The 66,915-nt window shown below is 41.5% G+C and overlaps 3 protein-coding genes across 4 annotated transcripts; 1 reads left to right on the plus strand and 2 right to left on the minus strand.

Moving 5' to 3' along the window:
- Positions 1 to 1,205: 1,205 nt before the first annotated feature.
- atic (5-aminoimidazole-4-carboxamide ribonucleotide formyltransferase/IMP cyclohydrolase) lies at positions 1,206 to 9,676 on the plus strand. Its single transcript, XM_050049568.1, has 14 exons — positions 1,206 to 1,365; positions 1,559 to 1,685; positions 1,799 to 1,942; positions 4,606 to 4,694; positions 5,106 to 5,257; positions 6,623 to 6,779; positions 7,163 to 7,288; positions 7,386 to 7,579; positions 7,848 to 7,937; positions 8,040 to 8,165; positions 8,268 to 8,360; positions 8,444 to 8,626; positions 8,917 to 9,072; positions 9,289 to 9,676. The coding sequence occupies exons 1-14, from the start codon at positions 1,347 to 1,349 to the stop codon at positions 9,406 to 9,408; spliced, it is 1,776 nt and encodes a 591-aa protein (XP_049905525.1). The 5' UTR covers positions 1,206 to 1,346; the 3' UTR covers positions 9,409 to 9,676.
- A 948-nt stretch (positions 9,677 to 10,624) lies between these two features.
- On the minus strand, positions 10,625 to 34,444 carry fn1b (fibronectin 1b). 2 transcript variants are annotated; one of them, XM_050043282.1, is made up of 46 exons: positions 34,144 to 34,444; positions 33,744 to 33,869; positions 33,297 to 33,434; positions 32,935 to 33,066; positions 32,350 to 32,487; positions 32,124 to 32,270; positions 31,823 to 32,011; positions 31,446 to 31,628; positions 30,903 to 31,079; positions 30,012 to 30,167; positions 29,783 to 29,911; positions 29,510 to 29,653; positions 26,974 to 27,095; positions 25,837 to 26,005; positions 25,569 to 25,745; positions 25,120 to 25,248; positions 24,934 to 25,023; positions 24,641 to 24,835; positions 23,022 to 23,300; positions 22,652 to 22,915; positions 22,463 to 22,557; positions 22,048 to 22,216; positions 21,765 to 21,851; positions 20,925 to 21,116; positions 19,688 to 19,966; positions 19,257 to 19,448; positions 19,062 to 19,151; positions 18,561 to 18,827; positions 18,321 to 18,437; positions 18,077 to 18,238; positions 17,833 to 17,988; positions 17,608 to 17,724; positions 17,050 to 17,319; positions 16,773 to 16,960; positions 16,606 to 16,693; positions 16,330 to 16,509; positions 16,149 to 16,238; positions 14,633 to 14,821; positions 14,335 to 14,424; positions 13,472 to 13,902; positions 13,218 to 13,356; positions 12,625 to 12,786; positions 12,399 to 12,524; positions 12,204 to 12,310; positions 11,610 to 11,696; positions 10,625 to 11,421 (listed from the first exon to the last, which is right to left on the minus strand). In XM_050043282.1, exons 1-46 carry the CDS (start codon positions 34,283 to 34,285, stop codon positions 11,344 to 11,346), a joined length of 7,374 nt encoding a protein of 2,457 aa, XP_049899239.1. In that variant the 5' UTR covers positions 34,286 to 34,444; the 3' UTR covers positions 10,625 to 11,343. The 2 variants fall into 2 exon arrangements, with proteins under 2 accessions (XP_049899239.1, XP_049907268.1); XM_050051311.1 differs by lacking the exon at positions 19,688 to 19,966.
- Positions 34,445 to 58,138: 23,694 nt separating this feature from the next.
- On the minus strand, positions 58,139 to 62,415 carry psmd14 (proteasome 26S subunit, non-ATPase 14). The gene is made up of 11 exons (XM_050052141.1): positions 62,279 to 62,415; positions 61,252 to 61,307; positions 60,865 to 60,936; positions 60,645 to 60,764; positions 60,387 to 60,457; positions 60,014 to 60,164; positions 59,777 to 59,884; positions 59,480 to 59,554; positions 59,264 to 59,389; positions 58,531 to 58,593; positions 58,139 to 58,313 (listed from the first exon to the last, which is right to left on the minus strand). The coding sequence occupies exons 2-11, from the start codon at positions 61,297 to 61,299 to the stop codon at positions 58,215 to 58,217; spliced, it is 933 nt and encodes a 310-aa protein (XP_049908098.1). The 5' UTR covers positions 61,300 to 61,307; positions 62,279 to 62,415; the 3' UTR covers positions 58,139 to 58,214.
- Positions 62,416 to 66,915: the final 4,500 nt, after the last annotated feature.

A 66,915-nucleotide genomic window follows, 5' to 3' on the forward strand; every position in this document is an offset into this window, starting at 1 on the left:
TTTCTCTGCACAGACATTTTTCTTGCAATGTCATTAAAGCCTACATTGTTAAATTAGGATTATGCCTATATAGGGGAAACTATTAATACTAAAGAGCACTGTTAAATTGCAGCCTTCAGAAACATATTATGGAGAAGAAACCTTCAGATCAATGTCTGCCATCTTGTGGCAAAATAAAAGAAGACACCTCACTTAACTTTTAGATATATTGTAAGCAAAAATACTGTCATATTGTGCAAGTAAGGCCTACTGCAAAAGCAAAGTGATGATCTGTCTCTATCCTCAAACAGGCTGTTTATGAAGCTTCTTATAATATAAATGACCAAAGACACAATTTGTCACCTGTTATTTTATTTTTGATGGAGAAAAAAATAAATTAACATATGTCAAGCTGCTGCAAAAGACACAGTCATAAATCCAGTTTCCATAAATCCAGAAGCAGCCTCTTCAGATCTTTTACTTAATTATAAGTAGCGATACAGCAGTAAAGAAGTAGGCCTACTTTATTGCAAGTGAAAGTGCTGCATAAAGCTTTCTTAAGTAAAAGTACAAAAAATATGACCATCCAAATATGCTCAAAGAACAAAATGTACAAGTATTTCATATTGTTGCAGGCTTGTGTATTATTGAATTATAATTATTGATGAATTATTGTGAACATCACTCTGATTTGCAGCTGATAGTTTTTTTTGTTTTGTGTTGTTTTGTTTTTTTTCACCATATGTGGGTAGTTTGTGAATTTCACCAAGGGATCAATAAAGGTTTTTCATTATTCATATAATCCATTTATTTCCTGTTTATATTAGTTTGAATAACCTGGACCTGCAAAATAACTAGTAACTAATTTTGAAAATTAAATGTAGTGACGTAGAAAGTATAATATTGGCTTCCAAAATGTAGTGGAGCAGAAGTATAAAGTACTATTATAAGTTTTATTATTATTATTATTATTATTATTATTTAGACAAAACATAAACATCAAAGAGAGCAGTGTGTGTTTTATTATTATTATTATTATTATTACTATTACTATTTTTTTATTATTATTATTTATTTATTTTTATTTCATTTTATTTTATTTTATTTTATTTATTCATTCATTCATTTTAATTTTTTGGATGAAAATGCGCATTTCCTGCGCCGTGTGTCTCCCTTGGGTGCGTTTGTGTGCGAGGGGCGGGCCGACCTCAGCAGGGCGGGTCTTTCTACTTTTGAAGCACATGATGAAAAGCTTGTAGTTTTGCACAATCTGACTCTGCAGAGTTTGCTGTTTCAACACAGTGAAGCCTGAACAGAAACCATCTTCACACCCACACAGACTGCACACTGACACTGTGACTGTAAACATGGCGTCCTCAGAGCTCGGTAAGACTTGTCTTTCATTCAGATTTAATTAATGTCGTCATTATAAAGTTGTGTGCGACATGCAGGTTAGCTCATGTAGCTAACATTAGCCAACGTGGTCATCTTTGCCTCGATACAACACACACTTACTTCTCTTTAGTGTGTATAAAACTGAGTTAAGATGTGTGTTAAGTCTCTGTATCTGTCTTTGCAGCACTTTTGAGTGTGTCAGACAAAACTGGACTGGTGGACTTTGCCAAAAGGCTGGTGAATGCTGGACTGTCTCTGGTGGCCTCAGGTGGCACAGCTAAAGCCCTGCGTGATGCTGGGCTGGCTGTCAGGTGGGTGCTGAAATAATCCTTAAAATAAAACTTAAATCCAGTGTTTGTCACTAAGATGCAGCAGCTACCTGAGGGTGGCCTTCTCTAAGATAAGTGCCTGTGCTGTGTGTCAGGGATGTGTCTGAGCTGACTGGACACCCAGAGATGCTGGGGGGCAGAGTGAAGACCCTGCACCCGGCTGTCCATGGAGGCATCCTGGCCAGGAAAACCCCCACTGATGCTGCAGACATGGAGAAGCTGGGCTACAGCCTGGTCAGGTGAGAACAACCCTGAAACATTTAAACACACATACATTCACACTTTAAAATAGCCTGAGGTTTATAAACACTTAGTGGATAGTTATTTGCATCAGAGGGGTAAAAAGCTGAATTAGAAATGATTCCTACAAAGCAGTTAAATCAAAGAGCGTGCAGGACCTGAGGCAGATCACAAGCTCACATGTGTAAGAGTACAGGCTTGTCTTGTCCCATTAGGAAGCATGTGCTGTTGATTTAGCAGCTGGATAATTTGGAAAGTGCTGCTCCTGCTAAAGGATCATCCCGTGACTGAAATTTGTTTAAGACAAGCGGAAGAATGTGATTAGGTCAGGGAGTTTAAAGTTTTGTTCTTGGGGAGCACAAGTACACACTTGAGTAACAATCTGATAGACACACAGAAGTATTGGTTTCTTTGTCTTTCAAACTCAGAGGAGAGTTTAATCTGTGTGTGCATGTGATATAGAGGTAAAGGTTGAGTGGGTCATCTGATTAGGGTGTAAGAATAAGGATGAAGCTCACAATTTAAGGCTGTGTGTATTATGGGCCAGAAATATTTATACATATCTCGGTGTTTTAAGGCTGAATAGTGATAGACGACACATATGTATGTTTGGGTATTTTCTACAAAGCAAGTAGTGCTGCTGGAACTTACAGTCCCCTGGGATGACAGGATGGAGGAGGCCCATGAGCGAAAGAAGGCCATATACCTTGCCCTGTCTAGAGAGTGGTTGGAGGGCCCACTGAGAGCCAATCGAGGTTGGCTGCAGGGGCAACTATGCACCGGGCACTCAGGCTCCTCGGCATCAGAGGGTTGCAGGAGAGGGAAGCCACCAGGCAGCAGAAAAAGCCTCAAGGTAGCTGTAGATCAAGAGGGCAGATACGCAAAGTAGTGCGCTGCCTGGACACAAGCTGGGTACTGACCACCTCCAGCTGGGTCGCCCAGGTGAGGGTGTCTCATGATCAAAGACCTGAAACACCCTATGTCCCTGGGTTCATCACTGATCATGTGTCCAAGCTGTACCATCTAGGTGTTTCAAATAATAAAGTGAGCTAAATGTTCACTAAGTAACATCTACAGTAGACGGGCTAAAATGAAAGGACTACAAATAGCCTCAGATTCCACACATGCTGCAAAACCAATCATTTAGACCAAGGAGGCCATGTCAAGCTTCTGTTAGACTCACTGAAGCTTGAACGAGCTTGGGTGCTCAACTTGTACTTATTTATTAATGGACATTTTAAAGTATTTTTAAGGCCGGCATCTTACACTATTTTAAGCTGCACTCTGCACTGTGTTGTCAAATTACATTTAGTCATTTGTCCGGGATAGTACAGCAAGTGTTGTGAATGTACTAATGTTTCCACACAAATGAAGTTCCTAAAGAATAAGTTAACTTCCCTGCTTGAAAATATACAGTTGCAAAACATGTAAATGAAAAATAATTTTGGAGAAAAAAAAGGCCTATAGTGAATTGAAAATACGGCAGTCTCTGAGAGTGCTTCTTGTTTTCAACAACAATAACAGACTGATTAAAATAAATTACAATTCTGTTTTCCTCTCCTGATTTACAAAGCACACAGCAGTGCAGATAACAATAGATATGTAAACAGAACAATAATAAAAACAATAGTTAAACAATATATCAACATGTAAATGAAAAGATATATAAAATAAATACCCTATATTGATTTAAAAAAAAAAAAAGACCAATCTGAGAGTGAGGTGTTCACTCATACATACAGACAAAGTTGAAAGTCTGTTGTGATTCTGCATCACTGAAGGCAAATTGTGGCTAACTGTGCTGAAATGATAAGTCGATTAATCAATTAGCTAATGGACAGAAAATAAATCATCAACAGTTCTGATTAATCATTTATATAAGAAAAAAATCCAAACATTAGCCAGTGTTTAGCTCATCTAATGTGAGGATTTGCTGCTTTGCTCTGTTATATTAAACTGTAGATGAAATATCTTTTAGGTTTTGGACAAAATAAGCATTAGAAGATGTCACCTTGGGTCCTGGGAAATTATTATGGGCATTTTTGATGTTAGATAAAAGCAATTGATTGATAAATGCACACAAATAATGTTTCTCTATTGGTTAGATTGTGCGACAGAGAAGCAGTGAAGGAAAGCAAACTGATCAATTTCAGGCATGTAGCAGAAAGTCCTGGCTCCAGTGTGGGAAGTAGAAAGATAGTTTATCTAACAGAACAAAACTCTTTAATAGAGCAAGTGTTGGTTTTCATGCATCCTTCAAAAAGGAACAGTGAGTGCATTAAGTGGCATAGATTTGAGCATACGAGGATTCTTGTGCATGATGCCTCATTTGGTCTTTCTAATCTTTGTAATGGCCTAAATATGACATATTTTCCAAACTTATCAGGTATACCTATTTTTTTAAGGTAAAACAGCTCTTGAAATTGGTTCATGTTTTGACGCCATGAGCATGAACACATTATGAAAGCTAGAATTACAAGCACGTCTTACGATGTCTTCTACAGCTGCACTTTTAAAAGGTTTTTGCATCTTGCAATCTTGTCCGTCATGATATGTGTGTGTTGCAGTTATGTGTGTATACATGTGTGTTATGTTTTTTCAAACAGATGATGATGATCTTTATGAAGAGTGTGACAGTTATTCTGTGTTTGCTCTTTTTAAGAGTGGTTGTGTGCAACCTCTACCCATTTGTGAAGACCGTCTCTAACCCGAATGTTACAGTGGAAGACGCTGTGGAGCAGATAGATATCGGTGAGATGTGCAGATAAGATTGTGTGCATACTGTTTCAGAATATTAAGCTATTTTTAATTATTACTATTATTATTATTATTGATGGTGCACTATTCATGAAAATATGAGGCAGATCATAGTCCAAAATATTCCTTACATACCTTGTCTATATGTTCTGGGGGATCCATCACCACTAAGCAACTTCCCTACACCTCCAGCAGACTGGATTCATACAGCTACTATGTTGGGCAGGAACATCATTGTCAAAGAATGGAAATCTGTCGATTTACCTCCAGCACATGTTCACCTCTCTCATCTTGAAATTGTAGCAGCTTATGAGAAATTATCTTTTAGGATTAATAACCAAGTGTTGATCACTAAAATAAACTCATGTGCCTTTAAAAAAAGTGTTGTTGTTTTTGTCCTCCCAGGTGGCGTCACTCTGCTGAGAGCAGCAGCCAAGAATCATGCCCGGGTGACCATAGTGTGTGATCCCACTGACTATTCGCTGGTTGCCAAGGAGATGGAGAGTTCAGTAGACAAAGATACAGCCTTGGAAACACGCAGGACTCTGGCTCTCAAAGTAACATGACTTGTTTTTCCCACCATTTTAACTCACAAGTAGGAACTGAGTTTGTACAAGTGCTACACACTCTCTAGAGTCTGTTTTCCTCTTCTCTAGTGCAGCTTAACTTTTGGATATGTGGGAGTGTTTTTTAAGGCTGTAAAAATGTAGATTTAAGAGCTCAAAGAATGGCTCTACAATCTAAGTGAAGTATGGCTCTATAATCCCCCCTTTATCAAATGTGAACTTTTGCTTGTTTTATTAGTTTGTTATGATAGTAATCAGAGTATCTTTGGGTTGTGGACTGTTAGTCTGACAAAACAAAGTGTCTGAATGTTTGAACTTTGACTTCAGAAAATCATGATGAGCAATTTGATCTTCTAGATGAGGTGATTAATCAAGGAAATGTTAAGCAGATTGATTAATAATGAAAATAATCATTAGAGCATCACATCACAGTCTTAAAATGAACTCTCTTAAACCTGTTGATGCCCCTTTCTAAGCATAGCAACAATAACAAGTTTGACGAGATGTGCGCAAAGGACCGGGACAGACTATTTCCTGACTTGTCACAGTCTTGAGCTGTACAGTTTGAAAGCAGCATTTTAAAGTTGCAAAGACTTAAATTCTGCGTCACTATCAGCCTTTCTTGTCTAATCACATATACCTCAAACATCCGTTAATCCCGCCCCGTCACTGTTCAGACTTGTTCCAGTCTAATCTCAGTCGTAGCAAAGACTAAGAGGAACAAGAGGTGAATCTTGCCTCTGGCTTTTTTTAATGAAGGAGCAGGTCTTAAAGTGATGATTGCATAATAGTAACCTGTTAGATTCTTACGAAACATAAGGATATGCCAGGAGGTTTCTGAGGCAAACGTCAGTTAATATAAGAAATGTGTCGATTATATCACAGTTGAGATAATTCTCCTTTACAGTGTCTTCGTCAGTACGAGCTTAAGCTTAGTCATGTTAATGTTGTCAGACAAAAACAGGATGGTAACCAAGCTCAACAATCTTGCTGTCCTCATTTGTTCCCCTTTTTTTTTTTTTGCTGTTGTTTGTGTACAGATTAGGGTCAGTGCACGACAAAGTCCAGCGTAGACTCCAATGTTGGAATGTGTGTTTAGGTTACAGAGTTTGACATCGGAGGACTTGTAAACTTTCACCTTGTAGTCAGACTGAACTCATCGTTGGGACGCTGCTTTGGGATGAAACCCACATAAGTTATGCAGTTGTTAAATGGTCACAGCCTCGTATTACCTTCTCAATTGTGGAGTGATAAATTGTAAATCCCTTGAGGTTTATAACTCTGGCTTCAGCACACATTAGAGTATGTATTTCTGTATTTCTTTGTCATCAGTGTTTGATGTTCTCTGCTCTTCAGGCCTTCACACACACAGCACAGTACGACGAGGCCATATCGGATTACTTTCGAGGGCAGTACAGCCGCGGTGTTTCCCAGCTGCCTCTGCGCTATGGCATGAACCCTCACCAAGCACCCGCCCAACTCTACACTCTGCGCCCAGCCCTCCCCCTCAAAGGTAGAGCCCACATCACATCATGGCTGTCTCAGCTGAGCTAAATGTGTCAGTGTGTTTAGAGGTATGTCTTTTAAAGGTGTAGTTTAAGACTTTGGGAATTTGATGGTATGGTATTGATCTTCTTGTTTAACTTTCTGCCATAAACAGAATTAACATAGATGACAAATAAAACTGGATTTTGTGAGTAGTGCCACATCAATATCCCTGTCACCCTAAAGTGACCATGTTAGAGAACAGCTGATACAAGTTACAAGGCAGGAGGAGAGGGAGGTAATTCAATGATGTGAGGTATTTTAAGAAAGAGGTTACTAATTTTCATAGAGGTGCAAATATTGCAAACTATAAATATGTTTTTCTTAAACATTCATTTTGCCCCCCCTCAGTTGTCAACGGTTCCCCCGGCTTCATCAACCTGTGTGATGCTCTGAACGCCTGGCAGCTGGTCAGAGAGTTAAAGAGCGCCCTCGGCATGGCTGCTGCCACCTCCTTCAAACACGTCAGCCCTGCTGGTAAGACAAAAAGAGACACACTCATTACTGTACAAATATTGACTTGAAATAATGTGCCGTGAAACTGAAATGACTCTCTTTCACGTTTCTTCTGAAGGAGCTGCAGTGGGAGTTCCTCTGACCGAGGAGGAAGCCAGAGTGTGCATGGTGCATGACATGCTGAAGGATCTGACCCCGCTGGCTACGGCCTACGCCAGGGCAAGGGGCTCAGACAGAATGTCTTCGTTTGGAGACTTCATCGCTGTGTCGGATGTTTGTGACGTTCCCACCGCCAAGATTATATCAAGAGAGGTAAAGTCATGTGTCGAAGAACAAAAACAGATGTTTGTTTTTGCTGTAATGCTGACTAAGTGTACATGCACAAAATATTCTGTTTTTTTACCCTTCATCCTAAAAAGACAATGTTCCTACAAAGCTGTTTACACAGCTAATGAAAATGACTATTCCACTAACATTCCTGTGCACATGCAGCTGTGCATGCTCTGATTAATGTCGTTTATTTCAACAAAACATGGAAAAGTGGAACGGCTGGTCCCTGATTCAATTTGGTTGTTCTCAGGTGTCAGATGGCATCATTGCTCCTGGTTATGATGAAGAGGCACTCAAGATTCTCTCCAAAAAGAAGAATGGCAACTACTGTGTGCTTCAAGTGAGAGATTTTTATCAGTCATCATTTTTGTGTTGAAATAAAGATGACTAGAATCAGAGTTTGGTAAAATTCTCTGATTAACAATGTGTGTGTTTATCCCAGATGGATCCAGACTACGAGCCCGATGAGACCGAGGTGAGAGTGTTGTTTGGTCTCTATCTCAAACAAAAGCGGAATGGAGCACTCATCAATAAGGAGTTCTTCAACAACGTCGTTTCCAAGGGCTCGGTGAGTCACTGCAGTGTGTTTACTTCCTCTTAAAGTCATTCTTTCATGATGGACACAATCCAATCTTGTGTTCACGCTTTTGATTGTTTTTGTGTCCACAAGCTCTCCGAGGATGCCGTGCGTGATCTCACCGTGGCCACCATCGCTGTCAAGTACACTCAGTCCAACTCTGTGTGCTATGCTAAAAACGGACAGGTGAGAACAGGCAGATGAAAGGAGGAGAGAGGAGTCTGGATGGGGCCGTTAGTTTTGCTCTAATGTCTCCTCTTGTCTTACAGGTCGTTGGTATCGGAGCGGGTCAGCAGTCTCGTATCCACTGCACTCGGCTGGCAGGTGACAAAGCTGACAACTGGTGGCTGAGGCACCACCCTCGTGTCCTGACCATGAAGTTTCGCAGTGGTGTGAAGCGAGCGGAGATGGCCAACGCTATTGACCAGTATGTCAGCGACACCATTGGAGAGGTAAGAGGGTCATGATGGGCAACAGGCAGCTTTAAAGGGATTTTCTTCTTACCTGTAGTGCTTAAAAGGTCTTGAAAGCATTAAATTTAAGTGTCTAATACCTGTAGACATTAGATTTCTCTTCATTACTTCATTTGGGTAGATCCATTAAAATTGTTCCCACAGTTGCCGTCAAAAACACAGTCATCCTGTTTTCTGTGTGATATCTAATGTTTAATGTCATGTCAAGTTTGAGATACTGAAATTAAATGCAGACTCCTGTATTGTGCGTGTGTATATTGTGTTGACAGGGCCCAGACTTGGCAGTTTGGCAGGCGATGTACGACGAAGTGCCTGAGCGTCTGTCAGAGACTGAGAAGAAGAACTGGATCAGCTCCCTGCAGGCCGTGGCTGTCAGCTCTGACGCCTTCTTCCCCTTCAGAGATAACATCGATCGAGCCAAACGGGTAAATATAACACTGTTCACAAACGCATGAGTTTATAATGTATGCACTTTATTGAGAAATTGCATGGGAATGGCCTGCAGACACCTTCTGCAATAAAATCTTTTGTAAACTCTACTGACTCTGAAAACATTACTGTACTGACAAGCTTTCCAACCATAAATACTAACGTTTCTTCCCTTTTTGTGTGTGTGTGTGTGTGTGTGTGTGTGTCTGTAGAGTGGTGTGGAGTACATCGCAGCTCCAGCAGGCTCTGCTGCTGACGAGGTTGTGATTAATGCCTGTAATGAGCAGGGCATCACTCTGGTGCACACCAACCTGCGGCTCTTCCACCACTGAGCGCCTCAGCGTTTTCTCCAGGTGTTCTTTAAACCAAACTCACAGTTCCGCATTATTAGAGTCAAAATCTTTTTCTAACATTCCTGATGCTCAAAACATTCCTACCCTCATCATGCTGTAGTGTAGAGTGTAGAGGTCACAGATGCACTGTTTTATAACACTTTAACTGCATTCCTTATGTGTGATCCTAACTTTAGAGAGAGACAGTAACTGTTGATGGTAATTCTAGTTCAGTCATGTTTCACTGTGAAATAAACCGTTAACAACAGTTCATGTGTATTTTGTATGTTTTTATCCATGCTAGCAGCAGGGCTCTAGGGTTCTTATTTTCAGTCCACTACTTTGGTTCGGACCACACTTCAAAATCTGTGCCTGAAAAGCGACTCTAATGCTTAAGTGTCTTAACCCTGCATTCTTTCAAATAGCCAGCAGGGGGCACCTTAACCAGTTAATGCAAAAAATGACCCTGCTTCTCACTTGATTTATTACCTCAGCAAACATTTTCCTAATGAGTTTATGGCCTCGATCGATAGTTTCAAGTCTTCTTTGATACAGCCTGATGTTTATTTTGTAAATTACGGTCCCATTTAGAGGAAAACAGATGATAAAGCAGGGCATGCTTGAGGGCAGTGGTTCAAAAGTGGGTCGCAGGTCCATTCTGAATGGACTGCAAGTGACTTAAAACTTGTCAATTTTGTAAAAAAAAAAACACTTTATTTTGAAATATAGTGAATTTCCAGCACAGAGCTTTTATTTTGAAGTGCCAATTCCTGCTGTAGATTGAGTGAGTAAGGACAGCTACATGACAGAGACCGCAAACTAGCTTGACGACATGGCCAAACAGAAGTATGACACTGAATATATTAGTGTGTGGACTTTATACTAATGACTAAGAAGAAATCTGGACCCTGTGGCTGGACCAGTTGGGAACCACTGCTTCAGGGCGTGGCTCCCTGGGTTTTGTTGTACCCCAGTGATATGACGTGATAAAGACAACGTGTTCAAGCCCTCATTTAATGGCCTTGATCTCAGTCTGGACCCCAAAATGTTTTACTTATATTTTTTTATTCCATTTAAGACCCTTTCGCTCATCTAGTTAATCTTCTTTAAGCATTTTTCCCTTTTCTATTTAAGAGCAGACCGTAAAGAAATGGTCTTAAGTCTTCTGCAAACATGTCCTTAAACCAAAACAAAATAAATAAACATCACATTGCAGTTAGGTTTCAGGATCTCTCCAGCTTTATTAAAATAAGGGACTTCTTTTTGTCAAAAGGTAGAAACAACTTTGGCACGGACAACAAAGTACAAAAATAGAACAGTTCAAATTCTCACATCCCAGTTCACACATTCACACACCGATTAAAAGGGATAAATTAGTAAAAAGACATTAGAAATCATAATGTGTCAATCACACACAGTGCGACCCCTCAGTCAGTAACAGAAGAAGGGCTACAGAGAAGAAAAGCACATTTTCATGGACAATTTCAACATTGTTAATAACTACATTTGCATTCTTTAACACAGTGCTTACTTTCTGACAGTTGATGCTCTTTGGTGAGAAAATGTTTCTGAATTTTTAAATGGAAAACAAATGCCAATTTGAGAAGTCTATAAATCTGACTGGTGGCAAGTACTAAATAACTTTCATTGAGGTACAGACACATATGTGAAAGGGAACGTTACACATACAAAAAAAAGAAACGGCAGGAGTCTTTCTGATTTGAGCGTGAATTTAGAGACTTGACAGTCGACAGTGAAAAGACTGGCTTTAGAGGAGGATCACTCGGATCAGGCAGCAGGGCAGTGTAACATCTTTGGCTAAACGTGTGTCAGAAAGTGATAAGGCTGTTAGTTCAGTCGCAGACAGCATGGCTTTACAGGGTGAGACAGTGCAGCGGTTGGATGATGACAGAGCAAAGCGGACGTCTGATACTTTTACTCCCGAGGATTCTGAGGAGCGATTGCATCTGCCAGCAGGTCGGGTCGGAGGCACTCAATGGGGCAGTGAATATTCTGGAGGAAGAGTTGAAGAGGTAAGGTCACAAACAGCCCTGTGTATCATGACATTTGGTAACACTCAACATCAGGTTCCCAAGTAAGGAATCACACATGATGTCAAGACAACAGATGTTGACAATGTCTCTATTGGGGGGGGGGGAAACAACATAATATTGAAAGTATTTTATATAAATTCCACTTACGCGTAGTGTGTTTCCATATCTGACAGGCTGCAGCAGACTGGCGTCGACATCCCCACCTGGTCTGCGGCAGTTCTCACATCGCCAGCCCTGATGAGATCAAACATACACAACCAAACATTTAAAATGGAAGCAGACAACATTTCCTCCTTAAGCATTTTCAAGTTGTACTAGTGTTGGTGCCGCTGTTGCAAAGACAACCAGATCAGTTTTTGTTTTTCTCAGAGCCTAGAAACTACCAGTTACTTTTGTTGTTACACCGTTCACCATTTCTGACACTGCTGGACGTAACTGCAAAGAACGTTTGTACTATTTTGTAATTGGAGATAGCTTCCAATAGCTACAGGAGAAAACAAAAGCACTATTCTCTTCCTGTTTTAGTTGCACAATGTATAATGCACTTCCTTTGTGACCTCAAGTCAAGCCTTCATTTTCCCAGGAGGTTGCACCCGGTTGCAGACAGGTTGCATAGAGAGAGTGAGGCTTTTTAGGGGCCCAATCTGCTGATGGTGTCATTATTCTAAAGCTATTACATCGTGCAATCAACATGAGTGACCCCAAGTTAATCACAAAGCCAGGGAGGCTGATGTGTCGTACCTGCTGTCCTCCAAAGCATGTGCAGGTGCAGATAGCACCCATGTACTCCTTCTGCCACTGGTTTCCCACCTGGTAAGTTCTGCCATCGTCGTAGCACACGGAATCATCTGTGTGGGCGTATACACATATTAAAAATCACATGTAACTCCATCGCACCTGTCGTAGAATATTTCTTTGAATCTTAAGAGGCCTTACGTGGTTCACACTTGAACTCTCCTTTGCCATTGCCCAAACAAGTGCAGCTCATCAAGTGACCATTTTCTGCGCGGCGGTCCCACTTCTCTCCAATGCGATAGTTGATGCCGTTGTCATGGCACCACTCTAATGATGGACAAAATATTAGTTAGAGAAACTAAGTCAAATATAATCAGATTCCATATGTGCTCATATACATCCAGGGGAAAAATCCCCCTAAACTTACTAGATGAATCACATCTGAAGTGACCACTTCCCAGACCCAGGCACTTGCACCACAGCTTGAAGCCGGTCTCAGACATCCGCTCCCATTCACCACCAACATCGTGGTGGGTGGCAGTGAAGGCATCATAACATGAGTCCTTATTGGCGGGCACACCCTCTGGAACTGATGAAGTTTGGTGGGGAAAAAATGTGTGTTAGCCACAAGTTGCTTGAAGATTGATTAGCCAGAGTAACTGCTGCTCCGCTTTGAGTAAACTTCCTTTGGGGCACGATGGTTTATATTTAGTGACTTAGTAATAATGGTCATTCTCATCAGTTTCATATGTTAAAGAGGATAAACTAAAATGCAAAAACAAACAAAAAATAAAGTTTCATCACTACATCTGTGCTTCTCAAAGCATTCTGTGAATGAGGTTTCATTGAATTGACATGACATGGAGGAAGTTATGAGTTTAACATAACCCGGGAGACAGGGAAAATCTGGAAACCTGTGACCAAATATAAAAAGGCCAGTAAATAATAAAGGGATGAGTTGCTCTATGCTGAATTTATCTCCGCCCAGTATAGACACAGCAGTTGATGGAGGATGCTTACTTGTGTTCCCAGCTGTGATGACCTGCTCCAGGATCTTGTGTTTGAGCGCCCCGATCAGAGCCTCTACCATCACGTTGTAGTTCGCTCCGGGGGAGAGTCCTATCAGGGTAGCAGTGGTGGCTGTGCCTGGCAGTCTGACCTGGACAGGTAGAGAGAGAGAGAGTCAAGGTGTGTCCACATGAAGTAAGAGATTGTATCAAACATGACTGATAAATAATGTCATGATGGGCTGGGATGGAAATCATGACCCTTACTTGGAACATCTTCTCGTTTAAGTGTGTGATGGGTTGGCAGGACACCAGGTAGGCGTTGCTCTGCTTGTAAGGCTTCCAGGAGATAGTAGTCTGAGTTTGGGCCTCCTGCGGCACTCCTGTCTCGTTATCAAATGTGGAGCCGACGGGTACGTTCATCTTCAGGATGGGCAATCTGCGGCCCTCTGCATCAGGAAGGGGCACAAATACCAAGGGCTCACGAACTTGCCCATAGGGCGACTGTGGGTTGTCAATGTTCCCGTTAAATCTGATGTTGCCTCCGTTGTTGTTGTACTCCACAGTCTGGCTCTGACCACTATGCGCATCCTGGCCACTGTTGCCCACTACCTGGACTGTGTTGTCCAAGTCAGTTTCAGGCACATCCAGCACCCCTCCAGGGCGGGGCAGCGGCAGGGGAAGCAAGGAGTCGGGTTCTGGGCGGGAGAGATGGGGTTAGGGAAGCAAGCAGGTTAGATGGGGGGGGGGAGGTAGAGCAGAGCTGCAGTAATGCATCTCAGCCAACAGGAGGCAGCAGATATGCAGCATCGCTGGGGTACTGCTTCATGGCAAAGTGTGTCTCAATGCAGCATTACAAACACACAGATATTTTGAATGACATTTTTGAGACATTCAAAATAAAACAAGGTATTATTGTTTTAGCAGCCAAACGCTGATCGACTGCACAGTTTATCTCTGAGCTGCTGCTGCAAAATATTTTGATTCAGCTGAGCAGATTGAAGCTGCCATTCAGTCCCTAACATTTTATAGGATCTTTACCCGTAACAAATTTGAATTAAGGCACTTTATTTGATTACTTGAATGCATCACCTTTACCATCATATTTTTCACAGTCTTAATATACTCACGAGTCCTGATCTTGCCCACCAGAGGTGTGCTCCTCTTTGTGTTCTGGATGGCGATGATCTTAATGATGTACTCTGTGGCTGGTCTCAGACCTGAGGAGATGGATAATTATCACGTAGTAGAATTAGCAGGTTGCACCTGACTCGTGATTACGTGTAAGAATTATATAAGTGGTGGAGCCTGTGTGAAGCTTTTCATAACTCTAAACCTTTTTTTATGATCAAACTGAAAATGAAAATTAAAAGGAGCTGCAGCAAAACTAAATAAGTGGACAAATGTAAATGCATGACAAGCTCATACCAGATATGGTGGCGTAGTTTTGGCCGGGGTGGGGTCGTGGGGTAAGCTCTCGTGGTGCTCCTCCTGACTCCTCGTAGGTGACGTGGTATCCTGTGATGGGTGTGGCAGGTGGCTGCCAGGTGAAGGAGATGGAGGTGGGGGTCAAAGATGTGAACTGGAGGTTGGTGGGAGCCTGGACCACTGGTTCAGCTGTGATGAAAAATATCATGTTAGTTCATCTTATTGTTGTAAATGCTACAGCTGCATTTGTCATTTAGGACCTGATTTAAAGAGAACTCTAGTGATTTAGCAGTGCACACTGTCCCAATAATGTCCTAAAACACTGTTGGGCCTAATATGAAAAGTTGGAAAAGAAAAATTGGTGGTGAGCTCACCTTTTTTCCAGCTTCATACCAACAGATTATATTTCATTTTTAAACCTGAGTCTTCAGCAGTGGTGCGGGAAGTATTAAGATCCTTTACTAAAATAAAAGTGCTAATACCACTCTGTTAATATAGTTAATATAATCTATTACTAGTAAAAATCCTGCGTTGAAAATGTTACTTAAGGAAAAGTATGTCAGTAAAATCAAGAAAGTGTATTTAAGTATTAAAAGTAAAAGTGCTCAACACAAAAAATCTCAATCAACTTAAATCAAAATAATTCAAAGTAAAAGCAGCAAGTCCTCCTTAAGAAGCTGGAACCATGAAATGTTTCTGAATAGAAAAATTACTTTAACAATTATCAAAACAGTTGCCTGTTGATTTTCTAATCAATTGACTTATCGTTTCAGCTGCTCTTGTATATTTTCATATAGTTTCTGTTCAAAAATCTAATGTTATCAAATAATTGTAGTGGAGTAAAACGTATAACATTTCAGTCTTAAGTGGAGTGGAGTAAAAGCAGAATGTGGCATGAGATTAAAATACTTAACTAAAGTAAAATTACCTCATATTTGTACTTGAGGAAATGTGTTTAGTTACACTCCACCACTGGTCTTCAGCCACAACCAGTACTGACTCACTTGAGGCCATTTATCAGACTCTGTGCAGCCTCCTCTGGAGCCACAAACAATTTCTAAAATGGGTGCATCTACTGTGGCTGCATGAAACTACAACGTTGTGTATGTTACTTTTTCATCTCTTTCTCTTAGTCCTTTTGCAATGCTTGTACTCACATTGTACAGTGTATACACTATGTATTGTATGTAATGATACAGATAAAACACCATTAAATAATTGTTTCTTAAACAGTTGGGTATGGCAGGTGGGGCATGGATGACCAGGAGACAAATATGGAGTGAAACAGATTTATGTACGCAAAATAAACTAGAGTTTTCTTATGCTATCTTGTTGACTTCCATTTCACTAAAATTCAACATGGATGCTTTCTTATTAGTTGCTTCCCAATTATTGTTAATTATTGATTTAGAAAAACTGTGGGGTGGTGGGTGGGCATTCGTGTTTTTGGCTTCTGAGGAGGGGCATGAAATGTATGCACAATGAAGCAGACATCAGACACAGATCTGTATAGTACCTGTTTGTATCATGAGACTGAAGGGGGCGCTCTTTGTGTTGCCATTCAGGGTGTACAGGTTAACAGAGTACGTGGTGCCTGGCTGCAGACCTGAGAAGACAAACAAACATTTAAGTCACACTTCTGAAACTTACATCTGTAAACTGAATAAAAGTGTGTTTAGAAGGAGGGTGTGTTGTACCTGTGAGAGTGTAGGTGTAAGTCTGTCCTGGAATGGTTCTGATGATGGGGGCATGCAAGCCACCGTGGGGCGTGGCTTCGATGAGGAAACCAGTGATGGTTTCCACTTTGGAGCGCCAGGTCAGTGTGAAAGATGTATCCTTCACATCAGAGATGCGCACACGCCGAGGAGGACTTACATCTGCATCGAGGAGGAAAAGAAACAGTCATAAAACAGAGCAGGGGATAACACCATGCGATGACTGGAAATGTGTTCATTTATGATGCAGCCAGTTACCTTCCAGTGTGGTCGCCTCTCCCTCCAGCGGTCTGCTGGTGACAGAGTTCTTCAGGGCGTAGACGTGTATCTGGTATGTGGTTGCCACCTACGACACATACAGTTGATATTTACCTACTGACTGACTGTAATCAATAAATAAATACTGAGATAAGAACTCTTGTTACCATGAGTCCCGGTACGACAACACGCGTGGTGTCCGGAGCGATGTTCATCTCTTTGGTCGGTCCATTGATGTCCTTGGGGTTGACAACCACACGGTAGCCTGACAGGCGTGCATTGGGAGCACGCCATGACACGGTGAAGGTGGAGGGACCGACATCTGAGATCACCAGGTTGGTCGGAGCAGGGATCACTGACACAGCAAAAAGCACATTTAGAATCAGAGTCAGGTGACAAATAAATTAGGTCATTGACGTGTTGATGTTTTCTGTGTGTTCCTACCTGTCGCCTGGGTTCCCACCAACGGTTTGCTGGGTGTGCGGTCATGGAGGGCGATGACTTTTACAGTGTACTCTGTCCCGGGGCGGAGGTTTCTCAGCACCACAGTGTCCTGATCACCTCTGGGTGCTGGACGCAGCTCCCTCTCGCTCTCCTCTGAGCTGGAGTACAGGACGCGGTACGATGTCACTGTACCGTCTGGACTGTCCCAAGTGATGCGCATGGAGGTGGAGTCGATGTCGGAGAAGGTCAGGTCCTTGGGACGATCCATAGCTGCAGGAGAGAAGGAAGAGGGGGGATTACGTTTTCAGAGGAGCAAGCCAACCAATTTTAATCACCTGATCTGTTTATTTTGGAGACATTTAAGGATAATTTGGCTCCCAGTAAAAATCTGCCCAAGTAGGAACACTGAGGGAATCCTAACCAGGAGAAACTGACTGCAATGATGGCATTGCTCCTACTTTTGTTATTGTTTTGATTAAGACAATTGTGGTGACACAAAATTGCATATCCTGCCTTTAAGTGCACGTAAACTGAACAATGAAAAGAGAGCAAACTAACCAGTGATAGCATTGTCCGACACGGGTGAAGAGGATTGTCCATCATTGCCCAGGGCATAGACACTCACAACGTACTCAACAGTGGGCATCAGACCTGTGAACGTCATCTGAGTCTGATCTGTAACAGACGAGCAGAAAAGGAGCCAGTGAGAAGAGGGTACTGTGTTGGAAAAAATATGTAAAATAAATTGTAGGGTTTTAGGAATTTTGTTTTTCTCTTTCTTACCAGGGGCCACCTCCTCAGAGTAGGAGGGTCCCAACCCATTCTTGGGAACACTGGTGATTCTGTAGCCTCTGATTGGTCCCTGAGCAGGAGACCAGCGCACTGTGAGGGCGTTGTCACTAACATCAGTCAGTCGCATGTCAGTGGGGGGCTCGGTATCTGAAGGAGAGATGAACACATAACCTTTAGATTTAACCTCTCAACATTTTTTTTCTCCAGATTTTATTTTATTTTTTCATTGCAGTACCTGTCCTGTGCGTGATGTAGACCGGGGTGTTGGAGGCGGGGCTGTCCCCTCTTCCTGTAACAGCATAGACTGTGATGGTGTAGTCAGTACTGGGCTTCAGACCATTGATGGTGGCGTAAGTCTGAGTGCCTGGGATTGTGAACTCTTGAGGAGCCTCGCCACCTACAGTTAGAAGAGACGAGTGTTACGCTCCAACTACGGTTCAGGTTTAGAGGAAACTATGACTTCAAATATATGTACTGACTTGTGCCTCCGTAGGTGATCCTGTAGTTCTTCACCGTGACAGACGGGGCGTCCCAGCGAATGGATATGCTGGTGGGAGTGGACGATGTTACTTCAAGGTCAGTAGGGGCATCAGAGACTGGAGAGGAGAGGAAAGAGGTATTATAATTTAAAAATGTGATAAAAAAAAACATAAGAATAACTGTGATCAAGACAAGAGAAGAAAAAGAGACATGATGGCAGAAACCATGACAGAACTCACTGGTGGCCTGTGTGCCAGTCAGAGGCTGACTCTCCTGAGTGTTGCTGACAGCGTACACATATATCAGATACTCGGTCTCTGGTGTCAGTCCGGTCAAAGTGTAGTAGTTCCTGGTTGGGGGCAGCCTCTCGTCCTTGGCCCTCCCGCCGCTCGTCTTCTGATAGCGGATGCGGTAGCCGGTGATAGCAGCGGTTGGAGCCAGCCAGTGGACGGTGAAGGAGTTGGTGCGGATGTCAGAGAAGTCCAAGCCAGTGGGGGAGTCCAGAGCTGCAGGGGAAGGTTTTAAATTACATGCAATGATAATGGACTGCAAACTGCAAGGCAACACATATTATCTCTTTTTAACAATTTGTTTTGTTGTTGGAGACTGTTTTTGTACTGGTGTCATAATCCAGTGGCTCCCAAACCTTTTCCAACAATGGCAACACACTGATTTTTTTTTTCATGACACCACCCAATGCCTATCCACAAAATAAGGTACCCACTTTGGGTCATACTCACTTGTCCTCTGAGTCCCTGTGACTGGCTCACTCACTCGTTCACCGTACACACACATAACACTGATACTGTACTCGGTGTTGGGCAGCAGGTCTGTATGGAAATGGAGAGATAATGGCTTAAGGTGGAGCACTGCAAAGAAAAACAAATCCAGTTGTCAGAACCTTTAAAACAGACACAGTCTTAATGTTGTCTTACTCTCCAGCACGAAGGTGTTGGTGGCTCCTCCAACATTGACCTCCTTGATGTCGTCATCTGTGGCTACAGGGTGGTAACGGATGACAAATCGAGAGATGTCGCTTGGATTGGCAACATGGGGGACTGTCCAAGTCACCCTGATGTGGTCAGGACCTACACCGCTAAACCTCAGGTTGGTAGGAGCTGGAATGGCTGGACGGATGAGTGATTTAGAGTTATAGCGAACACAGGAAAAAAACAAAGAGGTGCATTAAATAATCAGATTTAAAATGGCTTAAGAAAATATCATTGGTGTGATTCATGTCTGAAATGTGCTGTAGTGTCTGAGTTAATCATGTGCGTTAATAAAAAGGTTGTTAGTGTGCCTTCATCTACTCTCTCAGATCAAAACCCACGCCCTTCCCACGGATGGAGAGAAAGAGTTAAATCACCAGCTTGTGTTTGCTTTGTTTGTGTGGTCGGCTCGCTTTCCCCCTCCTCTGTAACAGTGAAGATACTGATGTCATAGTCCACGCCCGGCTCCAAACCACGAATGGTGTAATAACCAGCAGACGCATCCACCATTTCTTGAAAAATTGGCAAGCTCTCGCCTGACGTTACCACCATTATCCGGTAACGAGTAATGGTTGAATCGTTCGGAGGGATCCAGCGCAGGCCGATGGTGGTGTCAGTAATGTCGACAAAGTCAATGTGACTTGGTGCGGGGATTTCTGAAAGGGTTAGGCCAGTTGCAAAGCGCAAGCAACATTAGACAGACAGAAAGACCCAATAGCCATGATAATTACACCAGTTATATCAAAAAACATTGATTCCATTCCCAAAAAAGCAGTCAAGAGATCCAGAGTGTGACAGAAGCCATGCTAGATAGAGACAATTACAAATTACTAGAATCAATACACATTCACAATTCACTTTATAATCAAAGCAGTGATTAATACAAAACTTCTGGGCATGCTAAAAAAAATGGAAATTAATTTCACCATCCCAACTAACATGAACTCCATGCATGTACCAACGATCATGTTAGTAGTAGGTTATAATAATTAAAGCTGCATTAATTCATGTGTTTGTACAAAGGGGTTGCTTAAAGTCAGGAATCCAAAGAGAATCAGCCCCCAACTCTGTAGCTCCAAGCTTTTTAGCCTCTGAGATATTTTTGGTGCAGCTGAAAAAGAGCTGTAAGGATAATGACTACTGAATTTCAGTCTTTAACTGAGATAATAATGTTGCTCTGTGTCTGCTGAATGTGTAAGTAGGCATTTTTCTGCAAACCTATTTAACATAACTTCAAAAGGTGATAACTGCTGTGTGTATCAGGTTGTTTTGAAGTTATTCTGCCCCCTAGTGGCCAAAAATCCCTTCATGCAGCTTCATGAAAGCTTCAAGCTTCAACAAGCTTTTTGTTTTGTTTTTTGAAACTGCGCCAATTTCAAAAACAATGTATTCATAGGAAAAACATTCCAGCATAAAGAGGAATACATTGTGGGGGGTGGGGGTAGGGATAATGACAGGAAGTGAAATCTCGCCTCCAGTTTGACTTCAACCCAGCCTTTCATGGCAAATTCATCTCTCTCTTTTCCTCACACAGACACACCGGTCGTTTCTGTGGACAAAGTCGTGGGTGTGACACCTATTAACACGTGTGAATGCTTTCCCGGTGGCTCCTACCTGGTGTGACAATTGTGGACACCGGCACACTCTCCAAATGGCCCTTGGTAGTGAAGACACTGACGTTGTACTCTGCCCCCGGATTCAGGCTCTCTAGCATGCAAGAGGTCTGATCAGCTCGGACGAACTCTTCCAGGGAGTTTCCTCGCTGGCCGCTCACTGGCGTGCTTGTTACTCTGTAGCCTGTAATGTCTGCAGAGGGTTGAGGGAACACAGACTGTGTAAGAATAATGAACGTAGCCACCTTGATGTCACCCATTAGTTTGTGGACCCCGTTTTAAAGCTGCGGATTCAATATTTTGGCCATCACCATCTTGGATTTTTGGAGTCAGAAGTGACCACCGCCTGTCACTCAAAATGGCTGTGCTCTTAATCATAACTTTAAGCCTTAATAAAAATTAAGTGAGTGAGTTACATAAAAATTCATCCCCCATACAGTTGTCATGAAAGGAAAAATTACCTATAGAGAACAAAACTGTTTTTGTACCAGGCTGAAAACATGTTAATTTCTGCTGTAAAGTTGCACATTTTAACACTGGGGGTCTATGGGGATTGACAGGCTTTTGGAGGCAGCCTCAAGTGGCCATTCAAGGAACTGCAGTCTTTTGTCACGTTGGCTTCATTTTTTATCCCCAGAGGCTGCCACTTGGGAGAACTTGACAAATGTGAAGTGGGTAGAACACAATGTCAAGAGGTTCTTGCAATAAATGAGTCAAAAGGAAATACCGGGAAGAGACATTTGTGCCTGTAAAAAAAAAGAGATAGCATTCGAGGGCCAAGGTCTAGACTTGGCGAGATCAAATGTGCCGGCAGTGCGTGGGGAGCACAGTCAATATTTACCTGGTGTTTTGGAAGCTACCCAGTGGACAGTGAGATCTCCTGTGACAGGGTTGGACTCCACTCTGAGGTCAGTGGGAGGAGACAGGGCTGTAAGGTGAGGAAAGCACATTTTGACACAAGCATGAGAAACTTGATTCAATGCAGCGGTTACTTCTTCAACAAATTCATGCCAAATGGTTAGAACAGTGTAACATGGGCCCACAGCATAAATCAGTGCGGTGATGAGTTATACAACTTACTTTAAGGTGCCTATTTTTGTAGTATAAGTAAATTGGACACGTACGAGTGACGACATTGCGGGTGATGGGGTTTCCACGGTTGCGTCCGTTGAAGATGGGCTGAACGCTGTAGGTGTACTGAGTTCCAGGAGTCAGACCGGGAATATCAATGCGTCCAGAGTCAGAGGTCTCCTCTCTGGGAGACTCGCCTGTCTGGCTGGGGAGCACAGACAGCTGTGGAGAAGGAGGCCGACATGCAGAGATCAGAAACCTAGAAAATACACTTAAAGTATATCACAGCAAAGACATTAAGTCCGCATTAAGTGATCTTTTTTGGCCACCTAAGGGCAGTGCAACAAGCTGTAAACCCCTTTCACATTACCAAGAGTGATTTGATCCATTGATATTATAAAAATATTGATTAAAGCAGGTTTAATTTTGTTTGATTATGAAGTTGTTGTTGTTGTTGTAGGTGTCTACCTTGTAGCTGAACCTGCGGACAGGTATCCAGGTGATGATGATGGAGGTATCAGTGACCTCAGTGGCGAAAGTAGGATTATTTCCCATCTGGGGAGCTGGGAGGAAGACAGAATGGGGAAAAATAAATTTAAATTTATTGCAACAAGGTATTCTTTTCTGAGCAGATGTTGTGTTTCTCTTAATACTGACTGGTGGTAAAATATGTAGTGACGCCCTCGCTGAGCTCGTTGTTCAGCTCGGAGTGCAGGGTGGCAGTGTACTGGGTGTCTGGACGTAAATTCCTCAAAGGGTACTGGGTGACCCTGCCGGGGATCCTCTTCTCGATGGGGTTGGAGCCCTCAATGCTCAGGAAGAGACGGTAGCCACTGACGATGGCGCGGGGAGCCTCCCAGATGACCAGTGCACTGTCAGGGCCGATGTCAGTGAATCGCACATCGGTGGGTGTATCAGGTTCTGGAGGGGTTAGAAAATTTAACACATGTAAGACAGAAAATCTTTATGATGTTATTGTAATCCCTCTGTGTCTAACTCTGGCTCCTTTGTCCCTGGTTATACTTACTGGTAGACTTTTCTCCCACAAGCGGCTTGCTTTCCACTCCACCGTTGATGGCGTAGATGTAGAAGCGGTACGGTGTGCCAGGCTGCAAGTGGGTGATATCAGCATATGCGTTGGGGGAGATGGGCAGCTGCAGGAGCCTTGTCTCAGTGCCGTCAGGACCGACAGGAGTGAAGTGCACTCTGTAACCGGTCACCTCGCTGGGTGGACCAGCCCAGGTGATGGTGATCTTCATGTCTGTAACCTCATAGAACTGCAGGTCTGTGGGTGCCGGGACCTCCTCTGTGGACAGGAAGTGGTAGATTGATTGACAAGGGGTATAACAAGGAGTCGCTGACCACTACCAAGCCCCCACGAACAGCACCGGGCTTTGAAGCCAATTTCTGTAGTGGCTAAATCCGTCACATGATGCCACTTGGCCCAACAAGACCCTTTCCCATAGACTTACTCTGTGAAGGAGACATCTGTAAGTCAGTGCGTAATTTCTTTGTGTCACAGCCCCCGCGAAATAACTTGTTTCACTATGAAATTTGATCCATTTGGTCCAATAACATTTTAATAAATATATATAAATAATGTTATCCCAATTCGAATTGGTAGAGGGCTAAACCAGAAGTTAGCCACTTACCTGGCAAAGTCTCCAGTGCACCTGCTTTATGGGGCCCACATTCGTTTTATGCTCAGGAAGTCAAATTGTTTTTGCTTCATGCACCACTGAGCAACTTTCATGCAAATGTCCTCATTTTGTTTGAATGAAAACTGTTTGTAAAGGTAACTTTGTTTACAAAAAACACCCACAAGACACCTTTAACTTAGCTATGTATGTACGGTACAGGGCTAACTTCAAAATGCTAAGTACAGTAAAACAATCTAAACATCTGTCTTTACTGAGGCAGCTCTGCAAACACCCTCAACTTGAAAAAACTGTGCAATAAAAGGCTTTAACAATGTACAGATAACAACAATAACGGCTCAGATAAAGCAGAAAATATGAGAGAAATGCCAAACCAGACGTGGGTAAAAGTCAGACATTCTCTACAGCATCTGGTTTTTGTTTTTCAAGCTTAAATAAAGAGTACATTCTGCCGTGCCAGGCACAAGGAGAGGGTCTGAAATCCAATTTAAGATATATAGAGGATTTATGGTGTGTGTGTGTGCCTCTGTGTGGGTGTGGGATGTACATGCATGCATGCTCTCTTAAGTGCCTGAACAGGTGCCTGTTTCTGAACCCACCATGTTTAAAGAGAGGTCACTCGGGGGCTACGGCAGACTAGTATGAAGATAAGAAGATCTAGCCATGATACCATGATATAGCCAAAGCTGTTTAAGTGTATTTTGACAAAGCAATGTTTTGACAAGCTCAGTCTTTCCCAAACACTGGAGATCCCTTTCTAAAGCTCCCTATAAGGAATCTTCAGCTGCAAGAATAAACTTACTTTGCTCAGTTTTTACTGACAGCCAAAAGACAAAGAATGATATACAAAGAATTCAGCATCTAAAGAATAGAATAACATACTGGGAATGTTTTAATTTAGCGAAAAACCTCAGTCATGAAGCAGTTTTCGTTCATTTCTGCTTCTTTGTTAACTGAAAGATATGGTATCTGTTTAAAAAATGTGCACCTGGTAGAGGAGATCCAGCGGTGTTGACTTGTACGAAAACAGGCTCACTCTCCTGGTCCTCCTCCACAGCGTAGATGCTGATGTTGTAAAGGAGACCGGGGTGAAGGTCAACAAGGGTCACTGAGGTCTCTGAGTCTGGCAGGTTCAGCTCAGTGCTGCTGCCCTCCACTGACGGCGTGTACACCACACGGTAACCTGGCAGGCACAGTTACACACAGACAAAATGAAATGGATCTCTTTACTAGACCACTAAACCACATATTAACACACACACACACAGACATATTTCTTACCAGTAATAGGAGCCTGAGGCCTGGTCCAGCTGACTCGGATGGAGGTCTCTCCCACCTCATCAACTGCATGCTGAGCGGGGGTGTCAGGAGCTGGGGAAAGGGAAAAAATGGACATCTGTCACGTCATATTTTGTGTAAAAATTGACTGAATTTGCGTAATCCTGACCAGGAGAGGGATTCTCCCACCTGTAGTCTGGGAGGTAGTCAGAATGAGGTTTGGCTGTCCCTGATCAGGGAGTTCGTAGACATTGACATTGTATCTGCGTCCTGGCAGGAGGTCGCCGATGGTGACAGAGGTGGTTGTGCGAGGGAGATCTGGAGAAGCCAACAAAAACTGCGTTAACACATAGTATATCCAGTATATATATTATACAATGATATCTGTGTTGTCAGTACTCCTGGGTGACTGAAACCATTTTGCACATGAATGAGGAGGGCTGCTCAATAATGGCATGATTGGGTTTTTGCATGATTTTTGAATCAATGTGATGAAATACCTTGGCTAACCAGGTATTTAATAGGCAACATAAGCAAAAATCTATCAGAACGTCAGCAGAAAAACTGCCTAATTAATCAGTCCATTTAATTACTGTATTCATATGTGACATTATGGAGGCATTATCAAAGGCTCTCACCCAGGACTTTCGGCTTGGCCCCGTCCTCACTGAGCTCATACTCCACCCTGAAGCCAGAGATGGTAGAAGAGGCTGATGTCCAGGACACAACGAAGCTGTTTGAGGTGATCTCTGTCACAGACTCGGAAGTGTCCACCACTGGAGGAAGTGGGGTCGTCTCTCCCTCTGATGTTTCCACTTGAGAGATAAAAAAGATGTAATGTTCCCTTAAAAAGAATTACTTAAGATTTGTGGAGTTAAGAGAATGTTGCGTCTCAAGTTTACTCACAGGAACCGTGGGTGGTGGTGAAATCGAAGCGTGTGACCTCACGGCGTCCATATCTCAGGATGCTGATCAGCTGACCCTCGTAGGTGACGCCTGGACGCAGCCCGCCGATGGTGTAGGAGTTGAGGTGGCCAGGGACGGTGACCTCCCTCCAGGGACTACCGCTATTTTTCTACCAGAAGGAGTAAAAAGATATAAAGTCAATGGGTTATACGTTCACTCTTTAATGACATAAAGTATTGACTGAAGAGTGGATAATCTGCTGATTATTATCATTATCATTATTATTGAGCTCTTGCAAAGCTCAAGAGTAAACGCCAAACTTTAACTTTTAAGCAAACATGGATAAGACTCCTTTAAAGTGCTCAGAAAAATTGGAAGAACATTTATAATTACATTATGTGCTGATGCAGGGTATGTTACGTGTTCAAAAGCTCCAGAACAGCTACTAAATGGACCTTGTGGTGAGACTGTTTACTCAACTGGATAATCTGATTTCTAAACTCTTGCTGACATGCATAACTCTTTACATTAATGAACAATTTTGATAGCACAGATGTGATTAATTGAATAAAAACATGTGAAAATTTAGGAGAATTAAGTGGAATCATTAAGTAATTCAGACAATTAAGACCTTTTATGGTAGTATATTTTGGACTCTGGCTCAGACCAGTTCGCTGCCACATCCTGCTTAAGGAGTATTTAGTCTGGCTTTGCACTCTGTTGGAAAATTACAAACTCTCTCAGCAGGAGGGCCAGATGAGGGCTTTGAGTGACTTTTCTATCCAAAATACACAAACGCCTCCAGAGAAAATCTGTTTCAACTTCAATTAAAGCCTCAGAAACATTTCAGCCAGCCTGTCAGTCTCTGAGGTCTTCAAAGAGAAAAAGATGTGTGAGAAAAACAATCACGGGGAGAGGGATGTTTTCCTTGGAGTCTGCTAAAAAGCTGTGTTTGCGTTTAGTAAAGGGGAGTTCATGTACCCTCTGATCACCATGTTTGTCCATGTTCAAACTTCAGTCAACATTACCAAAAGCACTTGACTGTTTGCTCACCTTCACTAATGCTACCGGTCAGCAAATTTAAAACAACCTTTTGAAGATGAAAAAAAAAAAAGATGAACCAAAAGAGCAACTCACAATTCTCCATTTGAGGATGTACTGGGTGATGTGAACAGATGAAGGGGGGTTCCACTGAATGGGGTGGGAGTCTGGCTGTTTCCCTGCCTCTGTGATGATCACCTGGACAGGTCTGTGGCCGCCTGAGGAGATAGAGAGGCAGTTGTTGGAAAGGATTTAGAGGACGACACCAGGAGAAAACAACGCTGCTGTTAGTGATGAGAAAAAGGCTCACACATTGTCAAAAACAAATAATGTGACAGTGTTACCTGTTAGAGAGTGTGGGTGAAAGTTGGCTACCTTTTGGTGAGGCTCTGTCAGAGGGATTCATCATTTTGGGACAGAACCAAACCACCAGACGGTGCTAAACCAGCTCAAACACCTACTGACATCTTACAGTGCGACATAACACCGGAGCACTATATTCATCACAGTTTATCTAGCCTCCATACCCCCAAGAACACACACACATATAGCTTCACACTCCCTGCACTGCACACACACTAATCATGGTGAGATAAATGTTGCAACTAAGTTTTAGGTCAGTGTTTGATTCAGGACACTGCGGTACAAAGTTCCACATTAAGCAACTTTTACCCAACATGAATATACTGGCAGCAGGAAGAGTATAAGTCTACACCCCTCTTCCCGGCATCCCCTTCCCCTCAGCAGGTCAGCACAACAACGGCAGGCGGGGGCGGAAAAACCTCTCCAACTACAAAGACTGAGGGGAGGACAGGGGTGATGTGATTGGCAAGCACCTCTCCATTTGGCAGACTTCAAAGTCGAGAAAAAACACCAAACCCCCGCTTCCCTCCACTAACCTGGCAAATTAACTTTTCATTTCAGTGACGTGTGATGGGAGGTTAGGGGTAGGTGAGAGGAAGGAGGTCAGTAACATAGGAGGTTTGAATAAGTACGGCAAACACAAATTAAGCACGAACAGCTGTCAGACTTAGTGGAAAAACTGCAGCGTAGGACTGAGACGCTTTGGAGACATAACAGCTTCCCAAATAAATAAAACTTAAAGGAATACTTCACCACCCCAAATATCCATTTGAATATCAATTACTCGCCTGTGTTACATTAAATCTGTAAAGAAAACTTTGTTTTTCTCGCATGCCTGAACCCAAAAACGGAGGAAATTCTTGATGAATTAAAATCATAGGGATCAGCATTTAGGAACAGGAAAACTGTATCTTAACATCCGTTAACAAACTCTTACACAACCTGCGCAGTATAATCCAAGTCTCATTTGTCCAGTTTTATGCTCAGTACATCCCCAGACAACCAGTTGCGATGGGGAACTAAGCTGACAGTGAAACTTATCTATGCTCCCTTCAAAGCCAGACTCCATTGACAAAAACAGTAATTTTACCTCGTTGAAAACAGGAGTTGCTGGTGTACTGCTGCCTTGATCCCTTAGTTTGTTTGTGTTAATGTGTGACTTTAATGTTTTAAAGGGTTAGTTTGGATTCACCAAAGTCACACATTAACACAAGCAAACTACAGAGCCAGGCAGCAGTAGACAAGCGGCTCCTGTGTTTAGCTAGATAAAATGACTGTTTTTGTCAATGGAGTCTGGATTTGAAGAGAGCATAGATACGTTTCATTTCAGTTCAGTATCCCGTTGGAAAGGGCTGTCTGTTTGGGAGCTACTGAGCATATGACTGAATAAATGGGACTTGGATATTACTGCACGAGTTGTGTGAGAGTTTGTGAACAGATTGATGTTTTACTATAGTTTTGTTGTTGTTAAATGTGGACCCCTATGACTTCAATTCATTTTGAATTTTCTGCGTTTTTGGATTCTTTGTTCACTGCAAAGGCATGCAAGAAAACACTTTCTTCACAAATGTAACGCAACATGGATGAGTAATTGATATACAAATGATCATTTGGAGGGTGAAGTATTCCTTTAAATATTGCAAATAAATAATCCTACTTACTAATAGGTTATGTTTGTTATCTTGTAGTGTGCAGGGGTTTAGGAATTAAATCTCTCACCCCATAACTGAGCCTCAGACCTGCCAAAGTTATAACAATTGTATCAAATAGATCATCAGCAAATTAGAAAATGATGCTGAGGTTGAAATCTGAATGCAGTTTTCCTATATTTGTTTGCATTTTTTGCAAATTTGCACCACGAAAAGTCATGCCGATTTAGTTATTTGGAGTTCCCGTTTGCACTCACTAACCTGTTATCACTAGATGACTTTGATTCTGATAATTCCAAAGAAAAGCTTGTAAAGATCAGAAGAGATGTGTTTTTTCTCTGATTTCTAAGAAGGCTTAATGAATGTTTATCCATAGTGGACACTAGAAATATTAAAGTGAAAGTCAGGCTGAATCTAAATATATGTGCATCATGCCTGAGTTATGACTCTGAGGAGAAGGAGTGCAATTTTTGACACACTATTACTTTTGTTGTTGTATGCATATCAACACTTGAACCACCATATTCAAATATGTGGACACTGCAGAAACAGATCTGTGCACCAACTGAAGTAGACAGCAGCTTTAAACTGATGATGCTCAGAAGATAGGTTTTTCATACTTTGGTAGGTCTGCTGAGGTTCACATCTCATCTCGCCAATCCCGTTGCCATAGCAGTAACAGCGGTAGCGGATGTTATGGATGATTTTCTCCCATGTCTCTCCAATCTGATAGAAGGTCCTGGTTTGTGGCTCCTGACATTGATCTGTTTGTAGGAAAGAGAAGAAAACATCAGAGATCAGATGGGACAAATGAGGCTGGAGTGATAATTCTCAGCTGAAAAGTGCATGAGCATTTTTAATTCCTGAACTGAGCTAATGAGCCACGAACGCACCGATGGCGTCACACTTCCAGCGTCCACGTCCCTGTCCGTAGCAGGTGCAGTTCATCATGTAGCCCTCGTCGTGGCGCTTGGAGAATTCCTGGTTTACCTCATAGTACAAGCCGTCAACAACACACTGATCTGGACACATAAAGAAAGGAGCAAAGTCAACATTAAACCTTTCGCTTCCAGACAACTCAAACAGTTGTGTTTCAAACCCAAATGGAGTTCGCTCTCTGACCTCGCAGCTGTGAGTGAGCAACACAGCTCCACTCCCCACGGCCGTTGCCCTGGCATGTGCACTCCATCATGTGACCCATGACGTCATGGCGTTTGTCCCACTTGTCGCCCACACGGTGCATCACCCCATCGTTGGTGGTACATACTTCCTCATGGGCTACATGAAGAAATACAGGTAAAAAAAAAAAACAGTACTGTGTGTGTTCAGACCAGTGATTCTCCATGGCCCAGTCAGCCCAGTGACACCACTCTGTGTGTAATCAAGATGTAAACGTACAAGCCCTATTAGAGTCATCACTCTCCCATGACCATAAACCCTTTTTCTTGAAACGCCCCAATTGTCTACAAGTGAGCCATGCAACCAAACATCCATTAACATCTATAACAACAAGATGAGCTAAAGACCAAACTATTCAGTGTAATTGCATCCTCTACAAAAAAAAGGCACAATATTTCTGACTTGGGCCATGTGACCCAGGACCACTGCACCAACTTTGATCTTTTGCTTTCTTGTTCGGAAAGTTCAGGTAGACGGATTTGTAACCTTTGGACAGTGTCTGGCGACCTTTCCCCGTTTCCAGCCTTTATGCTAAGCTAAGCTAACCGCATGGTGATTCATATTTAATCTACAGATGAGAGTGGTATTAATCTTCTCATCTACCTCTCAGCAAAAAAAAGTGAATATGCATATTTTCCAGAATGTCAAACTAGTCCTTTATACATCTGTTTTCACTAACATCATGATTGTATAGTCTATACTGGGAATGTAAATTAGAAAACTTTCTTTAGAAGACAAAAGTATTCAATAACTTGATGTTATTATACGTTTAATTGGAAGGTTTTAAAGTGACAGCAAAGTGTGTAACAAACAAAACAGAGCACACACACTCACCAGCCATAGGGCAGAATCCAAAGCGCTGCTCCGTGTCGTAGTCGTGGGTGGTACCACACCACCTCATGCCATCACGGCGTCCATCTGTGGTGCAGTCAGTGTAGTTGCGGCCACTGTAGAGGAAGGGGAAGTGGCACAGGGCACCGTTGGAGTTTCCACCTCGTGTTGCCACAATGGCTGCAACAGAGAGGGACGTACAACAGTTACTATCTTATCTTTGGGGTTTGGGGCCTTTGATGATTTCTGAAAGTTTTGCCAAAATTTGCACCAATATTTTGTGTCTTTAAATGTGACAGTTTTCATACTAAAAATTAGTATCCATGTATCATGTATTCTGTCATATTAAGACTTAAATGTAACATGATGAAATTCAATTGCAGGTTGTACAGATTTTTTAAAGGTAAGATATTGAGAGGGAATCTTAAATAAATTGGTTGTGGATTATACTGTAAGGGGAAATGCTGTGATTTAATAAAAGGCCAACATTAGCCCCATATAGCCACGCAACCAGCAAAATGGTCAAACCCTGTTCCTGAGTCTCACCATTCTTCTCGGTGCAGAAAGAGTACTGCTGGTCTCTCTCAAAGTCTGAGGTTGTCGAGCACCAGAGCTGTCCATCTGTGCGTCCGTCTGAGGTACAGGAGTAATAGGTCTTCTCACTGAAGACGAATGGGAACGCACATGGCTGGCCGTTGGAGTTGCCACCATAGGTCAGCTTCCTGGTCTCTGCACAGACAGGAGAGGGATGAGCAAATGAATTAGGGGCTTTTAAACTGATTTACTGTCAAGGAAACCCAATTAGGAACAGGCCACAGCATCAAATCTTAAAGGCTTTTGTCTTTAGTGGTTTAAGTTTGATGACTTAATCAAACTGAAATATAAGAAAAAAGTCCTTCACCGAGACCCCTGTTTTCACTCACCCCACTCCTGACAGCTGACTCCGTTGCCTAGACAGGTACACAGCATCTGCTTGCTGCCCTGGTTTCTGTACCAGCGCTGTCCATCATAGTAAGTGGCTCCAGAGTCTGTGCGGCATGCCCCTTCGACGGGGGGCTCGGGCAGCTGCAGAGTCTGGGAATGGGTGGGGGTCAACACGACGGTGCCTGTGCCTGCATACCACCAAAAAGAGTAAAAGAATAATGAATGTCAGAGAAGATCAGAGTAAAGTTTTGGTGAACACTTAAAGCAAAGTGAAGCAATAGTTCAGATTTTGAGTCTCACTTCGGCCTGCGTTGTGTCTCTCGCACTTCCACTCTCCACGGCCGTTTCCTAAGCACAGACACTGCAGGATGTGTCCACTTGTGTCAGTCTTTGTCCATGTGTTTCCAATGCGGTATGACCTCCTGGTGTCCTGGTCGTTGCAGCGGTCTGGTGGGAGAACAAACAGTGGTCAACAGCTGATACTGAAGCATATTAAAGTGTGTGTTAATGTGTGCACTCTTCTTACTCCTTGAGGTGCATGTGATGCGTCCATTTCCCTCTCCCAGACAGGTGCAGTCCAGCATCATCCAGCCTTGGTACGGTTTCTCCCAGGTCTCCCCCACGACGTAAGATGATGCAGCATTGTTGTCATAGCAACGCTCAGCTTCACAGAAAACACAGGAGATTTATTGTATCTGCAGTTTGTCACGAGATACTGTAAGATCTGGCTTCACATTACAGCGTCTAAATCATCCCAGACATTTCCAGGAGGAATAAACCAAGTGAAAATCAATAGCTGTGGCGTAAGATGGGCAACGAGGGGAGGCGTGCTCTCTCGCCCATTTACCTTGTTTGTCTGGACTGCTGTCAAATATTTACAATGGTATCAAACACAGTCATGCTTCTGAGAAATTGCCCTGTCTGTAACTCTGTGAGTCTGTGTGTGTGTGTGTGTGTGTGTGTGTGTGTGTGTGTGTGTGGTGGCAACTGATATACAAGCCTACATGTTAAAGTTGCAATATTTCACATTTGAATTCCAGAGTTCATATGGAAAGTGTTGATGTCTTGGTTTCCCTGCAAGTTTTAAATTTACAGAGGTAAAAGTACTCACCCACAGGTTTGCAGGTCCACTCTCCTTTGCCATTTCCGAGACACACACACTCCAGCATGTAGTCGGCAGTGTCATGAGGCCTCTGCCAAGTGTCCCCGATTTTATAAGACCTTCCACCTTCATGGCAACGATCTGTGGTGGACACATATCCATCATTTAGATTTTATATTCAGTCATTACACTTTAAGTCAAACATCCTGAGGTGACATCATGTTTCCAAAGCATGAAAGAAGCAGGGAACATAACTAAGAAATTCTAAACATAGAAAGGAAAAACTCAAGGCAAGTTCATGGCAGGTGGCAATCAAGGAAAAAGTAATCAATCTTTCCTTTGGAACTGTTTTTACCATGCTCCTCACTTACTTGCTATGGTACAGCTGATCTTGCCACGACCGGAACCAATACAGGTGCAGTCCCACATCATCCCGTCCTTCGGTCTCTCGTAGGTTTCACCGACCCGGTATGTCCGGTCATTGTACTTATCATAACAGGTCTCCTCCACTGAGAAAAACAAAGGAAACACTCAAAGGTTAAGAGTTTGTCACTGTGAGCCTGTCGTGGATATTTCTCTTGCTGCGTAAAGACGCACTGGTGACTGAACAAGTGGATATCTCAGTCTGTTTCCTGTACAGGTCTGGTGTTTTAGCCATGATGTGATTGACTATATTTTACTTTACTGGTTGGTGTTGACACAAAAGTTCTGACATATGAAATACTGGGGGAGGCAACTGTCACAAACAGTAGGTGACAGATGTGAAAGGTGCACCTGAGCCTGCGAAGACATTTCAAACCGGTTGGTCTCGCACTGACCTTCAGGTTTGGTTTTACATTTGATGCCTGCTGCTCCATTGCACGTGCACACCAATGTACTACCAAGGTAGGGTTTCTCCCACTGCTCGTTCGGTCTGTATGAGCGACCATTTTCCTCACAGCCGACTAGAAATCATATAACAGGCATGTTGTTACAGAGTGATGATTAAACACTTTGACCGTTAAACGGCCATTAAAGTTTGGCTGATTTGGCTCATTTCAAACGAAAAATTAGAACAAATAATGCAAAATAAATGACCAAAAAGTGACTGCATTTATTAAAGCAAACCGCTATAAATTACTTTCTGGTGCAGAAAGAAAATCTGTGATTTTTTTTTCTTACACATGGATAAGAATTAAACTCAAGAACACTTGATAGTTATGGAAGTCTTGTACCAACCTGGACTAACGGCCGCTGCGTCACGGAGCTCAGGATACACCTGATACTGGCCAGTTTGTCTTTTGCTCTTCTTTGGCAAGCCGTGGACTGCGCTGCTTACGCACAGCGCAACCAGTAACCCTGTCAGTGGGCTACCAGTCATTTTGACAAAGAAAAAAATACAAAAAAATTTCAAGGTAAAGTAGAAAAAGTTAACAAAGCAAGTTTTACAAAAGAAGCGAGTGCAGAAGTAAAGTTCAGCTTAGAGAGATCTGATTTCTGTTACTCTCAGCTCCCCGCTGCAGCCTCGCAGCCGGTGCACCAGACTGAGAAGAGGGAAGCGCACTGGCTTTATACCCTTCACACCGCAGCCTCGAGAAGGGGAGGGCTTGAATTGGAGCTTTGGATGGCCCGCCCGAGTGTGAGCAACACTGACTCTAGACTCTTTACTTTCAACAAGCAGCGAGACAAGAAAAAACATGAAGGTGTAAAGAAGAAGAATGAGCATCTGAAGTCTGTTCAGGTGAGATGGCACCTTGATTCCTGCTGTGAAGGAGAGAAAAATAGATGTTAACATAAGTGCACTACAGCTGATACTAGACACGGTCCCTCAGAAACCAGAGCTGTGGTTGTTTGATTGTAATTTTCAAGCTAATTAACTTTGCAACATGTGCAAAAGCTCAAAACAATAATCAAATGCACTTAATGACTATTAAATTACTATAAAAACATAGCAAAGCAACTCCCATACAGTGCAATGGCAGGCCAAAACAAAAAAGAGAGAACTATACAGATAAGATTTGTTATAGCACTCCCAATTTCCAAACATATACAGCACCCATGTATCATAATCCCAAATATTTAGTGTACTGCTCTGATTTAAAGCTCCACAAATCCCAACATGTCCTCCCAGCTCTGGGATTTGTGCAACTTTTAGAAACTATAACAGTATCAAGGAGAGGCATGGGATGATATTAAAATGTCTTATCACGATTATCCTGGCCAGAATAATTGCAACTCATGACATTGTCCAGATAATCGTCAAAATAGGCTTAAAACCCTTAAAATGGCATTAAAACATACTGGAATCTCTTAACCTTATATTGTGTTTAGAAACAAACGTTTTTATTGCATCACAGAACACATCTTCACATCTCCTATCATCAATCAAGCCCCCCTGCATCTGCATAAACATTGTGTGAGTCTTTCATCGCAATTATGAGGATAATCCCAATAATGGAATTCACTAAAATCATGTATTCTCCCATCCCTGATCAGGCAGTACACCTTGTTTTTAATCAAGTGATTTGGGGGCCGTTGGTGGCTGATGGTCCCTGTGCAGCAGGCTCTACAATATGTGTAACTCATTTCTGCATCATAAATAAGCAAGAACATCCAGGGCTTAACACAACAGCTTGTTGATGAAGGAGGAAGAGTGAAACTGTAACTGTCTGTCTGGTTATGCATTTCTGTCCATGTTAAGAAATCCAACACAGTCATCATTTTTCTTCTGCGTATGTTGAGTCACTAACAGCAGCTTTTTTCCATCATTTTCTCCCTTAAAAAATAGTTGCCAATTTTTGATGGCTACCACATTAACTGATGATGTATACTGTTAAATTATGTTAAGGTATTAATTGACTGTGTTGTATTACTATTAGTACCACACTCCAACACATACACACACAGCCTCCCTCCAGCCTGCTCTACATCCATATCCATTTCCTTTCTTCATTTGTCATCTGTCTAGTTTAGCCAAGTGACTACAGAGGGAAAAAAACTTTCACATTCAGTCTGCATGACTTTTCCAAGCAAATACATGATCTTCTGCTTTTTATGTTGGACAGTGCAATGTCCCAATTTTAAATCTGGGTATTCACCATTCTGGAGAAAAAGACAGAGATGCTTTATAAGTGACATTATGAGTAGTTTTATTGAAGACAGAATCGGTTTTATTTCGAGATCTTTTACATGCAAAATATCCCCTGGTCATCAAACGAACAAACTGTGATTTGCAGTGAAAAGCCCTCACATTCTGGCACCTAATTAACTAGTTGAATTCAGATGTTTCCAATATTCCCTTTAAGTGACGTCAAATTAGATAATGCATTTTTCACCGGTGATCACACATTACATATAAAGCTAAATCTGTTCCAGTGCTGAAGCTTTATAGAACCTAAAATGAGTGAAAGTAGTCACATTCAGGATTTTGAAGGCAGTTAATGGATTTGAAACCTTGGGATCTTATAGAATAAGAATATAAAAGATATATGGGGTTTGACTGTCTGTATATAACATGTTTGATGGTTGGCTGGTCATAAATATGTGCCCACCAAAGGTCTGTGGGATTAATTTGTGGCAAGTTTATTCCTCTGCCAAGACACGAAATGTTTTCAAAAACAATGTACAAAAAGGGGGAAATAATAAAACTGACCACAGCAGGCTGCCTCGGTTGTGTCATGGTGCAGGGGCTGCTGGTTCCACTAAACTTACTCACAGCTACTGTGAGCGAGACTGCCATGTAATGATTCCTGTCACAGGGCATGTGGAATGAGCCGTACCCGAGGACTGAGAAATAAAACAGATGGTTTTGGAGAAACAGAAGAAGAAAACAGCAAAAACATTGTGCATGTTTTTTAAGTGCAACTGAGTCACCAATCTCTCTCCCGTGTGGAAAAAGCCTCCACATACTTTCCACTTGTGAAACAGCGCCAAACTGTGGAGGATCAAAACACAGTACAGTTTCAAGCTGCAGAATCTTACTTAAAAAAGTGCAATTTCTATATTCACTGATGTTATACAACACTCTTGAAACTCTGAAATGTGCACTTATCCTATTTCTGGGGGGGGGGGGACTGGTGTAAAAGAACGTATAAATATTTGTGAACAAAAGAGACGTTCAGTTCGTACTAGAATGGTGTATTTAGGGTATGACTTAATTTCCTGGGCTGTTTGGTCTCACTGTGAGATTTATGAGCTGTCTCTGTCGTAGCCTCTGGAAAGCTGCCTGGCTTATATCAAAATGATTCACCTCTTCTCTTCTTCTCTATCTGTCTCTGCTTTCCATACATCCATATTTCAACTGAGATTTATCTCCATTCTGGTTGTTTTCACAGTGAGTTTGTTGACCCCTCGGTGTGAGCAATGTGTGTTTTGGGGCTCGGTGGAGTGAAAACCTCATCTGATAATCTGGAACTGGCATTACTGCAGAGCGCTTTCTTCAGCATGATGTAATGTTTTAGATTTGGTTTTCCTACTTTTTATCACTTTCCAGTGAAGTCAAAACAACAATGAAAATGACCTGCCTTAGACAGTCCATGGACTTTTTTCACAGCAGACATTTTGACTTGTCATAGTGGGAAAAGCACAGGTGAAATTGATAACATTAACGATGGCTCAGTTCCATTTCGTGTGCCAGTAAGCTGTTCCAGTGAGCCAGCATTCACAATACCAGGACCTCCCCTTACTGGAATGAAGCTATCATTAATGTTATGAAATACACCTGTGCTTCTCCTACTACGACATGTCAAAATGTCTGCCATGAAACAGGTCTATTGCAATTAACACAATATGTGTTTATTCATTGCTGTCAAAGTTGCATTACATTTGTATGGGAATTAAGTTGTAAGATATGTCTGCAGTGCATTACCAAGCCACAATAATGTGTCTTTGACAAAAATAGTAATTAATTGAAATAAAATATGATATGCAATAAATGGTGAGCGGTGATATAAAGCATTTGTAGTTCTAAAAGACAATGTTTGTTGGTAAATACCAAGTGGCTGAAAAATTAAGCCAACACAGAAGTGCCAAAAACTGCAATTCCAAGAACGGCCACTTGAGGCCGGCTCCAGCAGTGAGTCAGTCCCCATAGAATCCCATGTTAAAATGCCAAACTTTACAGCAGACATAAAAATGTTAACAGCCTGGTACAAAGAAACTTTTAAGTCTCTAGGGCCAAAGCTCACTACTTAAAAATGTTCTCCAATTAACAGTATGCAATTTGGGAGTGGGCATCTCCCTTGTTAGCAACATTACCAACCTCCAGAAAAAATATTGGCATTGTACGTTTCTGCAAACCACAGATACGTTACATTTGCACATTATTATGTAACAGATATGTTGAAACTTTACTTTTGTTTACATTTCAGCAATGCTGTGGTTAACCTGTGGTTAGGTTTAGGTGCAAAAACACTTTCTTATCAAAGTGGTTTTGATAAGATCATATTTTGGCTTAAGATACCCTATCTGGGGGCACAATCCCAGTACAAAAAAATGTCTCAGAAGTAAGCAACCACTATTGGAAAACACAGTGACGGGTCACTAAAAAGGAGCTGGAAAAATAGTGATGGAGTGTGACAAAATACCCACATTTGGTCCCTTAAAAGCTGCCGAAAACACAGCAACAACTCAGTATATCATAACTGGTTTTGTTGATCTCAAACAGTGGTCTGCAGCTTGGTAGGCATCTTGCCTGGCTGTCAAAATATCCACCATCCCCACCACCTCCGGATGACAAAGTCAGTTCATATATTACTTTACTTTAGAAATGTTGATATGATACATAAGAAATGTGTAAATGTAATGTATTTGTGGTTTGCACAAACGTACAATGGCAACATTTTCTTCTGGCAACCAAACCGTGCACGCACATCTATAACCAAAAGATTATTGAGACTTAGGCTACTAGGTTTTGACATCCTTTACTACACTGGTTTTGCAACCAGGAAATTTACAGACCAGTTGCATGCATCTTGAATCATCTCACTTGATGCTACTCAGCTAATCAAATTTATGCATTCCAAGAAGCATTGTGACACACACACGGGACAGATGAGACGAGAGACAACAGTCGGATAAATAAGTGAGTCAGAGAGAAGTAGTGTGCTCCAAAGAAAGAGACAGCAAAAACAGCTGGTAATCAAGAATGAACAGACTCTTACATGTCCATTCTCCCCACAGGCAGTTTGAAGCCAGTATGTCTCGTAACGGTTATGATTTTGTGGGAGGGTGGTGAACAAAATGAACTGGGTCCATCCCCCCTTTAAAAAATGATCAAAATGCCTGTTGCCTACAACACTGTTGGACTCACAATGGACATTAAACTACAGTAACAGCTGTGGAGTCTCCAAGGGTTTCCAAATCTAAAAAATCTTTTTATAAGGTGTGTCAAGGTTTAACACATGTAGAGTCTTGGGAGTGCTTGTTTTTTAATATGTAGTTCTCCACCCCGGCTTCACCAACTGTGGATGGGCTGTTTGGAAAGTGAGAGCCAGATGGCTGCAGCTGGATGGAATAATTGGAAGAGAGAGTGGAGGATTGTGGGAATGTGTGGAGTGACAGAAAGGTGAAAAGAAATAAAGTGGAAAGGGTTTAGAAGAGAGGTAGAAAGTTGGATGCTGGTTAATGTACTTGAGGGGTGGAGGCCGGGATGAGCAGCACTGGGGCCATGTTTGTCCGTCTGTCTGTCTGTTACACCCATGTCTGGCTGTTCTCCTGCTGCTCGCCTCCAGCTCCCTGCCTGGAGTAGTGAAAGTGGTACGATTTGTCAATACGTAGCCTAAAATATGAAAAGAATGTACCGCACATTCAAAGGCATGAAAAGATGTAGTGACGCAGAAGTTCATCTTCCAAACAGCCAGAAAATGGTTGAGCAACCTAGTTTGAGGTTGTCAGCATTCTCGCTGCTCCTCGTCATCGCTCAAGTCTGAATCAGTCTGAATTTTCTGCACAGGATGTGAAAAGCAGCTGCTGGTCTGCTGACGATAAACGCAAGAGGTCGCGGAGAGCAGTCGGCCCGTGTGGAGACGAAACACTCTGACGAAGCACTTCCCAAGATTCCACAACACGGTGCTACAATACAGGGTTACCGTGGAAACCAGATTGGGTGAGGCCGGCCGCTGAAAGAGTGACAGCGGGGTTTGACTTGACAAGTGAGGGGCACTGATGGCGGGTGCTTCATCGACTGAATTATACGTTGAGTCACACGAGATGCTCACACACCCTTGAGATGAAGTAACCTCAGTGTCAACAGTCTTGAGGAGGAGCAGAGGCACCAGACAAAAATATTTTATCATTCGCTTCTTGCTGCTCCTTTTTTATCTGCGGTGATTTGCGGAAATGTTTTGGGGTCTTTTGGGAATGTCCAAATAAAGTTTCAAGTCTTGTCAAAGCAAGTCTCAAGTGTCAAGTCACAAATTTTAGAAGTCAAGATGCAAGTCTTTCAGGTCTCCCAATGCTAAAATTACACATAATTTGTGCTAGTATTGTTGTTAACAAGTCCTTTCAATGTACAGGACAAATAATTTACTTATCATTGTTTTAAATCCAAAATTTAGAATTGAAATTTTGAAATTATTGTTATTGCTTTCAGTTCTCAGGTCAAGTCCTAATTTTTTGACTTAAAAAAAATAACTGACTAAATAACTGCCTATAAATAACTGATTTTCTGGTCACTCGGGGGCAAAAACAAGCAATGAACACAATAATATCATTATAACCTTATTAGAAAATAGTTGCATTTATCCAACTAAAAAGATGCTGCAGTCCAATTTTCACCCTCCTTCTCTCTTCCTTTTGGTCTCCACCAACTCCCGAGGGAAATTTCTGGCTCTTAAACTGCTAAATTTTCAACTTTGTCTTTGTCCCACTGGTGCTGGACGGGCTTTTTTTTTTTTTGCTTAAAACAGCTGCTGGGTGCAGGCGAAAACAAAAATGAACCAGAACAGTTGTGGGCAGTAAAATCGAAACGATGACGCCGGCGGCCTGATGAAACAATATAGACTGAAATGAACCGTAGAGCTGACGGCAACTGTAGCGTGGGCTGATAATTCTCTGCGGGTTCGTCACTAAGAGCAACAACTTTCAGACACAAGTAATCATGTTAATGCTTTGGATGTAACTTGTAAAGAACACTTTGTTCACTTGTGGAATATGCCGCTTCAGACAGCTGTGTGTGCAGAGGTCAGTCACAGTTTATACTTCCTCCAGTCAAACCTGACATTGGCTGTGCTGCCATTTCCAGGCCGGCAGTCTTTCTTTACACTTCTGCATGTTTTCACACCTTGACACCAGGTATAAATAAGCCTGACCTTAACAGGGTAACACATGTATGTTTCTATTTCTGCAGTATGCCATGCATTTGAGTGAAAGAAGAAGAGAGACAAAAGGAAAAGTGGTCTTGGTGGAAGAGTACGCTGTTTGCTACTAGTGTCCTCCTTTAACCCGTGACCTCACACACAGTCCACAGTTCGGCCATTGTGAACTGGCTCAATGTGAAACTTCTCCTGTGGGGTTAATTTCCCAGACTGTCCCGGTGGTTTTAATGAGGCCAGTGGGAAAAATGGAGGAACCAAGTCTGCATCTTGTTTACCCGCCTGAATGAAAAAATAGCCACTTTGTTAGCATTGCAAAATGAGCTTCGCAGACGTGCACAGAATTTGGGACCCATGTGAAAATGTCTGTGCCTTTTCCTGTTGTCACACCAACGAAGACTGATTGTCATATGAAGAAGAGGCCACAATTCATCACATTAATGAATTCATGATCAGGCTGCCAGTGAAAAGGTGATGATATTCACACAGACAGGGCACATTTCCAAAGGGCTTACAGTAAGCTCCAAAGGCAGCGGCGTATAGGGTGTCACTCTGACTGACCTTGGTCAATCTTGTTACTCACACTGTTGGCGTGTGTCTACGACGTGCATTTGTGCACCGCCACCTTCGCAACAACCTGCCTCGTCATCTCTTATTGAGCAGGTTGTGCTCAAAAGCTCCTGGTGGAAGGAGACGAGGAGGAGTTTTGAGTGGGCAGAACTTTTTTTGGCCTTCAGGAGATGTGAAACAGAGCAATGTGCATTAATTAAGCCAGCCAACTGTCAGGCAAAACATATGCAGGAAAACACAAAGATGCTGTTGTTGGTGAGTAAGTACATGAATTCCCGACTGCAGTAAAACCTGCTTGTGCCCAAAATGCTGAGCCAATTTGGATCTGCGTCCTCATTGTTTTACTTGTGGTATTTTCCCCGTCTTTTAAAACATTTAGCTTTAATGAGTAAGCGCTTTCCATTATGTTCTGTTTCACTATTATTAGACAATAGGTTGTTTTCTCTATTATGGTAGGCTGACATGCACACAGCACAGAGCAGGAGCAGGGTATATTCCAGCTCTCCTGCCTGCCTCCTAAAACTTCCTGACGACACCACAGACGGAAAGCAGACTTTCTTTGCGGTGACCCCGCAGAATGAAGGTTTACAAGACTCTAGCCAGTGAAATAATATAATTCGAAGTCTTGCCCTCTCTCTGCCGTATGTTTTTCTCATTGTCACTCCCTTCCCGCTCTCTCTGCCAGTGTGTACTTTTAAGGCCTGAAGGCAAAACTATTTCCCGACCAAAGCAGCGATCCTTTGCCGAAACTCACCAACTTTGTACGCCACAAACACACACACAAACATGAGATTATCGTCACTAAATATTCTCTGATGCCCTGATGATGCAGACACACTTTCCAAACCAGTGAGGGGAAATATCATTAACTGTGTACTTTGCTGCAAGCATCACCATTACTCACTCATTCCCGTCTAGACAACATGGGCATGCCGGCTCACCTGGGACTGTATGGAGGAGGTGGCCCACCTGCCTCATCCCAGGTGAGGTCAGCCTGTTTTGGGAAATGCATGACAGCTTCTATTAAGATTATTTGCTCGGGCTCGATGGGAATTAATGATCAACACAGGGAAAACAACCTCTGTCATTTGAGATGCATGTAGAGGAACCACAGTGTGGCTCATTCCTGAACTGGAAAAGGTCACCTTAGCTTGAAAATAAGGAGCTGTGCTGACAGAATCCTGTGTGGAGGTGTAACGGAAGCCCTCATGTACAGACCACCTCACTCCCCTCAACACACACATAGTCAGACACCTCCACAAATATACACAGCCGCAGAAATACACAGACACCTCAGCAAACACAGTCTGAAAAGTACGCTGACATTTATGTGTTGCATGTGGTCACGTAAGGATCTTGTAAATGAAAAAAAAAATTGAAGAATAATCCTTCTCATTGCAAAATCTGTCCTCCCTGTCTTCAGATTTGCAGACACACCTGTGTTAGGATACTGTTTTGACACCATGACTAGAAATTATACACTGGCCTTCATATTGGCCGTGCCAACATGAGTGGGTCTGGAGAGGTTTGATTCAGAGAGGGGAGTGGTGGAGGAAGGGCAGAGCAGCTGTGGATGAGCAGTCTGCTAGTTGCTGAGTGAAGCCTGGGTCACAGTTCACACCCAGACATTGATTCTAGCAGTGGCTAACAGGAGGGATATAATAGCATTTCTTCAGTATTGGTAGGGTGGTGATGATCTCTCCTGCAAAGACAGACAAGTACTGATATTACAACCCTATCGCCAGACGAGAACGTCAATAATACACAATTCTGCAAAACCCTGGTTTATGTTCAGTCTGAGATTTCTTTCACATTTATTGCCAATGTTTTAAAAATGTGTCCTTGGTGAAGATTAAGGAAGGATTGTGGTTTTGCAAAATAAGCTGTGGTGTAGGCATGGACAAGGATAGGCAGTTTAAACACTTGGGGAAGGATCTGGAAAGACTGTAGTTACAGTTAAAGGCGACAGTTAATTGTAAGTCTGTGACAAACTCCAGTCTCATCAAAACACCCCACCCCACTTCCTTCCGAATCATTTTCTATGAATGTAATGCCTCAGGATATATTCTGGGTAGTAATGTGACAATGCATTAACTAGAAATCACACACACTTAACATACAGTAACTACCATAAGAACACCTTGTTTATTGCCTGTCCTGCCTTCCAGGTAGTCATAAGTTTCAGTTATTTTCACTGAAGTAAAAACCAATGATGAAAAAATTCAGATCTTAGACCTATTTATGCTTTAAAGAGGGGTATCGTTGTTGATGCAGCACCACAAAACAGACTGGAAAACTATGTTAAACTCTCAAATACAACTCTGAAGTGCTTCACGTTTTATTTCCAGGACAGGAACTACTGTGTGTTGATGTTTCAGTATAATGTGATCATGTGGAGTCCCCCAAGGCTCAATCCTTGGACATCTTTTATTTAACATTTACATGCTTCCATTGAGCCAAATAATTTTAAACAAGCTCTTTAATCTAAAATGTTTTGTATAACTTGAATGCACCAATAAGATCATACCTATTGCAGCTGCATTACCATGCAATGCAACTGTGTGCTTAATGTTTACTATCTCTGGCATATTATATGTGGAGATACTACATGAAAGAAACCAGATTTACTGTATTCTACTGACAAGGAGGTCAGTTCCCACACATTTAAATCTTTATGGGTTGTTCACACATTGATGTCACATTACCACCTGAGTGAGAGTCTTTATAGGGTTATATTTATATCTTTCATTACTATAACAAACTGAACTCTTTGCTACCTAGATGCTTGAAAGGTAACCAAGAAATCTATGGTGGGATTTGGAATAAAAGGTCAGCAGTAATGTAAAGTAATTATGATTTGTAGTTTAAGATAGCTAAAACAAACAAAACTAGTGGAATGGTATTTCAAGCTAAGATATAATGACTCAGACAAAGGGAAAGTGGAGGCAGTTGTATCAGACCAGCATCATAAAAGAATTATTTCGCGTGGGTGAGAATATCATACCACCTTGTATTGTATTATCCCTTTTTTTTCCCAGGCCACCATCCCCCACACGCCTCTTTCCTCTCCACTACCTTTTTTGGTCTCAGTCTGAACGCCTCTCTCCATTTGGCTCCATGTGAGACTGACTGCAGCCCTCCTCACACCATTTGCCACAGTGCTGTTTTCTGAGGGAAATGTTTTACAGACTGTGCCACAGACAGCCAAACACTACAACCACAATGCTTTAACCCTCCAGTGTGTGTTTGATACTTGGATGTGACTGTTAACGGTTCACTGGAGTGCATCCCTGACCTCTCTGAATGACTTCTGCCAAATGTATTGTAATAATAAACTCCAGAGCTCATTTGGCTGCAGCTCTAACAATACTCCAGGTCGGCTGTGACTCACATGGATGGCAGTGCAGCACACACACACAAAAAAATTATCACCAAGCTGTGAGAAAATTACTCATGGTCTGTGGATGGGCACACTGACAGACCTTGTTACATTATTTCCCAGCAGAATACTTTTCTGCATGGACAAAATGTTAAGAATGACCTGAGAGGAGTTCCCCCCAAAGCTTTCCCTGTTTAACTGAGAGTTGGCGCTTATAGCTCACCACTGCCAGTGGAGTTACAAGCCTATTAAAAACACCCTTGCACTCTTGGAAACAAAATTATCTTGTAATAAAGCCAGAATAGTTTGGTGTATGACTTACTTCTTCATTACTCAGTTGTGCCGGTAAAGAAAATTTCTGATTTGTGCCTTGCTTACGAGAAAAATAAAGAAACGAGAGGACAATGAAGCTGCAAAAAACACGAAGGACCAAAATGGACATTTTTAAAAACATCGTCCCCTGCCTCACATTCACCTTGGCTGACTTTGTAGTTATTTGTCAGACAGATTACAAAACTGTCAACACAGGGTAATCTGCTATGTCTTGTGGCTTTATAGGCTGTTAATATGACATCATCGGAGTGTGTATGTGCATGCATGCGTGTGTTTGTTTGCGTTTGATGTCTCTCTCCATCTCTAACCTCCTATAATTACACAGCTCATCCTCCCCTGAAGGACATGACATCAGAAACCACAAGACAGTTACTTATTTAAAAGGTGAAAACATGGGAACATCTTCACATGTTCACACAGTATGGAGGTTTATGTGACCGTTTATCTGACTCATGGAGACTGTGACGCAACAGGAGGTGTGTAGTTCACATATGGGGGAGAGGAAGTAACATATCAGGGATTAACAGCCTTTCAAAACCTACCTGTATGGAAAACAAACACCTCTCCTGATACTTATGCAGATACTGTATATCAGTTTGAACTACAGTTGAACTGAACATTGCAGAAATGGGTTACTCATATACAGTACAATCTAAAATAACTGCTGCCATTGTGCAAAAGTGACAATGACATGGGGGGGCATTATGAAAGTTTGTGTTTGTTGTGGAGATGGTCTGGTCAGTGGTGAGTGTCTTCGAGTTAAAGAGGAAGTGTGGAGATTTCTGAGGTGAGGTCACTGAGGAGAGGTCACATTGCCTAATAATTTAGAAGGGAAAACAAGAAGTAAAACTTTTGGAAATCATTTCTCCAAGAAACAGATTTCAAATGAAAAATATCTAAATTCCTGGTTACACAAAATGCATCAGTCAACCAAATGTCATCAGATCTGAATATATGTATTTATTATCATCTTTAAGTGCTTGCCTAAGGGCTTAACAAAAATCTTTGGACTTTCTCATTTCATTCTCTAAATAAATCCTTTGTGCAACACAGTAATTAATCTAGTATGCATGCTCATAGAGCCATACCTTGAATGTTATTTTAGCAACACATTAGCCACAGACAGCAATGGCAAGCTCAGTTAGCAGCAAAATGTCATTGTAGACTATAGAAAGCAACAATTACAAAATTGCAACAGAAAAACCTGCCGATAATGTCTCCAGTGAAGGTATCAAAAGAGTCAACCAAATTGCCAAAATAAACGTCGTCACTGTACATTTCTACAAACCATAGGTATGTTACATTTGTACATTAAAATGTAGCCAATATGTTGAAACTTTTTCTTTACATTTCAATTTTATGTTTTAATAACACATGGATGTAAACATCATGTTTTCAGGCAGCAAGGCAGCAGGCAGCAACCTCTGAAGCTGAAAAATGAAGCCAACAGGGAAGTACCAAAACTCCAGTTCCTCTGACGTTCTCTTGAGGCTGGCTCCAAAGCGAGTCAGTCCCCATAGACCACCATGTTAAAATGTTATACAGCAGAAGTAAACATGTCTACAGCCTGGTACAAAAACAGTTCAGTCACTGATTTTCCCATTCATGACAACTGTATGGAGGTACATTTTTATATAACTCACCCCTTTAAATTGTATTAAGGCTTAAAGTTATGCTTGATTAAGGGCATAGCCACTTTGAGTGATAGTCTGCCTGCTTGGCATCACCACAGTCTGTCCAAATATGGCAAAGTGCCAAACTCGAGGCTTCAACACGTGAGTGCACAAACCAGTGGGTGACGTCACGGCGGCTGCGTCCATTATTTTTAAATAGGCTGGAAATGTCCTGAACTGACATTTTGTGGGTCTTGAACAGTGGTCTGCTGCTCTCTGCTGCTTGGTACGTGACAGGTGTCACACCAGCCATCATCCCCTCCTCGTCCTGATAAGAAACTCAGTTCTTATACATGAAATCTGAACCGCAGTTCTTAAGAAACAATGATATTCTGTGTATGAAAGATGTAAATGTAACACATCTGTGGTTTGCAGAAATGTGCAATGCTAAGATCTTATTATGGCAACTGGGCTGATAGAGCAGATATAATGTGTGTATCAATGTTTGTTTGGTTGGAGGTTGGCAAGGAGGGAATATCTGAGTGTATAAGTTAAATGAATTTAAATTTTAAGGCATAAACAGTATCTTAGAAATATCAGGAACTTGAAAATAACTAATTTAAGAGTCTCCTTTAGGGCATCTTTTTGGTGTTTCATCCACAGCAGCAGGTATATGTCTAGCTTTTTCTAACCTGATATTGTTTCCTCTCTTCCATTTGAAGGTTTTCTCCTCCAAACTGCTCTATCAGATTACATCTAACTTTTGTCATCATCAAAGTTGTTAGCCAGTGACTCAGACACCACAACATCATCATTTGGCAGAAATATTAGGCTAATAAAACATCCTGTACGGACATCTTAGATCCACTCGCTGCTGTTTTCCAACTGTCTGCACTACAGGAAAGAAGCTGAGACATATGACTCCACTTCCCACCAATATCTTTCCAAGAGGTTAAGGCTTCCCCGAAGCAGCTGTGGGAAAAGTATTCAGATCCTTTACTTAAACAAAAGCACTAATACTACACTGTGAAAATACTCCACTACAGGTTAACTTAATTATGGAATAATATAAGCACTTTGTGCATGTGATTGGTCGTTACATTCTTTCCATGTCCTATACTCCATTATTCATATCTCATTACTGCTCTGAGAGGACAAATGTCTTATGTAACCGTAAATTAAACAGGGGAGAGTAAATATACAATGAAATGGAGAGCGGCTTACTTTCTAATGTGTGTGTGTCTGTGCATGTACAGAAGTAGAGTTCCTTATTGACTTAAATAACACTGACCCAGACGGTGAGTCCCTGAAGGCCAGACCAATGAAAACAGCCCCTCTGTTTTGTGGTTCTGCTCAGCACAGGCCCTCTCCCCTGTGCAAATGCAGCCGCTCTGACTGACTGCATGTCACAAACTCACACACACACACCCACTCGCTTCATCTCCGCAGGCCCTCTGCTGTGGTGGAAACTCTGTGGACAGTGACATCATCATTCCGAGACCACTGAGTAACATTACAGAGAGGAGAGTGGAAATGTAGTCCCGGGCAACGAGTAACATCACAACACTGCGGCACCTTGTTACTGCCATTACTGTGCCGCAATCATGGAAGCAAAGGCTGTGGGGTGAAACAATCGCGGCTGCCCGCAAAAGGACACAAAAACACACACAAACACACACACAAAAAAAAAAAAAAACCAGAAGAGCAAAAACATTTCTCCGAGGACACCAAGTGAGCTAATTTATCATCTAAAATTTCCACTTTCCAAGAAAAATCTTGCTTCATGATAAAATCATTGAGAAACGAAACATCCTGGACAGCCTTTGTTTACTTGTTCACTATCACGTCCTTGTTATGGAGGTGGGGGGGGCAGGCTATTCCCTGATATGTTTATCTGTGCTGTGGACGATAAGAGGTTCTGGTAAATTCTTGTGCTTATTTGTTCTCTCCTGTGGATTGAAAGCATATGGTTTCATTGCATAACACAGACAGAGAAGGCGAACATGGGGAGAGATGACTTCACATAATTATAAGAAATGGTAGGCCGGTAGACTCCCTTGTGGGGCTACAGCTTTGATTTTTGGCCACTGGCCTTCCCTGCAGACCCTGGGCTTCTTAGCACATGCCTGAAAACAAATGGAGTGTTAGTCAGTGTTTCCTTTTCCCAGGAATCAGCAGTTTAACACAGTTTGACACAACCAGAGGACAAAGAGTTCCCCATGCACACTGCTGCATTAATAGACTAACATCTGTAGAGCACGACTCAGATCAGATTGCTTCAGATGACTTTATCCTTTAAGGTAGCAAGAAGTGTTCACACTTTTGATGAACTGTGGAATCTAAATCTGTTTGCATTTACTGTCTTTGTGAATGCAAAGACTCAACCTGTATTAGAATTGGCTTATTAGGAACATAATATTTTGAATGAGGAGGCTGAAATACTTTCAATAACAGTACAAAACTTACTATCAACCCTTAACAAGTTAATAAAGAGGTTGCATATTTTTGTAGCATTTGTATTCAAACAACAACTTTTAATGACTTTTTCACTAATGTAACTCCAGCTAAAGGCTTACCCCCAAACCTCAACCACGATAAGTACATGCCTAAGCCTAACTTAACCCAAACCTTTAAGAGGCAACAGTTATTCTGATGCAGACAAAAATTTGACACCATAACTAAAAGTTCAATTATGTAACTGCCATCAGTCCCAAATTGATCGACAAGTCTTTCAGTGCATGGACTCACAACAGAAAACAGAGGGAGGTTACTAACTTTGAGCTTTAAGAAACACCAGTTGACAAAACAATCCCAACTTAATGTGTGAAGCCCATGGACACCTTGTGATCGAAGTAAGTGGACCTTAAGGTGAGATTGTTTTGTGATCTAGGGCCTTAACACACCATGCTAACGGTCGGCTGTCAGTCACAGTCTGCTGCACACAGATGGCAGTTTAGCTCACAGCACGAGAGGAGAAACAGGAGTGAAATAAGCATACAAACAACTGAAACCAAGAAGGTGTGATATCAAAACAAACTTGGTATATTAGGTAATTTTTTTTAGCCACTGAGCTCATTAATAGAAATAGTTTGTGACTGTGTTATTATGGTAAATTATGCTTTGTTATTTCAATGTCATTGCCAAGTTGCGTTAATGTGCTAACTGGCTAACTAGCATCTTAAATCCGTCCTTTCGCTCTTCCAATTTTTCCCTTTTTCACTGACAAATACAGACTACCACCACCTGCTGCTATGGAGAGTTATTTCCTCTTGTGCAAGTGCAGAACTTTCATGTTAGCTGGTCATTGGCTTTAGTCTTTGCGATGTGTTCAAGTGCAACTTTTTGGCCGAGACGCAGGTGAGGAGAGGTGCCACTGGTTCTATGATGTCATTTTGGTGTATTTGGGCCTTAAGTTGTTATTTTTTTCTGATCTTGAAGTTAAACTCTTTCATTATGTGCCAGTACACCCTAAATTTATTCAGTTAAAAACAGTATGGACTGGGCATTTAATCTATTTCCAATAAGGAATCTCATATTGAAGGGAACTGCAGAGAGATCAAATTGAGGACACTAACTTTATTAGATACTGAACACGCTGGCCTCAGTTTACTGGTTGAAAATTAGACGGCCCACTATATGGCACAGTGTAGTTGAGATGCACAAACAGATGATTAAACTGAGCAAATATACACTGTTTGTTTTTCATGCACTCTGACTGAAGAGTCTCCTCAGCAGGACAGAGACAGTGTCTGCTCTGAGTCCAGAGAACAGACTGCATTTATGAATCATTTCCGTGCTGACGGGTGGGGGTCAGAGCAGGTCACAACACTGTCTCTCTCTCTCTGCACTGTGACTTCTACACCCTCTGGTCAGGGAAACGGTCCATTGTTACTGTACACCGCATTACTAAATACAGATCAGAGGCTTTCATAACTTGTGCAGAGGAAAAGGGAAAAGAGAGAACTTTTACAGCTTGTGTTTCAGCACTCAGATACAAGCTTGTTCTTTTGTTTTCCTGATTCTGTGTTTCTGATCTTTTCATACCACCACATCCTTTGTTTCCTTCTCATTTTGTTCCTGATTCGCTGTTTTACCGACCCTGTAAAATATTCTGCCGGGTAACAGAGCTCCAGTACATCCACATGCTCTCATTCACCCCTTTTATGGAGCAAAATACAGTCATACCACAAATATTCCTGAAGTGAAATGCAGTTGATCTGGCATTCAAGAGGCAGCATGACTACTTCGCCATCTCTGTCATCATTTATGCTTTTGTAAATGGGTTTTGTTGTATGTGTCTGGCTAGCTCTGCAGACGATTACTGATTGTGCAAACTATGATCCAAGTCTTCTGTCTGGTTCTGGGTTTGATTCAGAGCTAAATACAAAGACAGTCCACATTCCCCATAACCCAGGTGTCATGCCTCCTCTTACAGTAGCAGGCACCATTTTTCACATTGTATACATTAGTATTTGCCAGAAAACGCTGCAGGTACAAACCGCCCTCCATCTCTAAGCTGAACCACAGCAGAGAGTGCAGATGTGTTTATTCTTTGGCTGGACAGATGTGTTGAGAAAGTGAGGATCTTTAGTTTAGGGGCACTGTGACTGATGGGAAAGGCTAGACAAAAAGGGAGTCAGACTTTATAACTGATACAACACAGCTGTCTGGCAGATTACATTACACTAAAATGCCTTAACGGTCCACATTAACTTTGCTTGATCACATTTGATGGGCTGTGAGGAAAGGTGAAACACAGTTGGGGTGGAGAAAGTGCTCCATGGAGATTGTAAAAGCAGATCTGGGTTCAGTGTTTATTACCCCCAAAGAGATGCTCCTCCAGATGTGCACCATAAATACATGTAAGAATTCACATGCATGTGCAAAGATGAACCAGCAGAAACACTTTCTCACACATGCAGCCCAGAATGCACACTCCTTGCACTCATGTTACGGTGCAGAACAAAAAGAGAAGGTCCTTGGGCTGGTTCTACTCAGGTTTCTTGGAACCTTGGTGCTATCTAGAAAACCAGCCCACATTTACACCTGTTTTGAGCTGTACCATTGCTGCTTGTACCAAAACAAGCAGGACAAGATGATGAGAAGTTGTAGAAAACTATTAAGGCCCAGACACACCAAACAGACTTCAGAGAACTAGCAGCGACTAAGGCACCATGTTGCATTGCCTGACATTGCCATGTCTCAGCCAAAAAAGTTGCACATGAAAACACTGCAAAGACTGCAGCCAACAGTCAACCAGCACATATGTTCTGCACCTCCGTAAGAGGAATTTATTCTCCACACCAGCAGATGGCGGTAGTCCATAAACGTCATTCAAGAGGAGAAACCAAAAGAGCGCTATGATGCTAGTTAGCCACTTAACACATCAACAACACAATCCAATGTTGAAATAAGAAAGAATATTTACCGTGCGCCAGTGAACAGTAACACAAACACCACAAAATGTTTCTGCTAAAAAGCTCAACGACTGAAGAAAAACAATCTTAACATATATAACAAGTTTGTTCTGGTCTCACTCCCTCTTGACTTTGGCTCTTTGTTTCTCTTCCCATGCACTGAGCTGGACTGCCAATCAGAGTGATTTCATTCACCGATGGGCTCCTCAGTTGCCGCCACCAGTTCAACATGTTGATCCGCCAAAAAAGGCCCAACGAAGGGCAACAGTGCAGGACACACCTCACCTACAAGGGTGGCAGATGCTCACCAACAGCCCAACTTTGACTGACAGCAGGCCATCAGTTTGGTGTGTCAGGGCCTTTACATGCGCGGCTCCATCCTCTCTTTCCAATCTGTTGAATGACACGCCCACAGATGTCACGGTTCACACTTCAGGTAAAAGAAAAGCTGCTATTTCTTTGTCTCTAGCCGGGAATCATTTTTTGTTCACTTAATTAACTAGTGCTAATTAACACTTGCTAATTAGCAAACACAGTGCATCTGAGGATGATGGGAATAGTGTTGCAGGTATTTCATCATGAACTGAAATTTTGGACAAAATAAAAGTTCCCTGAGGGTGGAAAAGTCAGATAATCACCAGAGTGGCTGCAATCTATCCTGTCCAGGCATATTGTGTGTACCAGATTGGATAGCAGTCTGTCCAGCAGGACCATGAATGTCACTGCAAACATTTTCCAACCAACAGCTGAGATATAAACATCTGCTGGTGAAGATCATGTGACATGTTCGAAAGCTCCAGAGCAGCTATTAAATGGACTTTGAGGTGAGACCGTTTTGTCAGTAGCTGTTTCCAAAGCCAAAAACAAACTCTGAACTCAAAGAGAGAAGATTCTCAAGCATCACTCTGGATTTTAAAAGCCCACTTTGCCTCCTGGTCTCATTTCACAGCACTCACACTCATCAACAAAGAATTTTAAGCACTTAACAAAAAAAAAATTGACTTATCTGCGCATTCTATGCTGTGATTGCTCACATTTATACACCACTAATGACTGTTCTTCTGTGAGAGCACGCACTTAAAAAGCCTCGACTCTGTCATCCTCTGGCTGCCGTCCACTGAGGCGCGGCAGTGTTGCGTACTTGGCTGTGGCCTCCTGGGAGTGATCTGTCCTCTTAAACCACACCAAACAGCACCAGCGTTTATTAAAGCCCCTGTCGTGTTTACAGTCTTTCCTTTTAACTCATCTGCTTGGAAGTGGTTTTGCCATGAGAGGAAAGAGGGGAGCAAAACACTGGTTTGAAAATGAGCGCTACGAAGAAGATGAGCTGGTTCTCCTTCGGGCCTCCGTGCAATGAGTCGGTAGATTTGTGCAGGTGGATGCTAAGAATTGGAAACAAGCATTGGTGAGATCAGCTGGGTGTTCGGTACATACACTTGCAACTATAGAGTGGCTGCAAACTTCCACTCTCATCTCTGGAGTAGAAAGCACAGCTGAGGCTTATCTTATCCTGCTTTCAGAAAGAAACCCAGCACAAAAAAAGCTGGTTCAGACTTGTGTGCTACATTGGAGTTTTTTGAGGGGAAATCACTTATCATGGCCGCGGAGAGATAACATTGTGTTGTTGTTGCTGTCCCATAATGCTTCTGTGCAGGAACCACGCTGGTTTGATTTGAGTCTGTAATCTCAGTGAGACATCTCCTGACATTTTCAACAGGATACACCATGTCTGAAAATGTCTCCATGATTTCAGCTGGCCAGAGTGAAAATACTTGTATGATGATTCAGCACTTTAAACACAATGGAGGTGACAGTTCACAGACTCATGTGTACATACAGACAGGCTTTATATGGCCTGGGTTTGGGAGGTAAGCTCTAAAACATCCACTGCTGTGTATGCAGTTAGATGTTGTTAGGGTACCTTTTCATCAACCTCAACTGCAAGGATATCAGAGCTGTAATGTACACAGTAAGCCGAATAAATATAGCGTCACAGAAATTTTCTTGTCACATATTAAAGGCACAAAAATAGCAGACAGTTTCCTCTATTGGCTTCACACGTAGCAATAAGTGTGGTTATTTCATTTCATCATTCTGTCATTTAAAGAAGTGTGTTTTGCTTCCTTCTCTTGGATGTTTGGGCTTCACTGTGCAGAATGATTTATGTGCAGTTGACACCAGAAGCTTGTTTTCATATTAATCTGCTGAAGGGGGAATTTTTCTCAGTGCTTACCTTAAATCAGGGTTAAAGGTACAGTTCACCCAAAAATTAAATATAGACTACATTTTTTTTCTCTCACTTGTGGTGCTATTTATCAGTCTAGATTGTTTTGGTGTGAACTGCTGAGTGTTGGAGATATCGGCCACAGAGATGTCTGCCTTCTCTCCAGTTTAATCAAACTAGATTGCACTCAGCTTGTGGTGCTCAAAGCGGCAAAAAAATACATTTGAAAAACTCAACAGCAATGTCTCTTTCCAGAAATCATCACCTGGTTATTCAAGATAATCCGCAGACCTTGTTGTGAGCAGTTTCATGTAGGAACTATTCTCTTTCTACCAAACTACACCTGCAAACTGTATCACCATGCAGAGGGAAGCAACATTACAGCTGCAGAGGAGGATGCAATTAATGTTTTTATCTCGCACTGGCTCAGTGGTGCTAGGTGAGCTTGTGATAGATGCACATTTCCTTCTGCGCAGTGATACCATAGGGAGACGTTTGGTTGAAAGAAAATAGTTCCTACATGAAACTGCTCATAACAAGGTCTGTGGATTATCTTGAGTAAGCTGACTCTACTGTCTGACTCTTCCCACTGTCTCCACGCTCAGTATGAGCTTTTACCCTCAGGCAGATGATACAGGATGCCCACATTTAAACTGAACTGTTTTAAGAATTTGTGTCAGCCTCAATTTAGATTTTAAATAATGTTGCTTGATGCTTAGGGGTTGTGTTGTGTTTTGCTTATGGTGCTCTGTTGTGTGCTGGTGTTATCTGCAATACTGTTATGTGTTTTTATGATTTTTTATGGTGTAGGCTTTTCATTTCTTCTGGACTATCATATCGTATCCTATCGTATTGTAACCAGGTCATGATTTCTGGAAAGAGACACTGCTGTTGAGTTTATTAAGTTTATTTTTTTTGGCGCTTTGAGCATCACAAGCTGAGTGCTATCTAGTTCCATTATACCAGAAAGAAGGCAGACATCTCTATGACCGATGTCTCCAACACTCTGCAACTCACACCAAAACAATCTAGACTGATAAATAGCAGGAAAAACATGTATTTTTGTTTTGGGGTGAGCTGTACCTTCAAGGCGTCCATATGCAAGCATGATTTTGTGACACTACTGCTGGGTTTGAGGCCAGTAGTGGTTCACTATGTAACCTACACAAGTGCGATGCGGAAACTTTAAACTTCTATTCCACAAAAACTGAGAATGGACGTTTCAGTGAAGTACAAGACATCCTGTGCACAGCTGTGAAATTTTTGAGGCAAAAATATTTATATAGTTATGGATTCTGGAAAAAACATTGTTAGACTATTTTCAGTCAGAGTATTCCAATACATCATCCTGAAAACACCACATACAGGTAGCCTACTTATTTCCATGCATGCTTTTTATACTTATACTCCAATTCAGCCCAGAGGGAAATTGTGCTTTTTACTTCACTAGATTTAATTCACAGCTGTAGTCTCTAAAAAAGCTTCACTTCAACCAACCAGCTTCAACTCTGCAACAGTAATGCATCAGCAATAACAGTCCAATAATAAAGGAGCCATTCTGCATAATGAATATTATTAACTTAAATATTTTTCTGACAGTACGTCTCCATTTTCCTTAAGGTAAAGTTGAATGCAGGACTTTCACTTTGTTATCTATATTTCAAAATGTATACGAGGCAGTTAAAGCTATCCTATAGAGTCCTTATCTGTCATTAACATGAGCCTTAACCTCATCTCTCTACAGAAAATATTTTGCTTTATTATAAAACTATTTATTATATAATCACTCTTTTGAAAAACAGCTTTGATTGATTTTAAAATTGACACTTTAATATGCTGAATGTTGATACAACCCAGTCAGCTGTAGCATAAACCTATATATCACGGAGTTAAGTCTTTTATTTAAATTATTCTCAACTTTTAGGTTATGAATTTATCGTATGGACTATGATGGGGCCCAGTTTGTCATTCCCAAATGGCCTTGAGGTGTTTCATTTAACAGCCCAACATTGTCACATTTTTCAGGGTGTGCTCAAAGAGAAAGCCAATTCTCTCCCGTGTGGGTTGCAAAGATTTTTTAAAAATGATGTAACCTGAAGACCCTTCAGGTCGATTTTAATGGCAAGGGGGGGCCACATCTGTCGTCACTCTCTGTCTCCTTAGTATATACAGGACAGGGTGGAGAGAGACCATATGCTCCATGTTCTCTGCTGCCTCTCGAGTTACCACAAAATGAGCCGCATCTCTGGCTGAGATCCTGTGAACCCATTATGGAGACTTTATTCCTTCAAACTGTAATAAATTAAGAGGGATACAGGCTGTTAGGCCTGGCTCCCACTATGAGGACATGACTCCTCTTGCAAGAAAACACTCGACAAACTGTTGTTGACAGTAATGTCCAAATGCTCATTTGGATGCTGGTGTCAGAAGAGAGGTGTCTTTCTCTATCAATAGATGTTCATCCAGGTAGTTTGTAAAGTATACTGTGCAGCCTCTTCAGATCAAACTCCTTAAGCATTATACTATATATTATATGTGTCAGGTCAAAGTCTTCACCATTCCACTCCATGCTTGTACTGAACGCAAAACATTCAAAAGCTGCAACTTGTGCAATTCAGTGGAAACATTTTAAGGTTAAATTCCTCTTTCTTGTCCTCGCTGCCAATTACTCACCTCTCAGTGTCTGTCTACTGTACGTTAAAGAAGCAAACTTAAGCATAACTTCACTTAAAAAAAGAAGTTCACACTTCTTGATCAGCATTTTTCCAAACACTGTAAAGGGTTAGTATCATGCTTTTTCTTTGTGGCAAATAAAAGGGGAAGGAACCCTAATTTTGACACGGCCAAGGATGGAGAAACATACAGTGATGACGAACAGTGGTTTCAAAGAGCTGCAATAAAAGTTTACAGTGGAAACAGTAAAGAGGATAGTATGTTTGTTGTTTTGTATTTTTGCAAAGGAGTTGATGGTTGCCCCTGAAGTTCACCTTGTCAACTGTTACACAAAAAAAAAAAAATCAATTCCCAAAAGTGTAGTTCATGTTCTTGATCTTGAAATGACTTCACCTTCAACTACAACGAACAAGACTGTATGAGAATTAATTACATGTCGTGATTCAGTGTGCTCCATTTTAAACACTGTAACATGCAACTATTGCACCATCCAGTGGTTAGGTTGGGTATTACAGCGATATACCAAGAACCACACATATCCATGGATGCAGCTTTCTGTTCCACCTTCAAATAAATTGTACATTATTATTATATTTTAATTTAATCAGAACAAAGGAGTACGGCTGTTTTTTTTCTTCGTGCAAAATTATGTAGTTTCCCCCTTGTTACGAATAGTGGTAATAGTAAAGTAAGGTACCACCCATGCCAGTGTCTTCATTTCATACATACATTTATTTTATATAAAAGAAAACAAGGGTTGCAATATTAACAGTTATACACACAGGCCCGTCACTGGAAAACTACGGTATCCAACATGGCAGCTAGGCACTGAACAATGTTGGATGTCATTAAAACGTCTACGTGCTCCTCCAAGTGCCTCTTGGGATCCTGCAAGGAGGAGGACAGAAAATTAGAGAAGGCACCAAATAAACATCAACAATGAGATGTCATGAAGATGTTTTAAACAAATACAATTTGTGCTTTGACAAATCTTCGGTTTCAACGAACACTAACCTAGTAGCAATTTGTCAATTACTTAAAAATATACATTAGATACAAATATACATTACATGTTTTTATCTGAAGTTTGAAATTTCATAATTACCTGTTTTCCAACGTTCTTGATTGCCAGCTGCTCTGGGGTCATTTTGTCCTCCTCTTCAACGGCCTGAGATGGAAACACGATACTGTCTTAATATTGCAGGGGAGCACTGCAATTATTTTTTGGGGTGTTTTTCCCCTTTACTGATAGGGCAGCTTTAGATTGACCTGTGACCCACTGCTGCATGTCATCCCCCCTCCCACCTTTCCTGTCAGAGTCAAACCTGGGCTGCTGCAGTGGACTGAGGTGGCACACACTCCACCAGGTGAGCTAGAGGTCACCCTCATATCAAACTATTTGCAGTTTTTACTCTAAGAAAATACTGTGTTTCATTTTTTAGGCTTCTCAAGACCTTCCAAATCCTGGATAAGGGAAATACAGCATGCGTGTGAGCACCAGCACTTGTGTGATGGGAGTCTTCAAGTATCAAAAAACTCCAACAGTCACACAGCAGAAAGTAGCTCAGTGATTTATCTGACTGCTGCGCTGGCAGTCAAAAGTTGAATTACAAGACAGATCAGTGGTTTGTTGGTTACAACACCATCCTTTAATCTCTGTTTTAACAGAGTTTTTTTTAAAGTCAGGTTTTTAAAGATCATTAATATGTACATAATCATTTTAAATCACATTTATTATAATCATGACAAACTTTTTTTTTTCCCTTGGTGATTTCTTTAAGATTATTTCAGCCCTTGGGAGTTTAGAAAGATTGTCGGATGAGGTCTAAAAGGTGTACCTTGTTGTAGTTCTTAGCCAGCTCCAGCATTTCCTTGACGATGGTCTCATTGAGCTTGCAGTGCTCGCTGTAGTCCTGCAGGGTCAGGCCCTCCATCCAGCTCTTCTTGTGCAGGTTCAACAGCATCTGAGGAATAATACGAGTTATGTTTCTCATGCTCTATTGAAAAAACAAAACACCCAAATAAAACAATTTGTGATAAATGTATCCTCAAACCTTCTGCTCCAGCTCGTTTTTCCTGTAATTGATAGTGATGGAGTAGTAGTGTCTGTTAAGTCCATGAATCAGAGCCTGAAAACATGAGAAACCTTAAGTTAAGTATATGAATCAATAACACGCATAACCTCTGACTGCTGAGAGAAACATCCCAAACATTAGTATTAATATTCCAGTACTTTATTGTGATCCAATCTTGTTGGGATCTTTCACAGTAGCAGAGGATTCATTCTGGTTCAGAGGTGGAGACACCACTTTACCATCTCTAGGTGATGGTACTGTGTAAAATGAGTTTACCTGGATTGAGGGCTTGTTCAGATGACCCAGGTTGGATGTGGTTTGTCTTGGTTCATGACCCAACACCATCATGTTGGCGTTGATCAATCTGAAGGCATCAATAACAACCTGAAGAGGACAGAGGCCGCACATGAAACCAGTTTATTGAATAGTACTAAATTCTAATTCTTGTATAACGCCTCCAAAATAAGAGACACTGAGGAACAAGGCCCAACTGCAGCAGCTTTACATGTTTACCTTTCCTTTGACACTCTGAATGGGATCAACCACCACTGCTACAGCTCGCTCTGAGAGGGCCTCAAAACTCTGCTGTGTGTTGATGTCCACGCCAGACAACCAACAGCCAAAACCAGGGTGACTGTGGTACCACCCCACCACCATCTCTGGTCTGATGAGCAACATGGGAGGAGGACAGAAAGCATGGTTAGGAGGTGTTACAATAAAAAAAAAAAAGATTGTATAGAGTCATTTCATCATCAAAGTGACATTTCATAAAACTGCTCAGGCCTGCATTTAAACTTAAGTTGTTACTTAACTTGGTCCACAGAGGCAAACACTGACCATGCATTTTTCTAAATAGTGTGACTGTAGATATGTTTCAAGGTTTTACCTGCCAGTCTGTTTCAGCATGTCCAACATCTTGGCCTGGAACACAGGGTCCACTGCTTCAACACTCACACCCTGTGAGGTAAAAAATTGTCATTTAGTGACAAAGAGCAAAGGCAAAAAAAGCACCATATACTTATTGTGTATGGTGCCTTCTTCCTACAAGGCATTTACTACCCAAATAAATAAACAAACAACAATAAGTCTGCTTAATTAGTTATGTTATGAGGGCATCATCTTGATTTTAGGGGGAAATACATACTGTTCCTGACTGGGGCATGGCAAACACATCAATCACTCGCACTGTGTAGTCATCAACAAATTCTCCCAGCATCAATCCCATGACCTCCATTGGTACACCGGCACGCCCGTGCTTCAACATCTAATGACAAACAAATATACGAGAGGGAAGTGTTATTTTAAACGTAAAAAAAAACAGACTGCATAAAAGAAAATGTTTGGTCCAGATGATGTGTGATTACCTTGAGCAGAGCCAGAGAGGAGATGTACACCTGCTCTGCTGTGTCCACAGCAGGTGCATCTGTTGGAGGGCCCTGAGAAGTCAATGCAGGGTTCATTTATCAGATGAGGCCTTTTAAATACAGCAGCTGCTCAAATTAAGTGCTAAAAGCCAAATATTTAACAATTTTATACATATAAGCATTGACACATTTAAGTTTAAATATTAATTTAGGATATAAAAGTTCCTTAATTTAGGTGAAGGTTAAAGATGGGTGGCTTTGGTATAAATAATGTTAGGGTAAGAATCTGGAGGGGACTTTAATTTCTACCTCTACTTCTTGTGTTAGAAACCACTAGAAACCTTTGTTTATGTTCTTTATCTGTGGACAATTCAAACTTCGTGTTACCTGGCCAAGCCCGGGCATTCCTCCTCCAAGTCTCAGCAGCCGATCCATTTCAAGATCTGATGAACAAAAACAATAATTAGTTTGTCTTCAAACTGCACAGCTGACCCACAACATGTATAATTATCAGATATCAGAGAGTAACGTTAACAAAGTCCTTTATCATATGGGATATAACTAATCCTTCAAGCATGTACGACAAAGTGCAGAGTTTTCAAAATGCAAATAGCACAAGTAGTCACATTTCTTAATAAAAACTAACTGTGTATGTAGCGTAATAAATCTTAAGGTTGTGTTCTTTAAATGGGTATGTGCTGGGGTTAGCTTGGATTTCTCTCTGCAGATAGACTTGACAGGTGTGTTGACCTCGAATAGGCTTTTTGCCTCAAAATATTAAAGGTAGCATATAGTTACAAGGGTACATATTTTAGATGACCCTGTGATTTATAACTGATGTACATTAGCACAACTTTGGCTTTAAGCTTGTGTTTCATCAAAGTTACATCAACAAAAAGGGTCGACTGGACTATTCCTGTGTTGGAACTTATGACCTAAATGACTGAGAGTTTCATTGTCTGTGTTTTACTCATGTTATACTTTGAGTATTTTAAGGCCTGATGCTGTTGAGCTCAATTTACGACTTTATTGCTGCATCTGGGGACGCGAATAAATAATGTTAAGTTAATGATGGTAGCAACCACATCGCTAGTTAGCTTTAGTTAGCTAATTTTCCCATAGTTACGCAAACACATCGATAAAGAATCGGATAAACACACATTAGTCTTGGATTCAGATCTTATTATTCGTGTTTTAACCACAAAACAGGCAGGTTTAGCATAAAGTGACATGAAATTGCTAGATTCATTAACTAACAGTCAACGGTACTGAAAGCGTTAGCTTGCTGTTAGCATCTAAAGCTAAGCCTCTGTCACCTCGCACAGCAAAAGCCGTAAGAAATTATAAAGTCTGACTCCATTTCACCGTATTTTATGAATGTTGCTGACAGTGTTGAAGCTGTGAGTCCACTTACCTGTTGTCAAATCTTGCGGTTGTTCAGAAAAGTCTGTGTTTCTATGTTCAGCGGAGTCAAACTACCTGGCTACAATGAATCAGCCAGAATTGTCTCTTTGCCTTTTTTTTTAACTCAGACAGAAAAACTGCTTCCGTCGCACTGATGACGTATTTTGTTGGCGCCCGATTGGCAACTGCAGAAACAAGACACAAGGGGGCGCCACAGTTACCACATTTCATACTTTTACTACTGTTGCTACTGGCCTACAGCTAATACTACGACTAACAGTACTTCTGCCAGTAACAATAATAATAATAATAATAATATTAATAATAATAATACATGTAGCTGATGTAGCTGTGACATACATTTAACAATTTACTGCATATAAATAGTATACTTATAAAAATACAGTAGGACCTGTCTAGGTTACTTTCTCTGCACACTGCATATTCTTTTTTGATTCTAATACTCTGAGCCGTCGCACATCCAGAATATATATATATTTTAAATTCCTGCTTAGCTTTTTCATTTTCAGTTGTTAGCCAGTGTTGCAGGCTAAATATCTTTAAATAGTATTTTTATTTATTCATATATATTTATTGTATTTTTTTCTGTTCTATATTTCTGTTCGTTTTTTATGCACCAAAATATCAAAGCAAATTCTTTATATGTAAAAACCTACTTGGCAGTAATAGCCTACTGATTCTGTTCTAAATTACAGTAAGATAATACCAAAATCATTCACACTTTCCAAATTCATTTTGAAATTAGGAAGGATGATTAATTTTCTAAAACAATCTAAAATATAACTGGTTTACATTTCCTTACCTATGTACATTTGATTTTGGCATCTTATTGATCATCTTCTTTTATATTTATATATAGCCTATTTTTGTTTTATTTGCACTGTATTTACTTTTATACTTTGCACTGCAACTGCTGAACAAATATTTCCCTATATTTCATATCACTGGTTCTTCTGTGTTCTCTAGTTCTCCACAAATAGAAGCCTTAAGCTCAAGGAAGCCCACAATTTCATTTCATTAAGCTGGGAAACGTTTGCAGTCTTGACATTTGGGATATTATACATGGATAATGTTTTATAAGAAGTTAAAATGCTTTTAAATGGCAAGTAAAACCGTGCTGTTTCGGTCAAACATGCTTTAATCTTTGTACCTATTATTAAGACTAGCTGTAAGAATAAAGTGAAAACATCATTACATGCAGTATAGGCTGTATAGCTACTACACATAAAGTGTTGTCATTTTGAAATTATAGCTGTTTGTCAATGGATTGTTAAGGAGACTGGTGGTAAAACTAACATTAGACGTAACTGGAATGTTTAAGTCTATATTTCTAGTTAATTAGAAATACATTTTCACATTAAATTGAATGTCAGTATGCACCATGACCCTGCCTTCCAACACATGGATCACTGTCATCTTGACTGAAAAAAAACAGCCCTGATATGATCTACAGCTTCTCTCTTTGAATACCAAAAAGAATGAGAACGGCTGTGATGTTTGTGTGGTTTCTCATATTTCAGCATGCAAGCATTTCATTATTCCCTGAGGAGCCACAAACTCGGAGCCAAACCACACCATCACTGGGTTTATGAAAATGCTCTTCTGTTTGGCTTCGTGTGTTCCAGCAAAGACAGCTGCCAATCCAGAACAACTTGTACAGACTCATCCAGCAGTGTAACTGATTACCACACCGCCTGGCCAGACAGGTCAGCTGGAATGAAGAGATCCGAAACTCAGAATTTAGAAATTCCCTAATTCCTCAGCGGACGAGGAAGGGGCAGATAATTCCTCCACATTCCTCAGTCCCTCCCTCTCCACACCCACAGGACCTCCCAGGCACCCAGCAGTCGTAACCAGGATGTGCTTCTTGGTGATGGGTTTAACTAGTTTATACGGCCTTTGAGATCCAGTCTGAGTTAACCTATATTAGTAATCTATATATTACTGCTAAGGTATCTAATCTCTGGTGGATTATTGCACATCCATTATTCAAGGATCTGATGTAACGACTTGATCAGAGTCGAGACAATGCAGGAAACAAGCTGTCATTATTTTTCCTTCAAAGTGCACCGAGTTTATTGTTTCCTGGGTCATTATTGCTGACAGGTAATCTCATTGAATTCAGCTCTGCGTGTGATTGGTTGATAGCTTCCCAGTGGTTCAATGTGAAACCTACTCATTTTGTTGCTTTAAATGGAGAGGCAGCTTTTTGATAAATTACCCAGACAAACAATGGACAAATAGATACATAAACCAAAGGCTACAGATCAATTGACCCATGGATGTTTAATTAATTTGAAGCACAGCAGGTTAAAGGTACAAACAGATGCAGGATACGCAGCTTTAATGGGTGATATTTGCATTTAAATCCTTTTCAAAATCTCACCTGTTACAGAAAAGGCACCTTACAATACATTTGATCTGACTCATTTATTAATCAATAACCGACAAACTGAACAAGCACAGGAAATGATCCATATACTCAGAGACCACTGCAGCTGATTATTCAGATAGGAATGATTGGACTTTTCAAGGAACATCAGAAGTAGCTTGTAACACGACACCAGCATGAAACCTTAATCCTCCCAGCAGAGGAAATAAGGGAGAGAAATTTGATGCTTTAAGAGCTTCCCTGCACCCTGATGGGATTTGGATTTAGCTTCGCTTTATAAATCTACAGCAGGATGGCTGCTAGTGGCAAACACTGCTTTGTGCCCTCAAGTGTCCGCATGTGAATATAAAATGAGTTTTAATTAGATAAAAAAAGGGAAAGGCAAATGTGTACCTAGACAGTTAAAAAGTCCAACATCTCTGGGGCCAAGTATGTGTAGCATAAGACTGAAGTTTCTCTGCTGCATCTGATCTGTAGCTGTGTGAATGAACATGAAAAACGTTAATAGCGGTTTTAACACATACCATATACTACAAGGGAAAGTCTGTGCTTTGATTCACATGGTTTCACATCATCCCCCTTCTCTTCTTTCATTTCCTATCATCCCTTTACCATCTATTCAGTAAACATATTTGGCAATTCTGGAATTATGGCAGTGTGGTGGTGCAGTGGTTAGTAGTGTTGACTCACAGCAAGAGGGTTCCTAGTTCGAACGCGCAGTGGGGGGTTTGAGTTTGCATGTTCTCCCTGTGTCAGTGTGGGTTTTACTGTACTCCGGCTTCCTCCCACAATCTAAAGATATGTACATCAGAGTAATTGGTGACTCTAAATTGTCCGTAGGTGTGAATGTGCATCTTGGCCATCACCATCTTTGGAGCCAGAGGTGACCATATTTTCACAAGAGGGTGAAGCTGTGGATGAACAAGGGCTGGATTTGTCTCATAGACTGTTGTGACCAAGCAGTTATGTCCAGGGCTAAAAATAAAATCAAGCCAACACAATAGTACCCAAAACTGCAGTTATTCGACTGGCCACTTGAGGCATGCTCCAAAAGTGAGTCAGTCCCCATAGACCCCCATGTTAAATGCCCAACTTTAAAGCAGAAATAAACATGTTTACAGCCTGGTACAAAAATGGTTTTGGTCTCTATGGCTAATTTTCCCCTTCATGACAACTGATGGGGGGTGAATTTTAACTGTTTTTGTTTTTTGTTTCTTTGTGCCAGGCTGTGAACACGTTTATTTCTGCTGGTGAGTTGGGCGTTTTAACATGGGGGTCTATGGGGACTGACTTGCTTTTGGAGCCAACCCCAAGTGGCCTTTAGAGGAACTGTAGTTTTTGGCACTTACACATTGGCTCCATCTTTAAGCTTCAGAGGTTGTTGCTTGATATTTTCCCCCAAAAAATGCATACAATCAGGGTAATAGCAAAGATTTTTGATATACTAGGATTATCATTTTGTATATTTTTTCTGTTTTATTTTCTAATGATTTAATAATTTAGTTATGCTCAACAAAGGTTTCTGTAAATATTAATTTTCAGGTCTAAATGCTGTTTAAAATCGCTGCACATGGAGACAGGAATACATTTCCTGTGGAGAGATACAGGGCCTCCATAGGAGTATTGAACCTCTTCATTGAGTATGTGTAGCATCAACTACTGACAACTGAACCATATGTTTAGGCCTGTTTACTTTGAAAAAATATTTCTTACTCTAGACTGTGTTTCATTCCTGAAAATATTTGATTTAACATACATAACACTGATTCACAGTTTGATGCATTTCGTAATGTTGTCACATGGTTATTATCATATAAAATCCTTGATTGATTTTGTTTGAATTATCTAAATTATTATTATCATTATTATTATTATTATTATGTATTTAAATGCAAGTCTATCAAGTGTACAGGAACATTAACTCCCTCAAGGCGCCAAAACCCCTCACTTCCCAGAAAGAATTCAGAAGACATGACGTCAGTGTCCTCGGTGCTAGCTCCGGCTCCACATATGATAAGAATTACCAAGCAAAAGACCCTCAACTCACAACTCTGCACACAGGCAGCGGATAAAGAATAGAGCTGAAATGACTTCTGATTGATTCTATTGAGGGGGTGGACCTGCTGTAATGAGAGGGGCTGTTCGTCCATCTGGGGGCAACAACTAAAAGCTTTATTTAAGCCCCTGTCTGATGAACCTACAGAGGTCCTGGAGGTCAAACGAGGAAGATCAGA

Source organism: Epinephelus moara, chromosome 1, assembly GCF_006386435.1.
Source record: "Epinephelus moara isolate mb chromosome 1, YSFRI_EMoa_1.0, whole genome shotgun sequence".
In the NCBI taxonomy this organism is placed as follows: Eukaryota; Metazoa; Chordata; class Actinopteri; order Perciformes; family Serranidae; genus Epinephelus; species Epinephelus moara.

What these genes read in the sequence shown, in the direction of transcription:
- atic (XM_050049568.1), top strand. An exon ending in GATGCTGGGCTGGCTGTCAG is followed by an intron (nt 1,686 to 1,798) that starts GTGGGTGCTGAA and finishes GCTGTGTGTCAG; the next exon opens with GGATGTGTCTGAGCTGACTG. An exon ending in ACATCGATCGAGCCAAACGG is followed by an intron (nt 9,073 to 9,288) that starts GTAAATATAACA and finishes GTGTGTCTGTAG; the next exon opens with AGTGGTGTGGAGTACATCGC.
- fn1b (XM_050043282.1), bottom strand. Translation starts at nt 34,285, where the DNA reads ATGACTGGTAGCCCACTGACAGGGTTACTGGTTGCGCTGTGCGTAAGC. An exon ending in TGTGGGAGAAAAGTCTACCA is followed by an intron (nt 22,916 to 23,021) that starts GTAAGTATAACC and finishes TAACCCCTCCAG; the next exon opens with AACCTGATACACCCACCGAT. An exon ending in GGTGGGAACCCAGGCGACAG is followed by an intron (nt 16,961 to 17,049) that starts GTAGGAACACAC and finishes TTGCTGTGTCAG; the next exon opens with TGATCCCTGCTCCGACCAAC.
- psmd14 (XM_050052141.1), bottom strand. Translation starts at nt 61,299, where the DNA reads ATGGATCGGCTGCTGAGACTTGGAGGAGGAATGCCCGGGCTTGGCCAG. An exon ending in GAATGCCCGGGCTTGGCCAG is followed by an intron (nt 60,937 to 61,251) that starts GTAACACGAAGT and finishes TTGACTTCTCAG; the next exon opens with GGCCCTCCAACAGATGCACC. An exon ending in ATGCTGAAACAGACTGGCAG is followed by an intron (nt 60,165 to 60,386) that starts GTAAAACCTTGA and finishes GTTGCTCATCAG; the next exon opens with ACCAGAGATGGTGGTGGGGT.